This window comes from Drosophila ananassae, chromosome XL (assembly GCF_017639315.1).
Source record: "Drosophila ananassae strain 14024-0371.13 chromosome XL, ASM1763931v2, whole genome shotgun sequence".
Classification (NCBI taxonomy): Eukaryota; Metazoa; Arthropoda; class Insecta; order Diptera; family Drosophilidae; genus Drosophila; species Drosophila ananassae.
This window is the reverse complement of record NC_057931.1, coordinates 14,495,419-14,556,366: the sequence shown is the minus strand read 5'-3', so window position 1 is coordinate 14,556,366 and position 60,948 is coordinate 14,495,419. Positions and strand designations below refer to the sequence as shown.

General features: G+C 46.1%; 9 protein-coding genes and 1 long non-coding RNA gene across 18 annotated transcripts in view; 4 read left to right on the top strand and 6 right to left on the bottom strand.

Moving 5' to 3' along the window:
- Nucleotides 1-662: 662 nt before the first annotated feature.
- LOC6503195 (5'-3' exoribonuclease 1) lies at nt 663-8,325 on the bottom strand. 2 transcript variants are annotated; one of them, XM_001963584.4, is made up of 12 exons: nt 7,596-8,325; nt 6,430-7,524; nt 6,058-6,366; nt 4,839-5,303; nt 4,507-4,775; nt 4,124-4,443; nt 2,899-3,792; nt 2,124-2,836; nt 1,571-2,065; nt 1,305-1,415; nt 1,172-1,252; nt 663-1,107 (listed from the first exon to the last, which is right to left on the bottom strand). In XM_001963584.4, the coding sequence occupies exons 1-12, from the start codon at nt 7,668-7,670 to the stop codon at nt 1,036-1,038; spliced, it is 4,899 nt and encodes a 1,632-aa protein (XP_001963620.2). In that variant the 5' UTR covers nt 7,671-8,325; the 3' UTR covers nt 663-1,035. The 2 variants fall into 2 exon arrangements, with proteins under 2 accessions (XP_001963620.2, XP_032311791.1); XM_032455900.2 differs by having other exon boundaries at nt 1,172-1,249.
- A 28-nt stretch (nt 8,326-8,353) lies between these two features.
- On the top strand, nt 8,354-9,265 carry LOC6502905 (NADH dehydrogenase [ubiquinone] iron-sulfur protein 4, mitochondrial). Its single transcript, XM_001963583.3, has 3 exons — nt 8,354-8,531; nt 8,610-8,924; nt 8,989-9,265. Exons 1-3 carry the CDS (start codon nt 8,482-8,484, stop codon nt 9,167-9,169), a joined length of 546 nt encoding a protein of 181 aa, XP_001963619.1. The 5' UTR covers nt 8,354-8,481; the 3' UTR covers nt 9,170-9,265.
- Nucleotides 9,184-9,984, bottom strand: LOC6503194 (U11/U12 small nuclear ribonucleoprotein 48 kDa protein). The gene has a single exon (XM_001963582.4). It carries the CDS (start codon nt 9,947-9,949, stop codon nt 9,296-9,298), a length of 654 nt encoding a protein of 217 aa, XP_001963618.1. The 5' UTR covers nt 9,950-9,984; the 3' UTR covers nt 9,184-9,295.
- On the bottom strand, nt 9,982-10,609 carry LOC6503193 (protein kish). The gene is made up of 3 exons (XM_001963581.4): nt 10,455-10,609; nt 10,285-10,394; nt 9,982-10,223 (listed from the first exon to the last, which is right to left on the bottom strand). The coding sequence occupies exons 1-3, from the start codon at nt 10,455-10,457 to the stop codon at nt 10,118-10,120; spliced, it is 219 nt and encodes a 72-aa protein (XP_001963617.2). The 5' UTR covers nt 10,458-10,609; the 3' UTR covers nt 9,982-10,117.
- Nucleotides 10,610-11,564: 955 nt separating this feature from the next.
- LOC6502907 lies at nt 11,565-44,297 on the top strand. The gene is made up of 6 exons (XM_014905769.3): nt 11,565-12,467; nt 31,522-31,877; nt 31,943-32,019; nt 36,250-36,476; nt 36,540-40,268; nt 41,212-44,297. Exons 2-6 carry the CDS (start codon nt 31,693-31,695, stop codon nt 42,430-42,432), a joined length of 5,439 nt encoding a protein of 1,812 aa, XP_014761255.1. The 5' UTR covers nt 11,565-12,467; nt 31,522-31,692; the 3' UTR covers nt 42,433-44,297.
- Nucleotides 12,717-29,696, top strand: LOC6502906 (6-phosphofructo-2-kinase/fructose-2,6-bisphosphatase 1). 4 transcript variants are annotated; one of them, XM_032455905.2, is made up of 2 exons: nt 12,717-13,101; nt 26,912-29,696. In XM_032455905.2, exon 2 carries the CDS (start codon nt 27,367-27,369, stop codon nt 28,975-28,977), a length of 1,611 nt encoding a protein of 536 aa, XP_032311796.1. In that variant the 5' UTR covers nt 12,717-13,101; nt 26,912-27,366; the 3' UTR covers nt 28,978-29,696. The 4 variants fall into 4 exon arrangements, with proteins under 4 accessions (XP_032311796.1, XP_032311795.1, XP_001963616.2 ...); XM_032455904.2 differs by lacking the exon at nt 12,717-13,101 and adding an exon at nt 17,708-18,171; XM_001963580.4 differs by lacking the exon at nt 12,717-13,101 and adding an exon at nt 25,230-25,556.
- Nucleotides 40,274-40,994, bottom strand: LOC123257565. Its single transcript, XR_006507666.1, has 2 exons — nt 40,689-40,994; nt 40,274-40,616 (listed from the first exon to the last, which is right to left on the bottom strand). It is a non-coding gene; the product is annotated as an uncharacterized LOC123257565 (long non-coding RNA).
- A 1,077-nt stretch (nt 44,298-45,374) lies between the features above and the next one.
- On the bottom strand, nt 45,375-48,989 carry LOC6503192 (probable isocitrate dehydrogenase [NAD] subunit alpha, mitochondrial). Of its 2 annotated transcripts, XM_001963578.4 has the most exons (6): nt 48,841-48,975; nt 48,519-48,596; nt 47,726-47,893; nt 46,845-47,239; nt 46,647-46,782; nt 45,375-46,511 (listed from the first exon to the last, which is right to left on the bottom strand). In XM_001963578.4, the coding sequence occupies exons 1-6, from the start codon at nt 48,865-48,867 to the stop codon at nt 46,173-46,175; spliced, it is 1,143 nt and encodes a 380-aa protein (XP_001963614.2). In that variant the 5' UTR covers nt 48,868-48,975; the 3' UTR covers nt 45,375-46,172. The 2 variants fall into 2 exon arrangements, with proteins under 2 accessions (XP_001963614.2, XP_014761334.1); XM_014905848.3 differs by lacking the exon at nt 48,519-48,596 and having other exon boundaries at nt 48,841-48,989.
- A 1,174-nt stretch (nt 48,990-50,163) lies between these two features.
- Nucleotides 50,164-57,147, top strand: LOC6502908 (REST corepressor). 4 transcript variants are annotated; one of them, XM_032455907.2, is made up of 10 exons: nt 50,164-50,445; nt 50,508-50,555; nt 50,617-50,751; nt 50,824-51,038; nt 51,093-51,266; nt 53,717-54,189; nt 54,409-54,622; nt 54,973-55,167; nt 55,232-55,921; nt 55,984-57,147. In XM_032455907.2, exons 1-10 carry the CDS (start codon nt 50,214-50,216, stop codon nt 56,050-56,052), a joined length of 2,445 nt encoding a protein of 814 aa, XP_032311798.1. In that variant the 5' UTR covers nt 50,164-50,213; the 3' UTR covers nt 56,053-57,147. The 4 variants fall into 4 exon arrangements, with proteins under 4 accessions (XP_032311798.1, XP_032311797.1, XP_032311799.1 ...); XM_032455906.2 differs by having other exon boundaries at nt 53,714-54,189; XM_032455908.2 differs by lacking the exons at nt 53,717-54,189; nt 54,409-54,622.
- A 3,312-nt stretch (nt 57,148-60,459) lies between these two features.
- The window catches only part of LOC6503191 (homeobox protein abdominal-B), a 17,683-nt gene continuing 17,194 nt past the window's right edge, over nt 60,460-60,948 (bottom strand). Inside the window, exon 7 of the mRNA XM_032455978.1 lies at nt 60,460-60,948. This exon is cut by the window's right edge and continues 1,013 nt beyond it. The gene's annotated coding sequence lies outside the window, so the exon portion shown is untranslated.

Below are 60,948 nucleotides of genomic sequence, written 5' to 3'. Positions count from 1 at the left end.
ATTTGACCAAAATATCTTATGTACAACATTTCATAAGGATCGGACGACTATATCCTATAGCTGTCATAGAACGATCGGAATTGGCATAACTTTGGTGTTTTTTAAGTTAGAAAGATGGGACTTGGTATAGATTACTCTTTGGGCAAAATAATTCAATATGCCAATTTCGATCCGCTCTATATCTAATAATATAAGATGCGTGGCGCCACCTAGCGGACTGCGACTGAACTGCAAGGGTATATCAACTTCGGCTCCGCCTGAAGTTAGCTTTCCTTTCTTGTTTATTTCTATTTCTGATGATCCTGAAAGAAGAAATCGCTTATGTAAAACACCTTGTGTATTTGTCAGAATTTGTCCGACAATGTCACAATATTTGCAAAATGTTAATGCAGTTTCGATGGCACTATTTACTTATTGGGATAAAATGCCCTATTGCGGTTCTGTGTCCTAGAATTAAACAACCATTTCAAGATTTTCAAATATGCAGTTTAAAATTCTTGGCCACTTTTCAGAATAAATGATTGACTAGTTGTGTCTCTTTCACTTGCGTGTGTGCCCTCTCACTCTTTTTGGCCCCAAAATACAGACCTTGGATATCGAAAGGATGGTTTTCGTAAAAGCATCCATTTCACATGGTATTTTTCAATTAAAAGGCTTTGACATTTTGAGAAAAAAATTGAGTTTATTAAAATAAAATAAACAATTAATTCAGTCTCAGGATAGGATATAGGTAATCTACCCACCAATGTGGTAACTCCATGTTTCAAAAATCTTTAACATAACGAATTATTCATATATTCGCATTCATTCTCGTTTAAATCTAGTCAGGATGGAAAGGAAAGCGAGTCGAGGTTGTCATCGGGGGCATACATTTGGGGAAATAAAGGTCTGTCAAACTTAAACAATTTTGAGCATTTTTAGGTGGGTGATACTGACTAAATTTAATGAAATCCCTAGATTAATAGATACTTGTTCACAATGTGTAATTAATGGGAACAGTCGTCGTTTATTAAGGGCACCACCTTCAAGCCCACCCTAATGCATTATGTACTCCAAGTCAAACTTGGCTCCAATGCGGGGGACCTTCTGCTTCCTTGGCTTGATTGCCTAAGAAAGAATGAAGTTAGAAGTTTAAACAGAACATTGTTACCGCAAAACTCAAATAACGCACCTGGTTTGGAGTCAATGCAGTCCCTTCGTCAGTGCTGGCAGTTGGGTCGGCGCTAGTAGCCCCCTGAGATGTCGAGGACTGCTGGAAACGAAACTGTCAAAGCTGTTCATTGTTGGCTTGTGCCAGTGCTCACCGGAATATTCAGTGTCTGCATCAAATCGGCAGCAGTCTCTTCGTTGCTTGGTATATCTTGATGACTTGGACCTGCGTCCATTTGTACTTTTTCCACACCCTCCTTTGGCTGCTGCACGAAATCAGGCATAAACGAGATCAATTATTTAAGAGCTTTGAAATTTAGGGATCGTTATAACACAAATGAATAAGGACTAACATACATTAGCCCTCCTTACGTATCTTGAGGCTCTGCATTCATTCAACTTATATATTACATTCGCTTACCGCTTCAGAGTCCGATCGCTTCTGGGGCTGTGAACGCGACGATTGTTTGGGACGGTACGCCTGAATGGGAACAAAGTCCTGGATGGAGGAGTACCGAGGTGCCACGTTGCTTATCTCTTGAAGCTGCGAGTAGTTCTGCGGCGGCTGCTGATAATGCGAATACTGGTGATATTGTGGCTGGTAGCTTCGGGGTAGTTCCATGTGGGGCTGCCGCATGTTGTTGTTGAAGACACTGTGTGCCGCAAAGTTGCTGCCATGTAATTGATTCCCGTTGTTGAAGCCCATCGGCAGGCCGCTGATTAGAGGTGGTTGAATTGGCAGCCGTAGCGGCTGCGGCTGCGGTGGCTGTATATTTCCTTTGACAAGCTGGGCCGCATCCAGATCAATTGGCTGACTGCTTCGGTACCATTGTTGGTTTTGGATACGTTCCCCCTGCTGCGACTGCTGCTGCTTTTGAGCTTCCTGCTGCCAGAAAAGCGGCGGTTTCGGCAAGTTCTGAAATGAAATAGTTATCTAGGATTGAACAAACCAATATTATGCTTCAGAGACTCACTGGCATTTCTCCAGCTGGCGGCAGCGGTGCCTGTGGCACTAGTGCCTGCGGCATTGATGCCTGCGGCAGTGGACCTTGGGATAGTGCAGATTGGGGCAGTGCGGCTTGTGGCAATGGCGCTTGTTGTGGGCCTTTGGAAACAGACTGCTGAGGTTGCTTCTGCGACTGATCTGAGCTCTGTTTTAAGCCCAGTATCGACATAAGGGCCAGGGTCTGGGCCTGCGGCGTGGTGTTTGCGGCAGGTTCAACCACGGCCACTGGGGCCTCGGTGCGGGCTTTGCCGGCACCACCTGAGCTGCCGTCTTGCTGCCTTTGATATTGGCGCCAGGATGCAGGCTTGACCTGCGATTTGCCTTGCTGGTTATTGGCACGCTGCCTCCAGTTGGAGGTCTGCTCCGCGGCCTCTGGATGCTGCTTGCCCGACTGGTTGCCCGGCTGGTTGTAGGTATGCTGCCTCCAGTTGCCTCCTTGCTCCGCACTCTCGGCATGGGGCTTGCTCGACGTGGCCTTGGCTTTTGAATCGCCCTGGGGCCGGAGAAACTCCTCGGCTACCTTCGTTTTCATCGTAATTGGATTAAAATCCGACCCTGCGGCCGTGACATAGCGGCTGCTGCTCGCTTTCTGCTGGTCCCGTTTCTCGATCCGGACATTTTCCCCTTGGGCTCTGTGCTGATGGGTGGCTTGTTCGCTGCCCTGGTATTTCTGTCCCTGATCTGTTCAACATAAATAAAAGTTATCGAGGTACAGCTATGGTGTCCTATATCAACCCACTCACCATTTGTGTAGATGACGACCAAGGCGCCTTCCGGCACCTTGTAGACCCGGTCGGCGGCAATGCCGTGAATGTCATTGAAGTTAGGCACTGCCTTGTCGAATAGCACTTCGCAGAAGGTATCAACCGTGCGGACGCACTCGAGGCGCACCGGATTTGGATCAGTTATGGGGTGCACGCCAATCACGGTGCCCTTTATACCGACGGGCACCATGTAGATCGTCCGGACAACAATGACTCGGTCAAAGAGTCGCACCGGTCGACGAGAGCGGTACACATCGGGCAAAGTGACGTTGGGTTTTATGAGCAGATGCGGCTTGACTTGCAGCTTGACGTCCTTGACGGGCAGCGCGCGTAGCTCGTCGACGGCGGTTAATAGGAGTTCGACTGTCTCCCGGCAGACGGTCTTGGAGCCGCAACCGACGCGCTCCACCTTCATGTGCGGTTGTTGGCGCACCCAGGTAGCCAACACATCCATGTCGCCCTGTCCCACGGTGTCAGGATAGATGTCCTCTTCGAACACGTACTCGCTGCGCTCATTGCTGGAGCCAAAGAATTCGACCACGTCGGGGAAACGGTCGCAGTATTCGCGCATCACCTCCAGAGCCAAACTAGAGTAGAACCACTGGTTGCCTGAGCGGCAGCAATATCCGGCGCGTTCCTCGTTCTGCCGCGGGAACTTCAGCTGCAGACCAATATTGTGTTTGGCCACGTTTTCCATTTTTTCGCGCCGAGGACCCAGCACCACCCACATGGAGCCAGTGAGGCGGCCCAGCGCCCGATTGTTTATGTTCAGCTGGCGACAGACCTCGAACGTGTTCATAAAGTCCCTGTCGCGTTCCTCTTGCATGAGGCGCGCCGCCATTAGGTCTGGCTCTGGCCGCACTCGTATGTTGACTGTGAAAAGAAGAATCCCAGCATTTAAAAACAAATCTGGTGTCTAAAGTGCAGCGATTTTCTCGCAATTTTCATGATTGACAACAATATCGAAACAAATTGCATGTATGATGAAAAGCAACTGGAAACCACTCTTGTCACTCTTTTGTCAATGCTTTTATTAAGTGATTTATGTGGTACTTTGGTTATTTTAGAAGCAGAAGAAGATCTAAGCTCATTTTTTAAAAAGTCACTGGCAGTCAAAGCAACAAAACATTCAACATTTTCAGACTTCTGCAAGTTTGACTGCAGTTTTCTGAGATTGAAGCTTCTGAGCTTAGCGATAACATACCCTGGATACGGCCGCAGTTGTAAACAAGCATCGGATCCAAAACGGTGCCCTCGCTTCCGTAGTACGGATTGCCGATGAAGAATATCGGACAGCCCACAGGAAAGAGGTCCTCCATGTTCCGGAACTGCTGACGCATGTTCTCCTTTACAATAAGATCGGCAACCACGCCATGAGCAGGGTATCCTGTGACTGTGCTGCTCCATGCGTCCCGATTGAAAACCTCTCCCTTGGGGCCGAACTCCACGGAGCTTCCGGCGTAGGTACGCACGTACACTAGCACTTCGTAGCTGGCAAACTGGATGCCCATTCGCGTAGTAAAGCTGGGAGAGAATGAAATGGATTAAGAAACCGACCCGGGAAGGCGTAGCCCCTCAAGCACTCACTGTTCCTGCAGACTCTTGCATTCCGATTCAAAGCGTCGCGCGTCGTTTACGGTGAGGCCCTCGCTATCTACTTTCTGGTCTCGCGTCGCTACGCGCACAACCTTGGCCTTGATAAGATGTGGCCATCCGATGTGCACCACTTGTTCCAGAAACTTGCCGGCCACCGCCTCCAGGGTGTCGGCCAGAGGACCTTTTAGCGGCTTCAGCACCATATTCTGGTTGCGACTAACCTGCTCAAAGACCTTTACGCGGTCGTTCCGAAGTTCAAACTGTGCGGGAAACACGGAAGAGGGTAATGCCAGTTGTTTGCTTTCCGATCTTCAAATACTCACATCGAACGGCAAATGCTGCATTGTGGGGAATCCCGGGTAAAAGACATGACGGGCCGAGTTGGGCAACTCCACACACACGCTGTTCGGCAAGTGGAGAGCTATCTCACGTGCCCACCTGGACACTTCCGTGCAGTATAAGTGCGCCAGCCCCCGCAGCGGCGGAAAGGGTGCAAGCGGCCCCTGCGATTGCGGGGTGTAATCGTACTGGTACATCGGTCCGTGGCGGTTTCGCTCCTTCTCCGCCTCCGAGAGGCGCAGCTCGCACGGCACCATGGCGTTGAGCAGACGCTTCTCGTCGATGAACGGGATCAGCACGACCGCCTCCCAATCGTGCTTCTTGCCATTGAGGTCGCTCTCAAAGTCCACTGGGAAAAACTCAGCCAGAGGGCTCTCCGGATTCAGCATGAGGTCGTGGAAGGCCGTGGGCATCAATTTGAAACTTGCAGACGGAAGCACCGCGAGAAGCTGCGTAATGAATTAGGAATTACGAAATGATAAGGTTCAATCTGCAAAATCTTATATGGATGGACGAAGGATTGGCAGGTTTAGGACTAAAATGCACACAATACTTCATAAATTAATTACGACTTTTCAAATAAATTCCAAAAGCTCTTCTCCATTGAAAATCTTGAAAAAAAGTTCATTAAAAATCCTTATACTTGATTTGGTAGAAGGATTCAATTTACCCAAATACCAGATGCTGTCCTTTTATTTAAAAATTAACTTTAATTCTTTAATTAAAATCGGGCAGCTCCCAATATAACTATTTCTAACAGGAAAGTATATATAATAAGAGTATGGGAAGAATATTTTTATACAAATATCGAAAAATATAGAAACCTTTCAACTTTTTAGTTAGTTTAGTCACATAGTAAGAATCGATTTGTTTCTACTGTTTTTTTGAATTGGGGGAAAACTATAAAAAGCTTAATCACTGGTCTTTTAATGTTGCAACGTATTTTCGTTCGGTTCATGTCCGTCGATTTCAAGAAAGTTTAATAAAAACGAACTAATTTACTTAAATTAAAACTAGAAAAGGCTTCATATTCATCAGAAACAGATCAATTGCTTTGTTTTTTAAGACAATAAAATATCTTTGTCGTAGATATATCAAGGCACAATTTCATCTAAGTCATCTAACTAAGTCACTATCATAAAAATGCACCAACTTTTACACGCCTATGACTACATACATATCCTCGGCATAGATGCACCTTACCTGCTGAAACGGGAAGAAGGGCTCGCCCAGATGGAAGTTCACTTTGACTTTCTCCACATTACGAATGTCGCTGATGAAAGGTGCATAGTGGAAGGGGTAGTACCAGTCCCAGGACTGTACGCCGCGGTAGTAGTAGTCCAGGATCCACTGCAGCGCAGTAACGTAGTGGTAGCTGAGCTCTTCGATCAGCTGGTCGGGCGAATCGCTTTTGAACTTGGTGCAGTAGTAGTTTCGCTTGTAGTTCTGGAACTCGTGCATTAGGCTCGCCGCCTCGTCACACAAGTCCTCATCACTGTCGCCCTCGTACAACTGCAACCGATAAAAAAAAAACAGGATGATTGGGGACTGATGGACTCGCTGGCCGGTACCTACCTTCATGCTGTTGTCAATCAAAGCTGCCAGGTCAGAGTCGTAACTCTCGGTGCCGGTTATTTCCGACACGTCGACGTCGAAAGCCTCCGTCTTGGCGTTCATGTACTTGAGATCGTCGGCGTGCTCCTTGAACTGCTCCAGCTCGACCTCGGTGAGAGCTGTCAAAAAGACTTGCAGGCGCTGCAAGTTGAGCTTTCCGTTCTCGTTGATGTTGCCACCCAGCTTCGGGTAGATTTTAATGTAGGTGCTGTATAGAAGGGGCAGCGCGTTGGAGGAAATGTGCAAGCAGGGCAGGTGGGGGATGAAGTCGTTGCCGACCATGAAGCCCATCAGCACCCAATCATCGATGAGTTGCGCCACGTCCAGCTTGTGCTCGTCCGTGTTGAGATCGTCGAACTCCAGTTCGAGATATTCCCGCAATAGTCCGAGATGAAGCAGAAAGAAGCGCGTTTCCTCCACGGACGTGCGCTTCACATTTCGACCGAACTTAACTTCCTCGCGAAGCACAACAAAATGCAGTTCATGGGTACAGAGCCCCAGTATGATCAGGTCCGCATCCAGTCCGTACAGGCAGTGGCGCGTATTGGGATCAAAGTCGGGCTGGGCCTTCATGAACCGAATATAGTCCATTATCTTGTGCTCGCCTTCACCAGGTGTTTCTTGGCCACTAAGGATCACGCTGCATCGCTGCCATAGCGGATCCGTCGAGATTTTTGTTTGCAAAAAGGCGCGCAGCCTCACCTGCAAGCGCTGCATGAACTCCGTGCCCGGCGTGATGCAATTGCTGTCGAAGCGCTCGTGTTCACGCCGCTCGCCCCTCTGCAACGCCTTCGACTCCATTTGCTCCGCCTCTCGGGACGATCTAAATCGCCGGCTGCGCTGCTGGTTCATCTTGGCCCGCGGAGCCACTCCGTCGACAGCCAGAAAGAAAAGACGCTGCGGCTTGATCAGGTAGAACAACTTATCAACATAGTTGAAAATGTCCTGAAAGATTTGTGCCTCCTCCAAATGGAAGTGAATGTTACTGTCATCAGGATGTGAGCAGTTGTGCACGATTCCGTTCATGTCGAGGTAGAGATTATCGAACTCGGGAATCTAAGGCCCAGGTCGGGGGTAAACAAAGAGATTAGATGATCATGACTCTTGGTTTATCTTGAGCGACTTACGCTGTGCTCCCGCGCCAGCTCACTGAGGCACGGGTACCGCTCGCTGATGTATCTGAAGAACTTCGGGACTCCCATTTCGCTGGTTATTGGCTCTCGCTCTAGGGATTAGGATTGGCAGCCTTGTGCTCTTTGCAGATGGATTTTTTCGGGAACAGCACAGCACGACGCGTCCTTGGGTCACAGAAAATTTTTAAAGTAGTGCCAGGGTCGCACTTCACAGGTAGCTGCTGCCCTGGCCGTTGCATCGATACATTCGCGTATCGACCAGGGCTAGTGACTCTCCAGAACTTGGAAATGTTTATTGTTTTGAGTTTACTCGTACCATAATTGCGTTTGGGAAATGAGACCTACCGGATTTCAAATTTATATAGGAACACAATTTTAAAATACAGTAGAACTCCAATTATCCGAATTAAAGGGGACCGGGACCCATTCGGATAATCAAATATTCGGATAATCGGATTTTCGTTTTCTTTTCGAAGCCATGGTATATAAACAATACAGTATTGTACACGCACAAACAAAAGTAAGCCATAGCGAAAGAGTAGCGTCCTCGAGCAAGTGAATATCACACTTTTTAATCAAAACAAACAATCGCGGGGGGAAGTCAGTGTAGGCACAACGGCAAGTTAAGGCAAGTCAAGTCAAGACTTGTGATTCGGATAATCGGCGATTCGGATAGTCGGAGTTCGGATAATTGGAGTTCTACTGTATTTAGGCAACTCGAAAAATCCCAATAATAAGTAGTCTGGGAGCCCCTGGTCACACTGTATTAAGCTCACAGCTGTTTTCACTACAACAATACTTCGTGAACGCTTGTTCCAAATTTTACGTAATTCGTATTTGGAAGCCGTTTTGACGAGCAGTTAGTCAATCCTCCAGCGAAATGTCGCTCATCCGCCAAGTGATGTGGAGAAGAGCATCGCCTCTCCAACTGTAAGTCGCCATCGCCATCGCCCATCCCATAGCCCCATAGTATAAACTGTTTTGCCTTTCCAACGACGGGCTACACAGGTACCAGGCAAATAAACTGGCAGCGACTCGCTGGGCTTCCCAGGACGTAGCTCCATTGGACCCCAAGACGGCACTGGCTCGCCCGGAGGAACTGGAGCAACGCAACAAGCTGAGCGGCAAGATAACCGTGCCCACGGCTGTGAATCTTAGCCCGATCTCTGGCGTGCCGGAGGAGCAGATTAAGGAGCGGCGAGTGCGCATTCACATCCCGCCGAAGAACGCTATGCAGAGCGGCACTGACAACATCAATACTTGGCAGATTGAGTTTGACAACCGCGACCGCTGGGAGAACCCCCTGATGGGCTGGGCCTCGACGTGAGTACTTGCGTTTGAACACGTTTGAAAGTCAATCTTGGTCTAATCCATGTCACCCTGGCAGCGGAGACCCACTGTCGAATCTGAACGTGCAGTTCGGCTCCCAAGAAGAGGCCATCACATACTGCGAGCGCAACGGTTGGCGTTGGTATGTCGACGGCGCCGAGAAGCCGAAGAAAGAGCGTGTCAAGAACTACGGAATCAACTTCTCCTGGAACAAGCGCACGCGCGTTTCCACCAAGTAAAAAAGAATGCATAGTATAGTGCAAATTTTTTTTTTGTTCATTACCAAGAAACCTAAGCTAATAAACGGTGTTCTATCAGATCTGGATTAGAATAAACGGAGAAGTTCCATCTTTACTGGGTTTGATTTAACTGCGGTCCCTCGAGCGATGCCTCCTTCTGTGGTGCGGAGAACGGGTCCTCGACCTATGTCTCCTGCTACTCTTTCGATCCCTCTTATCGGACCTGTCTCGGTTCCTTCTCTCCTGCTCGTGCCTTTTTTTCTCTGTGGAATCTCTTTCAACCGCCTTCACACATTGCTTTTCCAGAGCTTTCATTTGCAGTTCGAGCAGCTGATGAAGCTCCTCGTTCAATGTCGGCTTGCTTTTTCGGTAGCGACGCTGCCTGTTCTGCTCCCGCTTAGTCCCAGCCACCAATTCGCTGAAGGCAGCATTGTCCTGGAATCCCTGGTGTCGTCCTGTATGGTCTATCACGTGCTGGTAGATCAGAAGCCGTTGACTGGGGGCAAGATCGGCCTGTAAACTATCGAAAGTGGATTTGCATGAAACGTCTTTTGCTAAAATTTTCCTCATATCCTCGGCATTTAGTTGGAGACTAAAGGCGGGGTTTGTGGAACAAGAGGCCGGCAGTTGCTCTGCGTGTTCGACTGGTTCCTTGCAGGTTCGGTGCACCCGGCGCACGCCCTCCTCACTCCAACTCATACGCCCCAGGACGTTGTGAAGACGCCTTCGGCCTGTGGCCACGAAGCGTCGCAGTTCTTCCTGCACAGCTTCCGTTGCCATCGCACCAATCACAAAAAATAAAAACAGCGATGTGAAGTGTTGCGAAAGACGAGAATGCCAGTGCTGCAGAACGCAGGGTATATTTACAGTTCTTACATGTCAGCTAGGCTCAACAGAACCAGGAATTATGGGAGATAAAAATTGCCTCGGAGCTATGCCGCCTCAGATTCAGCTCCAGAAGAGCACGGTAAAAGCCATAATCAGACATGACGCCGCTACCCAAGGAGACTTCCGCTCTCCTATTCGAGCCAGCTTCCAGAAGATTCCCAGAAGTCTGGAGAATAATTAAAAAACGATTAAATCAGGGAAGACAATCTTCTGGCTGTGGCACCCACCCGGTTTTGTTGCGGTCAATGATGCTGGGAAACAGCGAGCGTAAGTAGGCGCAAGTGCAGATCAGCAAGAGAATTACCGCCAACAGGCTCTGAAAGTTGAATAGGGCACTCTGAAAGAAAATGACATTTTAGTCTCCAGCCGCAACAATTATCTATTCCTTCGCCCAAACCATTCTTAGCGATCCGTTTGTGTAGGGAAATTGAAAATATGTTTATGTTGAAAGAAACTAGTGACGTGCCACAACAGATCCAATTCAGTGTTGCCAACCTAGCCCGGTAAATTTTCCCGTCAAATGTAGCTATTTTTGATTGTGAAAACTGAATTGGGTAATTAAATAATTGATATAATATATGGCAAGTACCAACAGATTTAGTTGCTAAATAATAAGATTCTTTTTCATGTTTTTGCAAATAATAACAATTAATAACAGTAACAGAACTCTTTTAAGCTAATTCATTTGAATTGTTCAAATCGAAAGTTAACAGCACTGTTTGCAGGAAAACATATATTTTAACCCGAATAATAATATTTCATTGCTAGATCTGCCTATATTTAAATTTATTGATATATTTATATTTAAACTGCAAAGCTATAACATTTGACTTATTTCACCGATACTTTTTCGTTAGAGCAAGGCACTGACAGCGGTGCTGACAGAATGCTGGTATGAATCTAGGTGGCAGCCCCTTTGCGCTATAAAATCAGATGCAGCGCCATCTATCGGGTTGCGCCAAGATAATCTGGCTAATTCCTGGGAATCTAGCTATTTACATGTAAAATTCATTAATTTTATTATTTACACGCTCTAGTTAGACACTAGCGAATTCTAAATATATAAAAATATAAACCATCCATTAATTTTAGAAAACTAACATTAACATTATTCTTCGCATTATATTTTATTTCATAGCTTAAATATAAGTTCCCCAAGCTTTAACCTTAAAGCTTTGTGTTTTAAAAACTTTTATACAAAATCATTCGAGTGCAAATAAAAAAAAATGTTATTCTTTCAAAACAGTTTAAATTTAACTAAAAAATAGTCTTGCTTATTACGTAGAGTAGGAATTATTTTCTTTTTGGAAGATATTTGGCTTAGTGTATTAAAATTTACATATAATTTTAAAATACTTTAATTATATCTCGTATAGGAATACAAAACTAATGCAGTTTTTTTAGGTTAAATAATTTATAATTAAAATAGGGTGTAAATATAATAGGATCCTGTTACATTTAGCTAAGTTAGCAACACGTTAACATAGCCAAGTTAGCAGTACTGGCAGCGATAGTGTGGCTGTCAACCAGCAATTCAACGCTGACGGTCTTACCGAAGTTTCGCCACTCTACTTTACATTTGTCTTCTAATTCGCTGCTGGTTTTTTTTTTTTTTTTGTATTTGTCGTTACACATAATCCAACCATTCAGAGCCAAGGAGAGCAATTCGATTGATTGCACGACAGCAGTTTAACCGAAAATCGAAAGGGCCCTACGAAGGCCAAGAAGTGTCTGAAAATTGCGTCAAATAAGACTTTTCTTTCCTACGCCTGTATTCGTCTTGCTCTTGCGCTGCGCCGCGTTCATTTTCCGTCTCGGCTTACAGTTTAAATTGCAATTGCTCCTGTTGTGGCGGCCGCCAGGAGAGCGGCGATGACCCAGGGGACGGCGATGACTGGATGACTGTGTGACTGGACAAGCGGAAGGACTGCAACTGCAAGGACGGCTGTGGGCGGCGAGGTGAGCTCCACACTCCCCACCAACCGACCAAGTGCATCCTCGTCCCCGCGTATGCGCGTGTCTGTGTGCGTCCGTGTTTTTGGGATGCAGCTGTAGCTGTAGCGCAGAGCGCCCATCAGAATCAAAAGTATATATAGATATATTTGTGTATATAATAATCGGATACGTCTTCTCGTTCCGCGTGGCTGTGTGAGTGTTTTAAATCGGTAATATCACAACAGCAACAGACGCACACGGACGGCCCGTTTGTTGTGTGCAAGAGTTTTTTTGGCCGCGCTCCCTAAGTGTGCGTGTGGCTTCTGGCTCGTGGTGTGTGTGTGACGAGCAAGCGAGCGGGCGAGCGAGAAAGTGGCAGAAACAGCAACAGCAACAACGAGGAATCAGTAACTGCAGCCCCAACTACACCAAAAATGTCACTCTAAGAACTCCAAGTGGCTGCACTGCCGAATCGGTAAGTGGGGGCGAATCTGGGATGCAGTGGGTTAGGCTAAGCGCGAGCCACACATTGGTGTATGTACGTGTGGCACGCACACCAGTGCACCGCGCACTTGTGTGTTTCGGCGTTTACAGCTCTGTTACCCGCTAACAGCACTAACAGCAGCGGCCAGTGTCTTGGTCCACCAGGCACTTTTGGGCGCATTTTTCAATGGAGCTCCCAGTTTCCATAAAGTAAATAACTGTGAAGTGCGGAGCCAGTTTGGAGCCAGTAAAGTGTTAAAACGGTAATCGACTGTTCGGGCTGTATATCGTCTTCAGCGCATAGTGGCGCTGCTGCGCTCGCTCTTCCGTAGCTGCTGGCTCTCGCCGAGTCGAGTCGATTTTCTCGGCAGAGGCGACATCGACATTCGCCAAAAGCGTTGGCCAACCCCCGAACACCAGAACACCAGCTGAGCACAGACGAAATCCGTCAGGCGGAGGCGCACAAGGTGAATTTGCGAAGGACAGGCCAGTTGCTGGAATTGCCGAAGAAAATAGCTGGAGAAAATAAAACATAAAGCCTTCCCTCGCCACGGAGCAGTGCAGTACAGGTGCGAAGAGCGGGACGGCAGCTACGTGCTCTAAGAGAAAAGCAGCCCGTAGGGAAGGTGAGTTGCATTTTATTGTGTTCTTTTCCCATGCTTTCTATGACGCGCGCACACCCCACACTCACCCACATTATCACCCACACCCACACAGACCTCGCACACAAGCGCAGCAGATACCAGCCCACCAATACCAGCGAGCTCTTTTATTTTTGTTTTCACTCTGACTTTATTCGATTTTCTGTGCTCGGCGAGTGCATTTCTGTTATCGGATTGCTTTGCGGATTGTTTTGTGATGTGTTTCTTCTGAACCGTGTGCTTCTTTCCTCCTTCTCCTCCTCGTCCGGTACGCGCTTGGCTTTTGGGTTTTTGGTTATTTGGTTTTCGTCTTTTCCCACAGTACACTTTACAGTTAAGCGCCTCTGAATGAAAAATACATGCCGAGTTGTCTCTCTCTACGTGTTTTTTCTGCTCTTCCGTCTCGTTCTCCCTGACAGCTGGCGTTGTGGGTATAGTGGGCCTCTGCCGCTCGAACACAGCGAGAGAGGCCGCCATTGTTATTTGGCAGTGTTGCATTTTGCCGCTCAATGCTTCGTGCTGGCTGCGAGAGCTTTCCTCGTGTTTGTTTTGTGCATCTCATTCGTTGTAGGGCTGTCAGATCTTCGGAATTTTTCGTGTATAACTATCGCAACAACTTTAATCTGACTAAGAAAACGGAAAACGCTTCTTGAATCTAAAATTAATTGCCAATTAATTAATAATAAGACGAATAAAAAACAATAAAAAAAAAACAAATTATTGGTATTAAATAATCATATAATAAAAATCAATTAAAGAATAAAATAAAATTGTTCACTTTTTGCGCGAAATAAATAGAAAATAGCAATAAACAATTAATAGCATATAGAAAAGTAAGCTTATACGGACGAATTCTGACCATAAATATGTATCCAGCCCGAACTTCGGGAAGCGAAAAGTACTTGTTGTTTTTAGTGTGACCGCTGCCTGCTTCCACTGCTGCACTTTTCATTTCAAATTAAAATTAAAAATTAAATAAAATAAAAAAAGGTATAATCTAAAAAATCAAAATTTATTCACATTCTTGGCTTTAATCGATGGTACTATTTTTGGTACAACTATAAAATGTTCGATATAAAATGTTATTTTATTTGCTATTTCAACACATTAACGGTTTATTTGCCAATTGAAAAGGCTCCTAAACAAGCTCCTCTGCAGTGTTGTCAACTTTTGCTTCAAAAAATAGCTCCCTTCGGCAGAACAAGCTTCGGAAAAAGCTGTATATTAAAAAAAAATGGAAAATGCATATAGACTTGCAATGAAAATTTTGCATACATACATATACAATGTATGTCAAAATAAAAAAAAAAAAACAAAAAATAAGAAAAAACTTTTAAAAGATTATTTTCCTTCCAAAATAATACAAAACAAGAACGGAAAGCTAACTTCGGGCGGAGCCGAAGTTGATATACCCTTGCAGTTAAGGTTGTGCCATTTCCGATCGTTCAGTTATATGGCGGCTATAGGATATAGTCGACCGATCCCGGCCGTTCCGACTTACATATATACTGCCGGGAAGAAGGATGTGTGCAAAGTTTCAAGCGATAGCTTTATAACTGAGAGACTAGTTTGTGTAGAAACAGACAGACGGACATGCTCATTTCGACTCAGGAGGTGGTCCTGATGGAGAATATATATACTTTATAGGGTTGGAAATGTCTCCTTCACTGCGTTGCACACTTTTGACTAAAATTCTCTGCAAGGGTATAAAAACTAGTTTGTGAACATTTCCGATAAATATATTTGATTGTGGATCCTGTCATCTGTCTCTATATTGTTATAGAAAAGCAAGTTAAAGAGAGGGTTAAAAAGTATTATAGTTTCGTGTTCTTTTTAATATTTTTTTTATGAAAAATATCTCAAGAATATTGTATTATAATATTACTCCGATCCATGCAAGAATTGCAAAGTTATGTATAAGCGAATATGACAAGATTGTGGTTAGAATTTTTTCTCATTAAATGGAAATTTAATTAATTATAAAATAATAATAGTTAAAGTAATAATGGAAATTAAATTGAATTAATTACACTATCAGTCAGTATCTTAAAAAAAACATTTGAAATAGGTCGTTTAGCACAGTTTTTCACCACTTAAGGATACTTATTTTTAATAGGACGAATTATATAATTTTGAATTTTTTAATTAATCCTAAATATTTTTATTTAATTATTTTTTTAAATTTTCTATAATGAGACTCAGAGTATAATTTACTTAAATCTTTGAACTAAATAAATAATCATATGATTTATGATTCATAAATTTGGCTTTAAGAGGGAAAAGGCTGAGTTGGCAACACTGTTCCTCGCGTACGACTGAGTGGCTGTGGAATACTTGGAAGCATTTATGGAATTGCGATCATTTACGCTCCTTGAGCGTAGTTCTGTAGGCCAGACTCATTTTTTGATTCCAATTATATGCGCATATTCTGGGGGGGAAGCGCAATAGGAACAATCGGAAGCCCATTAGGAAGGGCCACGTCAACGTTGCTGCTGAGACCCTACAACTGCCGCCGTCCACCCTAATTAATAAAATATAGCGCGGTGTGAAGGCTGGCTGGCAGCTACGGTGGCAGCTGTGGATAGAAGCTGGCCCTTCTGCTGGATGAGCAATAGCAGTGACATCAACGCTCAACGCCGTTGGCTCGCATTGGGCGAAGAAGAAGGTGCAACCCCCTGATAATTGTTATCTTGCTGCCGGTCCTGGAGCGTGAGCCAAGGTCTGTGGCCAAGGCCAGTTCCCTTGTTTATGTCGCTTGTCGACTGCCTTTGGAGTGGAGTTAGTGGAACCTTTGCTTCCCTGGCCATTGGCTCGTTGATTTTTCGCACCTGGGTTTACACATTTGATTAGTCAGATCCGCAGAGTTGTTTACGGCAATAGGGCCCACGTCGTAAACTGGCTTTTATCTGTGTATTCCACGTTGTAATAATGGCAGGTAATCGACCAGCTTACATTCAAAATGGGAAGCTAATCAGCCCCTACTGATTATCTGGGCGCAGGCTTGGCTTAAAATCCCCCCAGATATTGCGCTACTGGCTCTGGCCACCTCTAATCTTCCCACTGCAATTCAAATGATTTTAATCACAATTAGCCGGGTTATTTGTGGAAATAGTCGAGATAAACTGGTAATCGTTCAGTTGGCGAACGCGCGTTATCAGCTCTTCTGATATGCAATGGGTTTTTGTTTCTACAAACTGAAAGCCTATATGGTCGGTTCTTCAAAAACAAATTTAAAAAAAAGCATTGACTTTTGCATTTACATATTTCCAATTAATAATGTACCAAAAAATTCTTAAATCTGTCAAACTGAGAGACAAACTGTTCATCTGAGATCTGAACTTGAGAGCTAAGATCGGACTCCCCCTATAACTCACAGCGGACTTTCATTGATTTCCGATTCAAATGCTTTAAATGCTGCTGAAGATCGAAGAGCACTTCAATCAATAAAAATGTCACTTTTGTGGGGCAAAAGTGGCTCGTTATTCCCCCATCTGCCCTTTTTTGGAGCCATCAGGTGGCAACACCCATCAGGCCCATCAGGCCAAACTTGTGGCACTCTTTATAATATAAGCATTGTAGCAGCAGCACGTTTCGATTTTTGTATGCGAATTGGCAGCGGCTGGTGCGGAAAGCGCGCCTGTCGGGAGCAGTGTAACCAAAAATACACAGCCATTACACTGGCAAATGGTTTTTTTTGGCAAGAGCTGCGAGTGCTAATTCAATTAGAACACTTGCTTTCCTTTGCTGCTCCCAGACACGGCACAAATAGCGCCGAAACACAACAGTCAGAATGTTAATATTTTTCCCTTTGACGCAGTTCGGGCGATCCCCCAAGGTCTCGAACTATATGCGAACTATAAGATATTTCTAAAGAGGACTTCCGTGGCCCTCCTGCAGAACCATTAATTTCCCTCTCGACGGAGTGGTAGACTCCGCGCAAAAGTATGCTAGGGAAATTTTTTTGAACAACGAAAGGGAAGAACGGTAAAGGGGCCAAGTAGCAGGTATCACATTGTCTGAAATAATTAATTTTTGTTTGAAATTCTGTGAACCTGAACCCCACGATTATTATTTATTTCAAAACTGATTCCGGGAGATCTGGACTCTTGGAGATAGCAGGTGCCATCTGGCTGATAATACAATGTGGGCAGATTTTTCAGATTACCGGCCGGGTTATCAGCGGAGAGCCCAGTTCACGAACTGCAATTAAGGCTCTGTGCAGAAGTGTTCTGTGGTGGATTACGGCTTTTGATTCCTTAATTGTTAGAGTTTAATATTATTTTCAATCGAACAGAGCGAGCTAGCCGGAGCCTAGCCAGAGCTGGGGCTCGGAGGCGACCGAAGGATGACACATCGCTGCGCAGCGCTATTCTGCCCGCCGTGGCTGTGCTTCGCTATTTACCGCTACCGCTCCGTAATCCCTGCACAGACAAGCGGCTGAGATTGCGATTAGCGCTGAAAGTGGTCACTGGCTGGGGAGCGACGTAGGCATCGTCATCGCCATCGCCATCGGCAGCGGCAGCGGCAGCGTCGGCGATCGCTCGCGCGCCTTTGCAGCTCGCCTCGCTGGCGCTCTGCGCTCATTCCCATTTCGTCGAGCGACCTGTGTGGAACGGAAGGCGGTCGGCGGTTGGCGCTCGGCCCAGCGATTCGCTTTTGATTTCGTTCGTCTCTGTCGTGTCTCTTGTCGTGTTACTTGTGCCGCTTCCGAACCCAGCCACACACATATCGAAATCGGAGCCCGCCGCCCGTGTTTTGTGTGCCATCCGCTTGGCTTTCTACCGTTTGTTTATATTTTTTTGCAATTTTTTTTGTTTGGCCATTTCTTGTGGCGAAAATCCGCGGAGTCTCTGAGGCGGATCTCAAGCACTGTCTGAAGGATAACGCGCCCATCCTGCATCCTGCATCCTGCGCCCATGGCACAGTCGACGGCGACGTCTCCCCCCTACGGGAGCGGTAGCCTCTCCGTTCCCGATCCCGCCCCTGGCAAGGAGCCCAGCCCGATGCCGGACCCGGATCTGCCGACGCCAGCCCAGTCTCCGGCCAAGCCACTCTGTACGTATGGGAGTGGGCCGCATTCCGCCACCATGTCATCCACGTTGCATTTGCTCTAGCTCTGGCTCTTGCGGCGCTCTTCTGTTTCTGTTTCTGTTTCTGTTTCCGTTTCTGTTTCTGCTCCTCTCCCACTGATGATGATGCAGTTTTCGTGATTTCGCTGACGCCGTCGTCTGCATCTGCAATCGCGTGCTTGGCACTTTTGTGACTCGACTGGCTTAGTAACACACTTCTGGGGGGTGTCTGTAGGGGGAGGGGGGCTGAGGCGGGCAGCAAACACTGTTTGGGTTTGGCGACCACCAGTTGCTCCTCCGCAGCAGCTACTGGCCCATTGTTGGAAGAGCAAACACCGCCTCGGCGTGCTAATAGTTTCGAGAATCGCTAATGGTCCCAGTTCCGCTCTCCTCTCCCGCCTTCGCGGGCTGCGGCTATTACGCAGCATCACCGTTTGTTTATGCGTTGTCGGCTCCCCCTCTCCCCCCTCCCACCGCTCCCTGTCGGTCATCCCCGTCGTCACTGCTTTGCCGTCATCCCTCCCCCTGCTGCCGTCGCTCTGCTTCCAATGCGAATACTATTCCGCTCGCTGTCTTCGCGAGTTTCCTTTCCGCCTTTCCGCCTTTGGGGCATTGTTGTTGCCATTTGCTATTTACGCTACACGCTACCCGCTATATGCTACTTGCCATGTCCCATGCCCCATGCCCCATGCCCCACATGCCATATCCCATCTGCTATATGCACCTCATGGTCTTCATTTTCTGCTCAGAATTCTGTGCTCGGGAGCCGGAAAAGTAGACTGCTGCAAAGCAGAGGCGCGCAGTCTTGTCATTTTTTCATTGCCAGCCGTATCACCTGCTCGGCACCACCCCCTTCCCCGCCCCTCACTTGCCCCTGCTGTGCTTTTGGTCTATGGCCTTGGCATGTCCCGTTATTTATAATAGCTAGTAGTTTGCTGGTCCCCCTCGGGGGGCGGTGCAATGGATGGCGACTCAGCCCGGCACTTCCGGCGAGGGGAAGACACGATGGGCCGCCCAGGAGTGCCTCCCGCTCCCCCCATCCCCATCCGCCGGCCTGTCTGCTGTCCTATCTGCTGAGCAGGCGAAAGCTCGTATGCTTAAAGCTTAAGCCATTCGAACGCGGCCGCCACACATGGTGCTGAAACCGAAAGTGGGCTTATCTCTATAGCCCCCCCTGGAGCCCTTGCCCCCGCCCCCCACAGGTCGATTCCAGAGCGCATCTGCTCCTCAGCCTCCTTCTCGGTGGCTTCTGCAGTTGGCCCGCACCATGCAGCTCGGGGGGGCGATGGGCTGGAAGCCTCTGCCGACCCGACCCGCCCGCTCCGCGGCGACACTCACGTTAAGGCGTGTGCAAACAAACGCGCGCTGGTCACGAGCGTCGCTAAAGCGATTCGCCGCGAATCTCAATTACATTGTACGGCGGGCCAGTCGCAGTCAGGTGGCCTGATCGGCCAGCCAGGGGTTGCGTGGGGTCACGAGGGGTGGGGTGGTACCTGCACCCTGCCAGACATCTGGGAGGCAACAAGTGTTCATTATTCGGAACTGCTTGCATGACTCATTGGCCTGGGGGCACTGCTTGGTGGAAGGAAGGGTCTTGAACTCCAATAAGAGTTCCTTTTTAATTCCAGTTATTCCAGTGAAGCTTCGGATCAAAATTGAGCTGTTGGAATTCTGAAAGCAAGGCCTCATGGCGTAGGGCTGATGTTATTTCAAAAGTGTACGGGCAGGTCCCATGACTCAGTGACTCAGAGCGAGCCATTCATGGGAGCTGAGCAACTTGGCGCAGTCAGAGCCCTCGGGGAGGCACTGCGGAGCCACGCATTATTCCGCCGCCAGCCCACTTAGCATCACCCGCAGCAGTCATGAACACGATTGGGGGTGTATATCATAAAGATACCAGGCCTCCAGCCCGGCCAGCCCTGCCAGCCCGAGAGGGTGGGGCGGGCTGTGGGAACCGCCAGGTTGGCTGTTTATGGGCCGGCTGCCTAACCAGCCACTCGCAATGATCGATGGCTCCGGCGATAAGGCGATCGGCGCTAATTATATGGCTGTTTCAGGCGCTGGCCTCTGGATCTGGCGCTCTTCCTGCCTGCAGCTATTGCGTTCTTCCCTCGGCGGCCGTGTCTTATCAGGGCCTGCCCGGCCACCCGACCATTCCTGTCGACGGCGACGATAATTGCGGTTGTTGCTGTTGGCGTTATTTTCGGTGGCTTTCGGCTCGGGCTCTCTGCGCGATTATCAGCCAGGCGGCCTGAGATTGTACCACATGCCGACCGGGGAGGGGCGCGCTTTCGTAAATTATTTCGCCTTTATTGTCTTGCCAATCAACCCACACATGGCCGGGTGGGTATCTATCGCAGGGATTTCACAAGTGGTCCAACACAGAAATCGGTGTTCGTCGACCCACTAGAGGGTCTTGTTTGGAGAAACATAACAATGAACAGAATCTTCAGCAGATCTTCTAGCTCCCAACTCCTGTCCCAGTCCCAGTCTATATTTTGGCTCATAACATCACTATTTTCATGGAATCAAAGCGAATTTTGGCCCGAAACCTGAATTAGTAACGTGGATTAGTGCTCAACCGCATAAATAATTCGCATTTTGATAGAAACCCAACCCTTGGCAGATAATCACGCATTTATTTATTCCAGTAATGCTTGTAATTAGTGTTTATTCTTTAAATTAGCAACTATTTAACTTATTCAGAAATAATTAACTTATGCGAGATAGTCTGAAAAATAGTCACTTGTATTTTTAGTTAGTGAAGGGTTTAAAAAGTGAGCTGGAAAAGACGAATACTGTTAGGGAAAATAGTGTCTTAGCAAGTTAGGAAAGGGATTTATTTATTCCAGGGACTTAACTTTTAACTGTATTCTTTGCCAAAGGAGGTATGCACTCGAATATCTAAAATATTTAACAAATAGACTGCATTAAGTAATATTTCGGAGCAATATAATAATGATAATGCTTTATATTTATTTGTTCGCTCAAAGAATAATGATTATTTTCTGAGCGAAATAATAAAAATCCACACATCATCTTTATTTTGGGAGTTTTAAAATAAAAATCAAAACAATAATCATTATTGCCTTTTCACTCAAAACATTCTCTAGGCTCTATGTTTTTATGTTTTATTTTGCATTTTATTATATATTCGCTTGAAGTCGAGCAATATTATCTCTGTTATCTTGTTGTTTTTCTTGCTGTTTTTTTAGATAAAAGGTGTAGAGCCTCAAAAAACATAGCTTTAGGATAAAAAGACTTTAAGTTATTGCTGACAAATATTTGTATCTGTCGGAGTCCTATTTGTGGAATTTAATAATTAAGGGGGCAGGATGGTTTCAGAGGCTGACAAAAACAGATTTTTGCGTTCATTTTTTAACAAAAATCAGCCATTATTGCCCGTAAAAATGGTAAAAAAATTAAACAAAAAAAGCGTTCGTTCATCCGCAAGTATTTATTGTATAAAAGATGTGTGAAAAATTGTATTTAGATCCGACCATTACTTTTTGAGTTACGTTACGCACCGACTTGAAAAAGTTGTTTTGAGAAAAACGCGTCTAAATGTAAAAGAAATATTCTCATTACCCTAACCTTATAACCCCAAGGACCGAACACCTTTTCCGGCGGAAGTGCATAGCCTCCTAGTTGTAGCCTATAGTTCGGCCTACAACCGGCAGATATATATTGCGAGATATATTTGGCAAACATCGGATAAAGATAGTCAATGCCTATGAAAACTTCTCCATCATACCAATTTCGTATCTTTATATAATAGTAATCGCTTTTATCTTGCCCTAACCTATCCTATCTTCAAAAACACCAGAGCTATGTCGTGTCCGATCAATCAGTAACATGGCTGTAGGATATAGTATATAGTAGGATATATGTATGTATAGTATAAAGTATATGCTATATAGTCCTATGTTTATATATACAGTTTACAGATACCTTCGGTTTTCACAAGAAATACCATGAATCCTGACCAAGAATAAATCCGCGAGAGGTATCCTTTACTGCGTTGCTCTCTTCTGACCAAAGGTATAATACACTCTTGTAGAGTTTCTAAAACTTTGTCTCAATGTCTCAAAGTAGAATACTTCTTAAGATACTTGGCAATTATCGGATATATTTTAGATTCTACTGCGTTGCACACTTTTGGACAAAACATAGTGATACAACGCCCCTGCTGTAAAGGTTTGAAAAACAGAACAGCTTGCTTGGGGTATCCCTAGTATGCTCCACTCCATGCATCCTCCACCTCCAGCTACAAATGAGCAAAGATAGTCTTCTGGCCTGGCCTGAGCAAGCACCGCACTTTAAACTGATTCATTCGGTTCGATTGTAACACACTCATGTGCGACTTTTTGTACACACGATACGAATTGCGATGGAATTTAATGAAAGTGCTTCCCATAATTGGCATGAAAGTTTGCGAAAGAGACCCTCGAATCTGTGCCTTTCAGACTTGTATTTTTCAATTGTTTAGTTTTTAATTTCATTATTAGTGCCACAAAGACGACTTTTCACAATTTGATTCAAACTCTTTACCAACAGGTGACCTGAGTACAAGTTTGCATTTTTTATTTATGGTTTAAGTCACATTTCTTTCATAAATGTTAATTAAATGTTAAAATATTCACAAAATACAATATATTGAATGATTTCTCCTCCCTTTGCTCCCCAAAAAATAATAGTGTTTGTGATAAAGACTGCAAGCTTATCATGTTTTTGTGCAAAATAATTAAATGTTAAACTCCTTAAACTAAATGTGGCTGAAGCTGATGTGAAAAAATTAAATTTTTAGGTTTACGTTTTCAGGCCAATATTTGCATGAAAACAACAGAGATGTGTAACCATTGTATTATTGTGTTTTTTAAACAAGAAAACTTAAAGACTACTGGAACTACCCATTTTCCGGACTTGGTGACATAATATAACAAATAAATATCGGTTAAAATGCTCTGAAGTAGGTTTTGAGCTAAAAATGGTATTTAAAACTGTTATTAATAATAATGAATACTATTATCAATAATAATAATAAAAAAATAACAAAAATAAATAATAATGAACAAAATGAATAATAAAGGAAAACATACAAAATCTAATGAATGGGTCCTCTTTGTTTAAAATATAATGTATGCATAAAGTTCTCAAAATTATAGGAGTGCCCATTACCAATGTGAAAATCGCCGAGAAAAGCGATGTCTCATAAACAAACTCGTAAACAAAGTAGGAGAAAGAAATAAAATTGGGAAAAACGATTGCTGTAGAGATGACAAGTGCATGTGCAAAAGCACTCCTATTATTTTGAAAACAGCTGTATGTTAATAATATTTAGTAATATTAAATAATATTTATGATAATTAAGAAAGAGGAGCCTTTCGATAGAGACGACGGGTTAGGTCAATGTGGTTGCAGTACTTCTACAAATAATAAACAAAAATATAATAACAAAAATTAAAAGAATAATAAATAATAAAATAATCAGTAATCATTAAAACAATAATAAAAAATATATTGAAACAATACTAATAGTGCTCATTAAGTAGTATTTAAACTAAAAAAATTGTCATCAAGTAAGATGAGACTAATATAATAGGATTAGGGTAAATGTGGTTCAAGGTACTTTATAAATAATAATAATTTAATTAGTACTATCAACTATAATAACAATAAATAATTATGAAGGCAAAAATAATAATAAATAATGAAAAGAATTAATAATAGTATTTTTAATGAATTTTTAACGAATTTCAATGAATGATGAATAGTAGTTCCACCAATGAGAAAGAGAACTTACACGATAGAGATGCCGATAGAGAGGTGCTTTCCAAATAAGGACTAGCATAAATGCGGTTCAAGGTCCTTTATAAACAATAGTAATATAATTAAAACTAAAACAAGAGTAATAATAAATAATCATGATAATAATAAAAAAAAATAATAATGCTAATAATAAAAAAAAATAATAATGCTAATAATAAAAAAAAATAATAATGCTAATAATAAAAAAAAATAATAATGCTAATAATAAAAAATAATAAATATATAAAAAAAATTAATTAAAAAAATTAATAAATAAATAAAATTAATAATAGTATTCGTTAAAAGCAGTTCAGCTAATAAGAAAGAGAACCCACTCGACAGAGTGCCCACTGCCGATAGAGAGGCCTCTTCCGAGGCTGTAATATATACAAATATCCGCCAGTTCGCGACTGCCAGAAACATCTAGTAGAGCAGTAAATCAGTAAGCTAGTAATTTAGTAAAGCAGCTCCAAAAAACACACAAACTGGTTTTTAAACCGTTTTTGGTGATTGATTTGAGGCTGTTTCTGAACTGACAGGTGCTTCGGTAGAAACTCTGAAATAGTTTAAAATGTAAACATCTATTGCACAAACTTATATTTGAAACCAACTTAGGGATGCCCCATGCCCCCTGGAGAGATGTCACTCCCAAGTTTCTACTGTGATATTTTTCTATTTTTTGTTGGAATTCAAGAATATCCAGATCTCACGCACTTCGGTTCTGAGCCGAAACAGGTCTTGGGGAATTCGAGAAGGTGCAAAGTGGGTCGCGGAATCAGTGAGAATGCGGGAACAGGTCTTGGTTATCTAATGTGGAGCGGCGAGTCCAGTGATAAGAGGCCCGCGGGTTGCCGATCGCGGATTTGCGGATGCAAATCGAGCACGCCCTCAGTGCGTGATAGCCCGCTGCCCAGTGCTCGGTGCCCGGTCTTGTTTGTTTTTCCGTCTTTTGACCTTCCGATGCCATCTGGACCAGTTGCGAGAGCAACTGAGTCGGAGTCGCTTCCCTATCAGTCCCGTCATCAGATGATGACGCAGGTGGGTCGAAGGCGATTAATCTGATCGATTCCCGGCCGGGGGTGGGCGAGGCGTTCCTCCACTCGACTTCCACTCGACCTGCCTTCAATTGCACCGCCAGACCCACCCCACTCGGCTTGCCATTTGCATACTGCGCACAACCACTTGACTGGCGGTCAGGAACACGTGAGGTGCACTTTGAGTCGGGCCGGGGCCGGGGCCGGAGCCGGAGCCGCAGTGCCTTCGAGCTCAGCGATGCGGCTGGGACCTGCTCAGGTTGCTGCGCAGTTTCGCCAATGGCCGTTCACTTCCTTTTCGTTTTTTAGCGAATTGTTACAGTTACATTTCGTAAGGTTGGCGGCGCCGTCGTCGCCGGCGTCGCGGCCGGGTCTCAAAGCCAGTCGCTAGTTTCGGCGCTGGCTTTCAGTATTGGAGCGTTCTTCGCCGAGTCAGCTTCTAGTTCTGTGCGCTCTGCGGTCGCCTTCCGGCTCGTCGGCTCCTCGGCTCCTGCAGCGCTGCTCCTCCAAGTGCCGTCTATCGATCAAGGTAATTGCCGTCCTAAACCCGCACCAACAGTCGCCATAATCGCCCTCCTTGTTGCACCACCAAGGTGTCCCTTGCGCCTCCACTGGTGCTTGCCTTTTGTGCTTGGATCTGCCGAGCACCAGGCAGATATTACTGTTCCAGCACTATCGACCAAGGCGCTCTATAAAAAGTTTATGGCAGTCGGCCGGAATTTCAGTTTCGAACACTTGTTGACTTGTTTGTTTATTGGCTTGAGAGCCCGCTCTGGACAGAGCGCAGATCACCCAGGAACTCACCCATGAAGCGCCTTAAAGTACAAAGTATTAGTCAAGTATTAGTCCCTACTTCCCGTTGGCCTTCACCGCCCGTTCGGTGGTCGGGTTCTTGGTAACTTTCCGCTGAAGGCCTCCCCCCGACTCCGGAGGCACTGACCTCGCCCGCCCACCGCGCCCGATAATGGCCGCCGCTTCATTCAGAAATACTCGATACGACCAGAATCGCCAAGCAGACCAAGCAGAATAAATAGCCCCCGCCATTCCCCGCCACCTGCCCACCTCATGTTCTTCGCTTTTTTCTTTCTCTTCCCTCTCTTCTCCGCCCCATCGCAGCAGACCTGGCAGCGTTCCAGGGGCTGAGGATCACCTGGCAACTCTGGTCGACTCTGGCCTACCTGGTGGCAGCGGCAGCGGGAGTGGCAGTGGCAGAGCCCTGGCCAGACATCCGCAACTATCGATAGCCCTGCGAGCGAGTCTGGCGCTCGATTCCCGCTATCAGCTGTTCTGCGTAGCTGCGTGTTGGTTCCGTTCGTTTTGTGTTTTGTGAGTCTGGTGTGTTTTTATTTATTGTTTTCGAGTGCCCCGCTCCCTCTCCCTCTGGCTCGCTCTCTTCTCAGTCTCCATCCCGCTCTCTCCCCAGCTCATCGCCCACGCCGCACGCACGTTGTGGTGGTGTGGTGTGGTGCGGTGTGGTGTGGTGTGTTTGAGGTGCCTGCCTGCCTCGGTTTCACTTTCATTTGTCTCCGCTGGCCAGCGCCCGACGCTCGCCCGATCGTCAAGAGCAAAGAAGTCAAATAGCAGCCGTTCACCCGCCCGTGCGTGTTTGTATCTACCCAGAGTCGAGTCCAGGCGCGGATCTATCTTGTAGATCGTGGGCAGTTGTAGGTGATCTGTAGGTATTCTGTCGGCCCCTGGACCCACACGTACAAGAGCTACATATGTCGTAGGTGCCCCCCGCCACATCCACATCCACATCCACATCCACATCCACATCCACATCCTCACACACATCTCATCCAAGCACCACTCCCAGCCCAACACTACATTTATGTAAAAATACTCGACTAATTTCATGTCTCGCTGCGCCACGCCAACCAACAGCATCCGCAACTCCAGGCCCAGCCACCACAGGAGCACCAACTCACCACCAGCAGCAGCAACAGCAACAGCTCCAGCAGAAAACAATCCCTGACCAAGAACCAGGCCCAGGCCAGACTACCATAAACAACAACAACCCCGCCACCAGCAACAACAACTACAGCAGGAACGAAAAGAAAAGGGACGACGAACGCGACAAGGACGACCAGGGCGAAGACGACGGCGAGGACCAAGTAGGAACATTGCCATTGCCATCCATTAACAGGCTCCTCCCCCGCGCCATCCGCTCCTCCTCCTCCTACCCGGACCTCTGTACCTGCTGCAACTGTGCCTGCAGCAGCTCCTCCTCCTCCTCCTCCGCCTCATCCTCCTCGTCCTCCGCCTCCAACTCCTCCTCAGCAGCCGCAGCCGTTGCCGTTGTCAAGCAGCTAGCCCGCTGCGTGACCGCCACCAGCATCATGGACATGCCATACAACACCTCGCCGTCGCTACGCGTGCGCACCACCTCGCTGAACCAGCTGAAGAAGACCGCCGATCTGGCGATCGAGAACGAGCTGCACGTCTGCCCCTCGGTGATGTCCGAGGAGCTGCGCAAGCTCCTGCCCCCCACCTCGGAGACGGTCATGACCAAGCCGTTCCCCGTGCGCGGCGAGCGCACCATAGCCGACTGCACCACTCCGCACGTGATCGCGATGGTGGGCTTGCCGGCGCGCGGCAAGACCTTCATCTCGAAGAAGCTGGCCCGCTACCTCAACTGGATCGGGATAGCGACGCGCGTGTTTAACCTGGGGGAGTACCGACGACACGCCACCACGGCCTACAAGTCGCACGAGTTCTTCCGCGCGGACAACGAGGAGGCGATGGCCATCCGAAACCGGTGCGCCAACCAGGCGCTGCACGACTCCTGCGAGTGGCTGCTGAGCGGTCAGGGCAGCATTGCCGTCTTCGACGCCACCAACTCGACCCGCGACCGGCGGCAGCTCATCTACGACATTGTGGTGAAGCAGCACGGCTTCCGGCTGTTCTTCGTTGAGTCGATATGCGACGACCCGCAGATCATCGAGCAGAACATCCTGGAGGTGAAGGTCAGCTCGCCGGACTACCTGAACATGAACACGGAGCTGGTGGTGCGCGACTTCCTGCAGCGCATCGAGCACTACGAGGAGCGCTACCAGCCCATTGACGAGGTCACCGAGGCCCACCTCAGCTTCATGAAGGTCTACAACGCCGGCAAGAAGGTGGTCGTCTACAACAACGAGGGGCACGTGGAGTCGCGCATCGTCTACTACCTGATGAACATCCACATCACGCCGCGCACCATCTACCTGACGCGGCACGGCGAGAGCGAGCACAACCTGAGCGGTCTGATCGGCGGCGACTCGAACCTGAGCGCCCGCGGCCACCAGTACGCCCGCGCCCTCTCCACGTTCATCTCCCAGCAGCACATCGACGGGCTGCGCGTGTGGACCTCCTGGATGAAGCGCGCCATCCAGACTGTGGCCGACGTGAAGGCGCCCCAGGAGCGCTGGAAGGCCCTCAACGAGATCGACGCCGGCCACTGCGAGGAGATGACCTACGAGCAGATCAAGGAGCGCTTCCCGGAGGAGTTCAAGGCGCGCGACGTGAACAAGTTCGCGTACCGCTATCCGCGCGGCGAGAGCTACGAGGACCTGGTGGCCCGCCTGGAGCCGGTCATCATGGAGCTGGAGCGGCAGGGAAACGTGCTGGTGGTCTCGCACCAGGCCGTGCTGCGCTGCCTGTTCGCCTACTTCCTGGACAAGTCCGCCGACGAGCTGCCCTACCTGTACGTGCCCCTGCACACGGTCATCAAGCTGACGCCGGTGGCCTACGGCTGCAAGGTGGAGCACATCAAGCTGCCCATCGACGCCGTGGACACGCACCGGCCCAAGCCCAAGATCCCCGGCGACGTCAGCGAGCCGGGTCTCGACGGACTCAGCGGCGAACTGGTGGCGCCCGATGGCGTCGGCAAGGTGCTCATCGTGGGTGACGACGTGGCGACGGTCACGAACGGCAATGGCGGGCGCGTCGACACCCAGGCGCACCAATGACGGCGTCCGCATCCACCTCCGCACCCACCTCCAAAGTCCAAGACCCTTTAGGAACGGCAGCTGGAACTACCGGACACAGACCAACCACTACCTTCCCGAATCCTACCCATCGCACCCAAACACCTGAAACCCTTCGACCCAGACCCAGACTCGGACTTGGACCAGGACGTGGACCTGGACGTGGACGTGGACGTGGAGATGACTGTCTTTTATGTTTCGGACTGCTTACGAAATTGTGATTGATCCACTGAGCTGTTTACTACGTACTTTAAAGAAGAAACCCAGATTTGATAGCCTTTACACTTGTAACCGATGAAGGATATGGACCCTATACTTAACTCTCTTACTCTACGCCTGTTCTGCGACAGCGCCACCCGGCCGCACTCGATGTGATTGACTTGCCCTACCCATACCCCTACCCAACCACATAGACATACATACGTATACCCTATATATCAAATATATACAAGCTGTTGTGTACTGTAGCACGCCCCAGGCACCTTTGTGTTTTTATCGAAGCTTGGCGAGCTTCGGCTGTCGGACGAGAGGACTCTTGATTCCATTAGCCAACCGCGTGTGCTGGCGCAGCTCCGGCTGCTCGCCCGCCATGCTCTATGTAGCTTCTATGGTTCGCGCCCTGTGCGAATATTGTAATGACACTATAATATCATCTAATCTTATTCAAAGCAAATAAATAACCGATTATCACCACAAACCAAGACAGAACCAGTGTGTTTCATTTCTATCCAGAGGCCGAGCGTCTCTCGCCCAAAATTGCGTGTGCTTTTAACGAAGGGGGCTTTCGAAGGGATTACTAGTTGCTACTTACTAGTTACTAGTGCGTAAGGGGATCCAAGGCGCTATTATTTGATAAAAACTATCCGTTTTTGTTCGATGGATTTCGGTGGGTTAGTAAAGACTAGACCATTGGCTTCTAACGACTATATTATACTCTACTCGGTGCTCCCAGTAGTTCCCTAACAAAAGTTCCTTTTTAACGTATTCATTTTTTTTAAGACAAAATCAAAATAGATAAAAATTTTACAATTTGCCAATAAAATATACTTGATATTCCGATCTTTTATTTCATTTTTGTTTTTCATTTGAAAAAATTGACTAATTTTTTATTGGGGAATTCTCGAAAATAATCTCCTTGAATTTTTTTTTGCTATATATATGATAAATAGATATTAATATGATATATAAAAACATATTATGACTTACACAAAAATGTATGATCTAATTAATGCAAAAATGGCAAAAAATTGACTTATTTCTTATTTTGTTTTTCTGCCTTGATTGGTAATTATCCCTAGATCATTTCTGTATCTTCTCGAACAGGACGAAAACGAAATTATTATCCGTTCTGTTCATTTAATCACTTAGCTTACAAACTAAGCTAGTTTAAAAGTTGGTATTTGGCAGAAGGCCCTACAGTTTTTGTAAATGTGAGTTTTAGATTTTAGATTAGAAAAATCTTGTGAAATGTCTTTTTTGATAAAAAGTTTGAGGCCGGCAGGAGCGATTACAATAATATTAAATATCCATTTCAATAAATCCCTGCGGACGGCAGTCCTGGCAGGTCATGCACTAGTATGCAGCAGGAGTCCCTCGAATAAAGCTCAAAATTAAATATTTCCTGTGTGCGTCCGATTGTTAGTTGAGATACTCGATGTTCTATATAATTATTTGTTTGAAACGAAAAAGATTCGCATTGGTTGTGCATTGTCGGAATCCTTTGCGCGTAAGTAGACGGAACCAATTTCAGGAGGAAAGGAAATAATAACAGTGTACATTATAGAGTAATAAATATAATTTTTGTGCCCTTTTCTGGCATGGTTTTTAAGGCATCCATCTCAAGGTCCCTTAATCTTACTACCTATGATGAATTATTTAAAATCCAGAGCTTGCAAGCAACTGTCGACCGATTTATTCTTTGCTGTCTATTGAGGAACTAAACAGACAGAAATGATGCACTTTTCAGACTGCCCCTCTGTGGTTCGCTACCGATTTCAGTAACAGAACGCGAAAAAATAAATAAGTTAAAAGTTTAGTAAGATACTTCTGATACATGTTTCATAAAAAACAGTCATTTAGAGACAACTTTGCTAGGAGTATCCAACTTGACTTTAAAATTAATATTCAAATCAAACAATAATATACGAATTAATATTCAGAGATCAGGGAGATGCACCTCTCACTTAAATGGGGTGCAGGGCGGGAAGTGCAGTTCGTTCCTAAACCTGTGTATGCAGGGTGGAAAGTGCACCACGTTGGGAAGCATAGAGACTATGTACCTAATTTCTATGTACCTAGTAACTTTAGTAAAAAGTTTTGAGCAAAAGACTAAATGAAGTAGTCAATGACAGACCGAACCGGACAGAAAACAAATAAAGTGTTTTGCATGCTCTGTTGAAAATATAAAACTAAAAAAAATTGAAGAGTTTATTGGGGCACTGGAATTTTTAATCTATTCGACTTATTCCTGGGGTTAGTAACCTGGATCGAGCCTCGTCTTATTTCACGTATCCGTTTGCTTTTCAGTTGTCACCAGGTGTTCCGGGCCCTGCCCACACCCATGTCTGCTAGACAGCGGTCTACTATCCAGCGACTCAGCCAAAGCAGCTCGGAAGGCGGTGCAGAGGCCCGCTAGGAGGCGCTCCCCCAGGAGCTGTCTCGGAGTCTCCGAAGAATCAGCACTTCAACAGTCCAAACATGCCGCGCTTTCGCAACGAGGAACCCGAGCAGTCGCACTACACTGACGGCGACGTGGTGTGGGTCAAGATACACAACACGGAGATCTGGTGGCCCGGCGAAGTGACTTCGTCGCAGGACTTCCGGTTCGTCAACTCCTCCAGGCCCCCCTTCGCAGTCGTGGCCTTCTTCAATGAGAAAACCTTGTAAGCCCCTCCTCGCCCTCGGAGTAGATTCGTAGACTCACCCCAGCTTTCCCTTCTACTTTCAGCGAGCAAGTGAAGTCAGCCAAGCTGATATATCCTTTCCAATGCACCCACAAAGAGGAGTTCATCAAGCGCGGCACCAGTGAGTATTCCGGTGCCTTGGAGCACGAATACATTTTCACTTCAAAAGGAAGAGCTACGATTTATACAAGATAATATACAAGATAATCATACTTATGCTGGCTACAGACCGCTCTATTTATTATGTGTGCCTTAGGGATACAGTTTACAAAAAACAAGCGAAAACAAAGCTGAAAAGATGTACAAATAACTTGTTTAAACTAAGGAACAAATTTAAAGATAATCATAATAGTAAAGATTTATGAGTGCATTTAGTAATATTTTATCTTGTATTATTTTTAATATATTCATTAAATAGTTTGGCCAAAATGAAATAGAGTATTTTAAGCATGTCTTAGGCAACCAGTTTGCTCGTTTGCTCGTAGGAAAAAACTGTTAGAACTATCCAAAATTGCAATTAGATTTGAGAGCATTTATGCGGATTTCTACATTTTTGCCAAGAATTAAGTTTATAAAAACAGATTGTAAATTGATCGTAAGATTGTTCATTTAGAAGAGTTAAAAAAAAAAAAAAAAAAAAAAAAAGAATTAAGTCTCCACTCTGCGACGCAAAACCATTGCTGTCTGGCAGTGAACTGGCTTTCCTGAGCCTCGGTTGGACTGAACATAACACGTAATAGAATCTTGCAGATTACACAGGCCGACAATTTCCAACTTTTGTTTTCCTCCACGCATAATTTTACCTGCTCCATAACCTTTAGGCTCCCCTAAACCAAAGTCCAGAACAAACATAGGTTCTATCACCCACAGTTTCCGCGGTACACCCAAGAGAAGAAATTGATCAAATTTTACCATATATTGAATTATGTAGGCCGTGTAATGGCGATGACCATCATTGTTTCTAGTACATATAATTTTCGAAATGTATGTGTACCAACTAAAATTAAAAAATGGTATATAGCAGTTACCATATCTTTGGAATACTCATCCAAAGTTCAAATCTCAGATTTTCTACATTAATTTTTGGTCTTCTATGATTTTTCCCCAAACATTTTTCTATGGAAGATTTTTATTTTCCTATTGAAATCATTAGATCATACTATGTTTTAATTTTGGATTTAAGGAAAAACTCGAAATAATTTTATTGAATTTAATATAAGTGGTTAAACAATATTTTCTTCAATTAAATTGGAGTTTCTAATCTCATATGGCATAAGCCTAATCACTTTGAATGAATACCTTTAAGATCTCTTGGAGAGAGTGCTGGTGGAATCTGCGGGCCATATTTATATTTATTTAATATTTACAATGTGCATGTGCCCAGAGACCATGTCCTAATCTCATTAACGACCTATAGGGAGTCCTCTCAGCTCAAGTTACCTCAGTAAAATTGATATTTGTGCAAAACTTATTTTTGATATAACGGTTATTCGAATAACTATATAAATCTTTCGAGTATACAGATTTTTTTTCGTATGCATTGACAGTCGTTTCTATGAATTTATTTCTTATCTGCTTTTAATCTATGGTCCTTTTAGGATTTTAAAGAAGACAAAGTCATGCGTTCAATAGAAAGTTGATATATGTGCAAAGTTCTGCATTTGAATTTTGAGCTCGACACGTCAACTGACCTCCAGTAAAAAGCGATTTATTTTAAGAAGTCGTTTATTTCGTAACACAAAAAGTTTATATTGTTGCCATTTATTATTAATTTTCTGAGATTTACAACATTTTTGATTAAAAATGCCGCGTGCACCCGAATTTAGTGAAAAGGAGAAGACTCAAATTGAAACAATGGTTAAGTGTGGAGTTAAAGTTGGCGAAATTGCCAAAAGAATTAATAGGCATCGCAATACAATTGGAAACTTTTTAGAAAACCCAGAGAAATATGCGCAATCGAACCGCAAGGGAGCCGTTTCGAAAATAGACGCCCGCACTAAACGGCACATTCGAGCCTTGGCAACAGCTAAGACAATGAATTGTGCACAAATAAAAGCAGAATTTCAATTGCCAATAAGCAGGCAAAGAGTGCAAAAGATTTGCAAAAAATATTTAAACCTGCAGTATGATGCAAAGGTGCACAAACCAAGACATTACCAAACTCTTACCAAGACATAAGAAGGCCAGGCTTGCCTTTTATGAAAAATATAAGTTTTGGACAAATGAATTTGAAAAAGTGATTTTTAGCGATGAGAAGAAGTTTAATTTGGACGGCCCAGACGGTAACCAAAAGTATTGGAGGGATCCTAGGCATCCAAGACAGACTTGCCATAAGCGAAACCACGGTGGTGGCTCACTTATGGTTTGGGCCGCTTTTAGTGCTAAAGGAAAGTCCCCTATATGCTTTGTAACAGGACGGATAAATGCGCAAATGTATACGGATCTCCTAGAAAGTGAACTTTTTCCATTTGCAGAAGAGTTGCATGGCGAGGACTGGGTATTTCAACAGGATAACGCTCCTTTACACGTTGCGAGGTATACGATGTCGTTCCTGGAATCAAAAAATATACCCTTACTGCAGTGGCCAGCAATAAGTCCGGACTTGAACCCAATTGAGAACCTTTGGGGCATCCTGTCAGCAAAAGTCTACAAGAGTGGAAGACAGTTTGAGTCATTGAAAGGCTTGAAGGAAGCCATTGTTAAAGAATGGGATGCTATCGACACAAACACGCTCCAAAACTTGGTAAACTCAATGCCCCAACGTTTGGAATTGGTCTTACAAGAAAACGGAGGTTCTATACCATATTAAAATAATAATCTTAAGTCATTTTGTTAAAAATTATTACTTAGTTCCTTGAATTTTTGCGCTTTTTCAATTTTGCACAAATATCAACTTTCGCTGAAGAATTTTTTCAATTAAATTTTCTATATATTAAACATTTTATAATTTAATAAAATTTATGTTTATCAAATTTCAATATCAACTACCTATTTAAAAAAATATTGATAAAAAATTTGGCAAGTAAAAGTTAAAAAATAAACCAACAAAATATGATGCACAAATATCAATTTTACTGAGGTATTAATAATGAGAGTCAGTTTGTGTCAGTCTAGCTTCATAAATCAGAATGATCTATTATTGATATAGCCACTCTACAATCCACAATCATTGCTCAATTCTATGCCGAAGCGTCTTCCCTAAGTTTTTAAAAATAGGGAAATAAGTGTTAAATATTAATATTGATATGCCTTTCAGTAAAGCCCCAAATATATTATCTTAATGAGACATAAATAAAAAATGCACTACCACGATCTATTTTATTATGATTGATAATTGCGATAATTGCGTTATAAATTCGTTTTATAGTTTAAACTTAAGTTGAAATTTGTTTATCTATTGTTTCTTTTTTATTTTACATAATTATAAATAGCCTTTATACTCAGAAATACTCAGGTTTAGTTAAGATTTCCTTTTTTCTATTTGAAGGAAATGCAAGAAAGTCTTTTAAAACAAATTTCATGAAACACATTGTCTTCTTTCTGTTTTCATGTGGACTTGCTAGGATAAGTTCAGTTAAGATAATTCAGTTCAATTAATACTATTAGTAGAGTTAGTATAAGAAGTAGTATTACTCCGAAGAGTATAACTTCAGCGCTTAAATAATTCATTAACCTAAGGTGACAAGTTTTCGTGTAAGATTTACTCTATTTTTATACCCTTGCAGAGGGTATTATAATTTTGGTCAAAAGTGTGCAACGCAGTGAAGGAGACACCACCGACCCTATAAAGTATATATATTCTTGATCAGTCGATATAAGCATGTCCGTCTGTCCGTCTGTCTGTTTCTACGCAAACTAGTCTCTCAGTTTTAGAGCTATCGCAGGCAGTATATAAGTCGGAACGGCCGGGATCGGTTAACTATATCCTATAGCTGCCATATAACTGATTGATCGGAAATGCTATAACTTCGTTGTTTTTCAAGTTAGAAGGATGGGAGTTTCAGTGGATTTCTCTTTGGGCAAAATAATTCGATATGCCCGATATTGTATTTCACAAGGATCGGCCAACTATATACGATCCGCTATATATCTAATAATATAAGATGCGTGGCGCTACCTAGCGGACTGCGACTCAACTGCAAGGGTATATAAACTTCGGCTCCGCCCGAAGTTAGCTTTCCTTTCTTGTTTTTAATCCAAATAGCGTAGGATTGTTCTCACTTGAGGGGGTATTTTTCTAAGTTGATAAGTACTAAATATGGCTGTAGATACTACTAGTATTGGACTGAAATGATGTCAAAAACGGTCCAATGTTAAAGCTTCCTCCTCTGATAAACACTTTCGAATGCAGAAAAGGCCGATGGACTGCACATGGGAGACAAGTTTGGCGACGACGTCGCGATCGCAGAGTCGCGGTACCAGCGCCAGCTCCTGGCTGGCACGCACTCGCACCCGGACAGTGGCAGCGGGCCTGCCTCCCGGCCGGACAGCCTCATCAAGGCGCTCCTCTCTAGCAGCAGCAGCTACCACAACAGCAGTACGCGCAGCTCCAGTGGTGCTCCCTCTCCTTTGAACCGGGTAAGTAGCCCGGAATCACCTCCCAAGCAGGGTCCTAACCAGCCTAATCGTGCCAACCCGCAGCAGGAGCCCACGTTCCGCATCATGGACATCGGCGGGTCGCCAGGCCACGTCCGCGAGCGCCGCTACGATGACGCCAGCTACGAGTGCAACATCTGCAGCTTCCGTACAAACAGCATGAGCGTGTTGCTCATCCACCGCCGCGCTCACTTGGACACAGGCAGCAACTACAGCAGCCACAGCAACAGTACCAGCACCACCACGAGCGTCAGCAGCTTCAACCCCAGCCGGCAGACCCGGGCCGCCCGACGGGCGCACACGACAAACGACCCCCGCCAGCTGACGATCAGGGGTAGCCGAGACAGCACGCACTTTCACAAGAACTCGGTCCGCTGCCACTCGCGGCACGTCTCCATCGTAGTGGACGCGTCGCTGACGGACGAGGCCCAGCAGAAGGTGGCGAGCATCGTGAAGATGACAATGGCGTCCATTGAACGGGTGGTGCACCCCAGCGACTCCAGCTCTCTCGCCTCGCACTCCACGCGCAGCCGCAGCCGCAGCAACCGAAACAGCTGTTCCTCGTCGCCAAAAGTGTCCACCGCATTGGCACCGCGGCGCAGCTCCCTGAATCCCCGGGATCCACGCAGTCATCGGTCCAACCAGCTGCGTGCCACCATGCCTGCTCCTCAACCTCCGGCCAAGCAGCGTCGCCTGACACGCTCCATGAGCCGGCGCCAGCAAGGCCTCTCGCCGCCAACCCGGGCATCAGAGCTGCCACCGCCCCCGCCAATGTCGACCCATCGGCGCAGTGGCGGACGGCGGCGCACGCTGGCCACTGGCATCAGTGAACGATCTGCGCCGCCAACTCGGCGCGGCAATCCAATGCGGAAAACCCTGACTGCGGCACACACACCGGTTCGCGCTCCCACCGAGCACCCACCTGAAACCACTAAGCGTCAGAAGCGGACGCATTCGAGGCATCGGGCGCCGGTGTCGCCGGCTTCCCCGTCAGTTTCTTCGTCACCGCCACCAGTACCACCTCCAGTAGACGAGGAGGAAAAGCACGAGGAGTCACGAGAAACTCCACTGCCCGTCGCCGTATTAGAACCAATATCCAAGCCGTCTCCCCCGAAAGAGAATCTCTCGCAGGAGCAGAGCCACATGGCCGCCTCCCTGGAGCTGCAGCAGAGCCTGCTGGCTGAGTGGTGCGACGATGAGACAGAGGACTCCCCGGAGGAGCTCTCCGCCCAGCAGCCACAGCCGGCTGTAAATGGCAACAATGGCAAACGCTCGTGGGAGCCTGACCGGAAGCAAGAAGAGGAACAGCAAGGCGAGGAGCAGGAGCAGTCGGCCAGGAAGCGCATTCGCAACATACCAAAGAAGGATCGACGTGACATGGGCCTGCAGGAGTTCGATACGGACAGCCAGCTAGAGTCCTCGGACGAACCCATTGTTATTCAGGACAGCGACGCCAGTTCCAACGAGAGCGTCGTCTTTGTGGATGACGAGCCGCGCCAGCGGAATAAGAGCTCCAACTCCGGCGAAAAGGGCAAGTCCTTGACCCCATCGAAGCAAGCCCCCATCACCATGTCCTCCTGTTTCGACTTTGAGGAGGAGGAGGAGCTGCCGGACGGCCAAAACGGGCTCAGCTACAGGCACTGCACCGCTCGACAGGATGGCAGAGGGCATTTGGAGCTCGCAGCTCCGCCCGAGGAATCAGCAGCTGGGAAGGCCGCATACGATGACCTTTTCAGGGGATTCGACGAGGCACAGCGGTCGGCGGCGGCAGCCAATGCCATTTTCGATGAAGAGCAGGAGTCTGGGGCGTACGAGGAAAGGATACTGGAGGCTCAGGAGACTGAGAACGCCGAGGCTCCTGAGGAGGCGGGATCAGACGCGGAAGGAGAGGCTATGCTGGAGGACGAGGCTGACGTTGATGCTGATGCGGACGCTGAAGCGGGCGACCATCTGAGACTGCCTATTAAGGAGCGACAGAAGCGCATCTTCAAGTCTCGCAATATGTCGACTCTGGCAGCAGCTCCCAGGGAAGAAGATCTCCCCGACCTTCCGGACAGGGAGGAGGAGGAGGACCTGGCTAACGGCGGGGAACTCAATGGGGACGAGGACCACAGTAGCAGGAGGGACAGTACCAACAGTAACAGCAACGCTAACAGCAACAGCAACACCAACGCCACTATGAACACCAAGAGCAGCGCCAGTGGACGTGGAAGTGGCACCAAGAGGCAGAGCCGGAGCAAGAGTTCCAGCAACCGCCGCAAGAAATCAAAGACTGAATCCACCCGCCGGCAGCAGTGGCGTTCGAAGGCTCAGACGCGGCTGCAAAACATCGCCCTGGAGGAGCTGAGCAATAACAGCAACAGCACTAGTGGCAACAGCAACGCGAGCTACAACAGCAACCAGCTCTCCATGGCCAGTGCCAGCTACAGGTCGCGGTCGCGGTCGCAGGCCAGTGGGGCGATATCGCCCGGGCTCAGTTCCAGCACCAGCTGCTCGATTGCGTCGAATATTGCGGTGATTTCCGCGGAGGAGGCACGCGAGTTGCAGCGGTCCGCCTCCGGAGCAGGGCTGGTGCACTCATCCATTGTTGATGCCACGCAGCCCGTGCAGCGAGGCGGCGTGCTGATTCTGGAGGACATCCGGCTGCCCAACCTGTACGAGCCCTTCGCCAGCCTGCAGTCCTCCGACAGTAATGACAGCCGGCAGCAGGTCTTGCGCTCCAGGCTTGAGCACGAGGACCGCACGCAGGACTCCACAGAAGTAGATCCGGATGTAAATTCCGATATGGCGGATATGGAGATGGGCGCAGAGGGAGATGCGGATACGGAGGCCGATGCGGATGCAGATGCAGATACAGAGGCGGATGCTGAAGCGGAGGAGGGCGCGGAGGAGGAATCAAAGGAGCAGGAGGACAGGTCGGAGGCGGCTGGGCAGATAGCAGAGGATGTGGCCGAGGAGGATAAGGACGAGGAGCAAGATTCCAGTTCCGTCGGCCCGACAGCCGCGGATCTAGACTCCTGGCAACCCGAAGAGGTCCAGTTCGTGCCCAAGCCCCGGGAAGTGCTCCTAAAGAAGCGGGAGCAAGAGCTACTACGACAGTACAAGGCTGACCTCGTGAGCGGGCGCAGCGCGGAGAAGTGCCGCAAAGCTCGTGAGCGATGGAGCCGGACTGCGTACTCCACCGAAGAGGCGAAGTCATCACCAGTGGCTCCAGAGCAGGAGGAACCAGTTCCTTCTGTACAGGATCAGGGCACCGAGCTGGAAAGCCCAGCTGAGATAGAGGAGGCGGCCGTTGAGGATCACAACGTTGACACCATTGCCTCGGAGGACTCCATGGTCCAGCAGCTGGCCGCCGTGGAGGGCGCCTTGCCCGCCATGCTAATGTCGCCCGCTCGTCGTCCTGCTAGTCACCCGGGGGTCAACTCCCTGACTCCAGACCCAAGCTTCTCATCGTCCACCATTAGTCCCAGCAAGTCCTCCGGGGACCTGGCCCAGGCGCTGTGTGACGCCGTCATCAAGGCCCATCAGCAGCTGGCGAATCTTCGGGAGCAGCGGCGTCGCCGCTCCAGTCCAACCTTTGCGTCCGCGCCATCCACTCCCTCCACGCCATCCTCTCCACCGCCGCCTGCCGCCGTCATAGCCGGCGGGACGCGAAGACCGCGTCGGCGCTCACGGACCGCGACCGGTAACGAGCTCGTAGAGACTCTCGCGCGCAGCGATGCCACCGAGGGATTCCTATGCGAGCCGAAAGATGGTTCGGACAGCCTTGAAAACGTAAGTTGAAGCAGGCCTACAAGGCCCTTGAAATTATTTTTAAACCACTGCTTGCACTAACAATTTGTTTAAAGTTAATCATTTAATCCCAAGCAAGAAATCAGTTGTTCAATCAATTAATCAGTTAACTAAATAATTCCAACTGTGGCCTTCTAATCCCTCAATATTTGCTAGCTAGGGATATTCTAAGTTTAACCACTTATACTCATCTGATGTCTTGTAACTGTTCTATGTTTGCTATAAGATTCATCAACGATTCAAAAGCCATTCATCAGGTTTCTTCAATTCGTGTGAAAGGATTTCGAATTATTTGTTTTTTTTTTTATGAAAGCATTCCCGACTATGTATCTACAAATAGAAAGTATCAATTTGTTTTTTGGCCATTAAAAAATTACGTTTTAAAATATTTAGTACATTTACCAATCATTCTGAAGCGCCTGAGAGTCAATGGCCTATTTATTATAACAAGATTCTGGAACATTCTCGGGAATTGAAAAATCAAAACTACTTTGTGGGATATGTTTTCAAAATTACACATTTTCAAGTTTTAGAACCACCTAAGAGTACAATACAAGATCTATAAATATATTTTTGATTAAAAAATAAAAAGCATAAAGTTAGAAAATTAAAAAAGATTAAAGGACGCCCTTTTTGGAGCTATGATAGTGGTTTTAGACGTAGTTTTCGAAATAAAACAACTTTATGACATAAGCGAAAGAAATAGTCTTAAAATGGCCTTATCGGTTCATAATTTACTGACAACCTTGTTAAGATATTTGCTATTTATTTTAAACCAACAAAATACACATTTGAAAACCCTATTCCTCCCTCAGCCACTCACTAATAGTCATCCCCTAGGATTATGGGCCAACTCCTATGCACCAGCATCCTACGAATTGCATATATATCCGTTCTTCTCTATATCTTCATCTGTCTCTTTCAGCCCCCTCAGTTGTGCGCTGGACGCATCTGCGCTGTGATGACGCGGCCCATCCCGGGCTACAACCACACGTTCATGCTCTGCTCTCTGGCCAACAACAATTTCACGCCGCTCAACAACGTGGCCCTATACCTGGACAGCGAGAAGAACCATCTGGTGCCAGTGCCTCGGGAGGCGCTCCTGGAGCCGCCGCGCCTGGCAGACGGCCACCCATTATCGGCCGTGTTCGCGGACATCGACTTCCTGGGCGGCGAAGCGGTGGCCCAAGTGGTGGATCCGACTGACCCTCAGGCCGATGCAAGCCTCGCCCAAAGTGAAGTCAGGCTGTCGCCGCCGCAGATTATTCTGAGCAATGCGGAGGAGCTGGAGGGCGAACCGGCGGACACGTTGGGCATTATGACGCCGCTTAGTCAGGTTGCGGAAGGATGCGCCGGGACCGTCACCGGCTTCGCCAACGAGGAGGAAGAGCTGTTCGAGGACCAACTGCCAGACAATGTACTCCAGCTCAACGTCAACGGGCACCGGCTGGAGCTGGACCCCTCCGTGCTCGTCAGCATCGCGCAGCAGCCAGACACATGCATCGAGCTGAGCGTGGTCGAGACGGGACCGGACGGCAGTGGAACCATGGCCGTGCTACACGCCCAAGACATTCTTGAAGCAGCGCAAGCGTACCTGCAGGAGCGCGACTTGCAGCTGGTGAACCTGGAGGAACTAACCCTGGGCCACGGATCCGTAGACGCTGAATCTGCAGCTGCGTCGGGACTGGTTGTTCCTACGCCCAACTTGCTGGACGATTCAGTGCACGGATTTGTGGACCCAACCGATGCAGGCGTTGGCCTACTTCACATCGACACTCGGACACCTGGAGGCCCTGGGCCATTCGACGTCGATGAGGAGTCAAACAACATGGTGTTTATATCGCACGCGCTGCCGCCCCAAACCGCCCACGCCCATTTAACGCCGCCCATTACGGCGCGCACGAACGAGACGAACGCGTTGCTCGACCAGACGCCTATTATGTCCACTCTGGAGAACCCGAGCGGAGTCCAACTGCGGCGAGTGTCGCCCCTGGTGGACGGCAACCTAGAGGATAGCCTGGCCGTCATTGGCGTGACGCACGGAAGCGGAGTGCCCACCTCGTTGGAGCTTCCCATCACGGTGACCAACCCGGCAATCGCCCCGCGAATGGCAAACGACATTGTGCATTTCGGACCCTTTCAGTAGGCGACATGCCTTGGGGGGCGATGCCGAAGAAAACTGTCGCACGATCTTGGAATTCTAAGTTGAACGCATTGAAACTTCTTGTATTTAAGCACCTTGTAGTTGTCATTCTTGTTTACTGGTGATTTCATCTGTTTATCTCCATGCCCGATTGGTTAAAAGTGGTGACCATTATGGTGCGATGTTAGAGGTCTCCAGACACATGGCGCTTTCCACCGCCAACAGTCCTTCTTATTCTGATATTACCTTAATTTTAAATTTGTCTTCATAAGGCCATCACACACCAGCATTGGATTTTTTACTCATAAGTTATTTTTTATTAAGATCACAGCGTATTTCGCATGTCTAATTGCCCTGATCGGATTCTCTGGAAGATACCATTTCAAGTCAGTTTAGTTTTTGGAAATTCATCCTCACATCACACTAGAAACCAATTGGTTTTCAAAGATACTGATACTGGTTTCTGACATGTTTCGATTGTGCTAAGCACCAAATCTATAATGAACAAAAGGCAATTATCGGGGACTGCAAATCATTCACATATAGTGTCCATTAAAGGGCGAGCATTACACAATGTTTCTTCTTGCAGGATAATCTCTGCATTTTATCCATGAACTTATGAGGTTATTTTTAACAAAAAATGATCGTTTAATGAGTACCAAAAATAACTTGAACCAGTTATTCTTATTTGATCGAAAAGCTTGATATATCCCAGTTGGATATGGTATTTTATATGAATTTAAAAAATGTCCCAAGCTTCCGTCTTAAAAAAGTTATGTCTTCACAAAGTTATGACATTTCCGCGATAATATCGGATGTCGCCTTTAACAAATTTCCAAATCTCTTAAAATAGAGATTTTAATGCCAAATTGTTATAAAACTACTTATATTTTTCCCAATTCGCTTTATGCAAACTTCCCTCAAGGAAAACTTCTGCTGAAAAGATCGAATTTTCACCATTCGACACTTTTGGGGATTTTCAAAACCCTACCCTTGCTCATCAATAAAATATTATTTTTTTCAACAGAAAAAAAACTTGTAAAATAAAGATTATCCTACTAGTTTTAGTAATGATTGCAGTCCCTGGTGAAAGATAAAGCAAGCCCCCCTATTCTAATTCAGAATAAAGGACTCTGGTGGAACCGCCGCAACTAAAGAATAAAGAAATAAAGATTTTGTAGGAATTGACGGGACATTGGCATTACCGAAACAAGAGCAGCAGCTCCAAAGCTTCGAAAGAGAAGTTCCTAGTCGCTAAACTGGAAGATCGGAGAATCGGGCAGACAGAGTTTAGTCTTGAGTAGTCCCACGGAGACTATTGCTAGTTGAATTGATCTGGAGACACGTTGACGCGAAGCGAGCACTTGCTGCAGGTGCAAATTGAAATGCAGATGCTTAGTAGCCTAGTGGTCTAGCCCTAAGATATACCTTGTACCACGCCGACAGTGGGCGTGGATTCCCTGCATTGCGAATGTCAGTGGAATGCAAATCACCTAGCACGTAAGAGACTTCACAACTAGCATATATGTATGTATGTAGGTCCGAATAAGTAGATCAAACCGCGGAATGGAGCAGAGCAGACAGCTCTGAAATAAACAGACCCCGAGAGGGAAGGAGCATCGGTGGACGATGCCTGGCACCAAAGCTACACTTACATACAATCGAGCATTGAACACAGAAAATAGATCTTTAAAACTCTCTCCGTGTGAAAAAACAAAACAAGTTTACATTAAATTTACCTTATAAATGGCTATACCAATGTATGTGAGAGTTTTCAGTGTCTAAGCTAAATAAACTATGTAACTGCGCCCCATTGGCGAAATTAAATAAAGGCAAAACGTGCAAATATATGCTATTATTACCCGTAATCCGTTGTTAAGGCTATTTTTAAAGGGCGATAGGTGAGTAATGAATAAAGTTTCAGCTTGTCGGCTATATCTGATCGGACATATGTATGTCGGATCGGAATATCCTTAACCTTATTTAAAAAATATGTCAATTTCCACCTATCAATAACCCAATATAGTTCCCCGCGGCTATAGAATATAGTCGACCGATCTCGGCCGTTCCGATTTATAATCTGCGTGCAAATAAAAGAAAGATGTGTGTAAAGTTCGAAGTCAATAGCTTTAAAATTAGATACTGGATTGTCTAGATACAAGGGGTCAGACGGACAGAAAAAGATCGACTTCTTTGAGATAAATACGTGGGAATGCTGTCGACCGTTTAGGGACTAAGAGCTTCGGGCTTTCAAAATTGTTCAGGTTCTGATTGTAACATTTCCATACAGATCGGTCAACTTTATAGGACATTTTCTAGATATCTTTACATTAGTAATCGCCTTTTAACTGAATATGAGGACCAGCTTGGACCATAGGGAAACAATATTATATTTTCTTTCTCGTATGTATTAAAGTAACTTTAGTCTAGACAGAATTGATATGGGCGATTTCCACTATATTGTAACAATATTTGCTAATTTTTGAAAATATGCAATATAGTTTTTACTTTTTTTTACAGAAAAGTATCCCTTAAAAATCAGAATAAGAATGTATAAAAGTTTTTAGAGAAATCCCGTCTGATTTCCATTAAGTTTCTTATATTGGGATAGGCATTAGATGACTTTGGACTCAACAAATTGACAAATTCCTACATTGAATTTGCTGTGGCGTGGGAAACGAGCGGACTGCTTGGACCAAAGTACATGCCCCATGAAGACTGTCGAGCACCATTTAAAGCCACTGAGCGGTAAGCGGTTGAAGCTTTGACTCTAAAAAATCCAAAGCAGGGGATTCCATCGACATATTCCCAGCATGAGCCTTTTAGTGTTTTATGTTCGAACTACCATGCCGGTTGAAGCCGGCAAAAAAGTCCAAAAAGTCTAAGGCAGTTATTTCATTCCACCTAAAATTCAACTATAAAATAGTTACGATAACCAAAGATGATAATTTTTAGTTTCCTTTATTGAGTTTTAACAATTGCATAATGGTTTTGCAATATATTTTACTTAATTATCAGTAACAATTGCTTTTAATTTCGTAGCTTTTGTGTTTTACTCCCTTGGTTTGAATAAGTTTCACTTGTTTATTGTATTTGTAAAATAAAATTATTGTAACCGTCCGCACTCAACTTTCAACTATTCTGACCTCCGTTTCACTCGTTTACATCGAATTGAGAACATATTGCCTCCTACAAGCGATTCGGCACATGTAAGTGATTACACATTAGTGATTATTTAGGACTTTTCTTCTTAACTCAAAAGGCTAACATCAATAAATAATACAAATTATTAGTTTCGTTTCAATAATATAAACAATAATAGCTCGAGGGGCTGCTGGATGGGTTTAAAAATACTTTACTAATGCAAGCAAAATTAAGAATATAACTCTTGCGTTTTTGGCCTAAGAAAATTAAATAATATACATAAGTATTCGAACATAAAAATACTTTGGGTAGTTTCCATTCTAAACTTTTTGTCGGAGGAGGGAAATTTTGGCAGAATTTTAAGGGATTTACGATAGAAACTGGCGGCAAGTCTTGTGAGTGTGGATGCTGTTCTGGTTGCTGTTGTGGCTGCTACATATTTTTGGTTTGGGGCGAGTGTTCAGTGGTTGTTGTTCGTACTGCGTCTTCCTCCCCCTATACTTTCTTTTTAGCGGTTCCTCGGCTCTGATCTGCTCGGTTCAGTTGTTGTTGACGGCGCTGGCTGCAGCTTGGTGCGTTGGCGGTCCGTTGGAGGCGCCCTACAGCTTGGCACAGATCTCGTTTGTGAACTCGGAGCACTTGGCGCGGCCACCGAGGTCTCCAGTGAGGTACTTGCCCTCCTTGATGGTCTCAAAGGCGGCGCGTTCAATCTTGTCGGCGTACTGGTTGAGCTCCATGTGGCGCAACATCATCACCGCGGACAGCAGCAGGGCGGTGGGGTTGGCCAAGTCCTTGCCGGCAATATCCGGAGCGGTGCCGTGCACAGACTCGAAGAGCGCTCCGTTCAGACCCATGTTGCCGGAGGGCGTCAGGCCGAGGCCGCCAACCAGACCGGCGCACATGTCGGACAGAATATCACCGTACAAATTGGGCATGACCTTGAAAGGAACAGAATGGGATTATACTTTTATGGACCACAACCAAAACAGTGATCTATGCTTCACTGAGCTTCATTTATTAACGACTTTGCACATGGAGGACCTTCGAATGACCCGATGTAGCAACAAACTTACCAGCACGTCGTATTTGCCGGGGTTTTGCACCATGTTGAGGCAAACTGTGTCCAGATAGCGCTCCTCGAACTGAATCTCGGGGAACTTCTGGGCCATATCACGGACACAACGAAGGAAGAGACCGTCAGACATGCGCCTAATGAAGCGGGACGAAGCATGAGTTAAGTGGAGTTTAGGGAAGGAAGGAGCACCACTTACATAATGTTCGCCTTGTGCACAACAGTCACCTTCTTGCGATTGTTGTTTTTCGCGTACTGGAAGGCGTACTCGGCTACGCGCTTGGAAGCCTCCTCGGTAATAAGCTTTATGCTCTGGACAACGCCATCGACGATCTCGTGCTCAATACCAGAGTATTCGCCCTCGGTGTTCTCACGGATGGTGACGACGTCCACGTCATCGTACAGCGTCTTGTAGCCCTCGAGGCTGCGGCAGGGACGTACGTTGGCGTAAAGGTTGAACTCCTTGCGCAGAGCCAGGTTCAGGGAGCGGTGACCCTTGCCGACGGGCGTCATGAGGGGACCCTTCAGGCCGATCTTGTTCGTGTTAACCGAGTCGATGGCGGCCTGTGGGATTCCAAACTTGCCATCGGGACCCTGTTCATAACCAAAGTTTATAAGTTAGAGAACAGGGCTTATGCTGCAAGCATGATTCCGTTTTAATTTAATACGCAAACTACATAATACTCATAAATCAAGTTATACTATGCAGCGCCTCTTTAATTTCTAATAAATTATGTTTTTAGTTTAGTTTGAAGTTTCCTCCCTGTTAAATAACTACTGATCTTATCATAGTTTTTCGCTATCTGGGCTGTCTAATTCCTCTTGAGGTTTCTTTACATAATGTTTCTAATTAGAGGTTGCGGATTTTTACTATTCCATAGACCTCCTCTTTGGGAGCTTTGCAGGTTGTGGTGGCCAAGAAAATCCAAAGTGAAAACGAAAGTCAATTAACACTTTTTGAATTTTCCCGCCCAACGTTTGGCCGCTCGGCGTTGCCACCTTTCTTAGAGCTAATTGTTTGAATTTAAAATGTCATATCCTTCTCAATCAAACGGCTGGGAAATTGCCAGGACCACTCACCCGGACAGGAGTCACGTCGACGGCCTCCCACTCGATGGGCACGCTGGCCGCAGTGAAGATCTTCTGGACGGCGGCGGAGATCTCAGGTCCAATGCCATCGCCAGGGATCAACGTGACCTTCTTGGCCCCGGAGGAGTAGGCACGGCTGGCAGCGGGGGTTGTGTTGACCTGCAAAGATGGAATGGAACAGGGATGCAAATGTCAGTGAGTCTTCACGGGAGGTTCTAAATGGTTTCGCGGGGCAACAAACAACAAACAAACACACATCTCTGCATCTCTACGAATACGGGCAGCGTCGCGCCGTGTGCCCTGGATTACATAAGCCGTCGTGCAAAACAACAACACAGCATTAGCAGTCGCAGCTGTTGCAGCCCGTCCCGCGCATCTAGCTCTGCCTCCTCTGCTCCCACCGCTAGTGTTGAGGTTAGATTGCAGCTGGCCTTCCGGATTTAATTGCACGCCGCTGATAGGGCCTGCTTGGAGTGGCAATCGCCGAAATCTGATCTTCATAAGTGGCTGACGGTGGGTTGGAGGCGCCCGGGCCGCCTACCACCCCCTTCGCACGCGACTCTCGTTATCGGTATCGACCACGCAACGAGAGAGCGAGAGCGAGACGGAGACCGAGGGAGAACAGTGTGTGTTATGTAAAGGGAGCGCTTTTCGTGCGCGTTTTCACAGGACGGATGGGGGATCCTGAGTGCGGAATGCGGGCAGGACAGAGCAGATCCGGGTGCGGCTCCTGCTATGGCCACGGCTGCCACGGACTATCTTCTCTGGAGAAAGGAGAACGAACCTGGGCTTGGAGTGTCGAAGACGCTGCTGCCGCAGCCGCTGGCGCATCACGCGCAGCAGTAAGACCCAATTGATTAAGCTGCAAGTGTTTTGCGTAATGTGTTGTTGTCGGTGGTTTGTTTTTGTTGGAGGTGGGTCGACGAATTGATAATTTTGGCAGGGAGCGTTCATACGAAAAACAAAATCGCAATGTTAGTGGAGTTCGCTATTATTTTTAGCCAGCGACCAGCACGTAATCAGCTGCTGTCCTGGACGAACAAGGGGTTCTCGGTTACGGGGATAAATGGCAAGCGCTGGACGCTTAAATCTACACACTTCCTTACAATTTTCTGTATGAATCTAGCAGCCATTGCGTTGTCTTAGGACTTGGTTTGCACTTGCTATAGCTTAGCTCTGAGTATAGAAAAAAGTCGGTCGTTAACTCTGCGCCACCTTGCGGAAAACTGCGGAGCCCGCTGTTTTTCGATAGACCGATAGTCGGAGGACTGACGCGGCGTTGCCAACCTGCTGAATTGTATTGGATCATGAGAATTTGTGAATTATTGAATAGCAATGCATAGGCAAGTTGAAATTTAAATTTTTAAAACAATTATTTTGCATTTTTTAATTTGAAAAAGTTTAAAATTTCACTCTGCCGCTGTCGCAGTCGCTGTGAGGTGGCAAGGCTATGGATTCAAAAGACTGGTAACATTGTCAGAGCCACTCGGATATCAATGACTGTATATCGATAGTTTCAATGTATCCCTTGCAACCGTGGCTTCCACAGCCAGTTTAAATTAATTTTAAACATTCGTGAAAATATCTGTCATTGCTGCGGTAAAGTCAGAAAATTGCGCGAATTAGCAAAGCCATTTAGGTTTTTTCGTTTGTGCATGCTATAGACAGACAGAATAAAACCCGCCGAGGACACTGGGCTGGATAAGAAAATCGGTTCAACCGACAGACAAAGCTACGCTACGGTCGTCAGCGGCAAAGTGCGCTGTGCCGACCGACCGAGAATCATCGTACGCGAGCGAGTTTTTTTCGCGTTTCAGTTTGGGTTTCATTTACCTGCGCGCAACACCCCGTCGCTAACGCGGACCAGTGTTTTGCGTCCTGTGCCTTGCGTCTGGGGAAAGTGTGCACCGGAGGGACTGCAAGCGGGCCGGAAGGCTTCAAATCGACGCCTGGCGAACGTGAAACTACGTAAGCGAGGGCGAAAGCGGCCCTTTCCTCTCGAGAGGCAGTGAACGCGCTTCTTCAATCCGGTTCCGCAGCTCTCCGCCCGAGCGCTTGCCTGCGTCCGGGCCAGTCAGCCAGGTAATTAGAGTGAATCCCTTCCGCGAATCCAGGCCATCCTTGGCATCCAGGCATCTCAGCTGGCTTGGCCGTCCAGCGCACGCACACAGCCGCACTCTCACGAACGCCGCGTACCAACACATACGCACCCCTGCGCACACATACACAACTGAGGCACATCTGTATCTGCTTGACAGCGCACGGCTGCGGTCGTTGCAGGCCGAGTGCGACTGGCAGGCGCACACTCGCCAAACGCGCTGCGAGCGAGTAGTTTGACTTCCACTTGGTGTACATTTCGCTGTTGTAATCGGGATCCGTCTTTTCGCAGATCCGCAGATTCCTGTTCAGATCCGTAGGTCGCGGCACAGTCAGCACCCTGGAGAAACAAAACAAGCGCGCCCAGCTCATACGGGACAAGATGGTGCTGGCCGAGCGCAACACCACGGACGTGGTGCGGAACGGACGCCGTTCGCGCGGCCCCAGCCCCAACACTCACACCAACGCCGTGGGTGGCGTGGCCAACAGCACCAGCCTCTCCAGCGGCGGCGCCGGAGCGGGTGGAGGCAACTCTGCGAACGCGGCGGCCATCGACAAGGCCGCCACGGCCGTGCCAGGAGCGGGAACGCCGGAGAGCTCTGACGACGACAACTGTAAGTGTCTTCGATTTGACCGAATCGCAAGGATATATCATCCTTATTTTTTTCATTCACAGCCACAAAGCGGAACGGAAAGTCAAAGGCAAAGCAGTCTGAGTACGAAGGTGAGTGTGTCTCGGGGAAGGGAAAATGTGATAATTTTCTATTGTGTTCTCCTTCTTACAGAAAAGATTCGCGTGGGCCGCGATTATCAGGCAGTGTGCCCACCCCTGGTGCCCGAGGTGGAGCGTCGGCCGGAGTTGATGAACGAGCGCGCTCTCTTGGTTTGGTCGCCCACCAAGGAGATCCCGGACATGAAATGTACGAATTGTTCCACTCACAGTTGCTGTTTCCGCTCGAGAACTTACTAACAGACATTTTTTGTAACCATAGTGGAGGAATACATCTCGGTGGCCAAGGAAAAGTACGGATACAACGGCGAACAAGCCCTGGGCATGCTCTTCTGGCACAAGCACGATCTGGAACGAGCCGTGATGGACCTGGCCAACTTTACGCCCTTCCCCGATGAGTGGACCATTGAGGACAAGGTCCTGTTCGAGCAGGCCTTCCAGTTTCACGGGAAGAGCTTCCACCGCATCCGCCAGATGGTGAGTTCGTCCTCCGCTTTAGGTCTCCCATGATTCATAATCTTTTGCACGCAGCTCCCCGACAAATCGATTGCCAGTCTGGTTAAATACTACTATTCGTGGAAAAAGACGCGTCATCGTAGTAGCGCCATGGATCGGCAGGAGAAGACCATCAAGGCGGCCGTCAAGGACGGCTCGGAAAACGGGAGCGAGGTGGGGAGTAATGAGGAGTCTGACAATGATGACAAGGTAATTATCTGTTAACTAGCTAAGCGAATAGCCACGATCCTTCCCCGCTTCCACATGCACTACACTCAACCACCTATATCCACCCAAGCTTCACCTATTCATTGCCATACAACACCCGCACTCAAACCCATGAAAAGCCTGCACCACCTGCCTCTCTCCGCTAGGGCCATTATTGTTAGCCTGGGCGAATCAGACCCATGTACGATCCATTTCACGTAGAAGAGCATCAGAGAAGCATTCTCTACTCTACGCTTTCTGCAGGATGCTAATTTGGATGCTTATTTTAAGAGTATTCAGTGGAGATAGGTGGCCATTGGATTAATGAAGCACCTTCAGAGATAAACTTTTCGAAAACAAGGTCCCTGTGAACAGACAATGCTGAAAACTTTAAATATACACACTTTCCTACGACGCTTTTGTCGTAAAAACTCCGGAAAAATATTAATTCGATTTGGTTAGTCTCCAGAAGTGGTTTAAACCAATAATATAGCGACTTGTTTTCCATCCTGCATCTCATTTTGGGGCGTGTGCCTCCTCTTGTGTTGGAACATCGGGTGCACAAGTCTGTAATACGAGCTAGGAATTGAGAATGGACGTGTTCCGAGTTATCAGGGTGCTACCATGTCACAGTGCAAGTTGTAGTTCTCGAACGAACGTGTCACTCCTCCTCCGAAATACAAAGACAAAATGTACACCCAGTTAGGACAGAGTCCAGCCCAGCCAGCGATATATGCCGTTTCAAAAGTCTGGTTCGTTATTTTTCAGATGATCGCCGTGCCTGCATACATCTCATAAAGATTAAAATCAATACTCACACACACACGAACGAATAGCAATGCCAAAAACATACATGACCAGCATCCATAAGACTAATACGCGTAGTAGCAGAGATTCTCGTGCCCGCTCGAGGGACTGAGACCGAACCACATTCACAGTAACTGAGGCGCGATTGACGCGATTGATTGACTTGCGTGTGGAGTTCCGATATCATTCGCGCCAAGATCACAAGCAAGATCAGCTCGAGACTTGAAACTAGACTAAGGCAGAGCAACAAAACGATTTGTTCTTTGTTCCCACGCACCACACTATAAAAAATAGTATATACAATTTTAAAGTTTTTTTTAAATAATTATAAATAGATTGGTAAATAATTATACATAAACTAGTAATTTATACGTATACTTAAAGATTGATACTTTAATGCATTTAAATATTAAAGCGAGCAAATTCGAATCATGTAGAACTGCGCAGAGTTGTGTACACTGTACAGTGGGCGAGACCGAGACCACGGTCACCGCACAATCAACAGACGATAATAATTATGGATCACCACCACACCTAAGCTAAACTAATAAACTCATATCTTGTTTGCGAGAAGATTAAACAGAAATCCAAAAACCATTGTTGTGTTTCTTATTGATTGAAATTCGATTCGCTTCTCCGTTTGCATCCTTCGCTTGAGTTCGATATCCCAATCCTAATCACCAGCACCCTCACCATCACCATCGCCATCGCCATCACCATCACCCATATCCGCACCCAAGACACACACATAGCTACACACTCCCATATTCACAGTCATAGTCCTGCCAGACCCTAGTCCTAGTCTCCTGCCACCTATTTGTAAGTCTTGACCCTCCGTCCCAACTGAACCGGAACCCCTGCTGCGTCTAAGGTTAACCGATCACTCGCCTCTCCATACTAACCGTACTCGCAATCCTGACATCCTGACTCCTGACACATCCACCAAAAAGAGAGAGACAGAGAGAAGGGGCGATATGCTGGTACCTTGTGAACGGCAATAACTGGCTTCGTGCCAGCATGGTAGTGGTGGGCTGTTGGTCCCGTAGCGGTCTTCTTGTCGACGACTGGCAGTCTTCCCACCACACGCCTGGTGTTTGACTTGTATCCCTATGAAGAGATTCCTTTTTTGTAACTTTTTCTTTGTCATTTTGGAAAGGATCGGAGTGATGTTCGGAAGTGGCACTGCGATTTGGTCGGGGCTCGAGTTTGGGTTTGGGCTTTGGGCTTTGGGATGGGGGCGTTAGGAGTCGAGAACCGAGAACTTCGTTCCACATCCAACTGGTAGGCAAGCAACCTCCAACCAAGCTACTACAAACAACCCAAATACAACCATGTAATTGATAAGTGTTACCAACTGAACTAAAGCAACCAACCAATTCGTTTTTTCTCTTCTCTTTGCATTTACTGTCAAAATATCCAACACCCAAACACGCCATTAATCAACCCTGACTCGAAACTGTCCGAAACGAAAACGAAAACCAAATCCCAAACGAAAACCAAAAACCAAAAACCGCAAACCGATCCGACCGAATAATTTGAATGTTTCACTCGCAAATTCGATATTGAATTCGTAAAAATTGCCGCATCGTTGCAACTACAACCTTGAATCCTTCTGCGGATGAATCCTTACTCTTGTTGGGCAGAAGGGTATCGGCAATGCCAATGTCAGTGGTGCCGCCGGCAGCAACAGCGGCTCTAACAGTACCAGCAACAGCAACAGTAACACCAGCAATAATAATACCAACATTAACAACAACAACAACAACAACAACAATAACAACAACAGCAGCAACAACAACAACAGCAGCAGCAACAACAGCAACAGCGGCGAAAATAATGGTGGAAGCAACAGCAGCAGCAACAACAGCAACACCGACATGGAAACGGACCAGCTGTGCATCTACTCGGCCAGCACCCAGGGAGACGAGGTGCTGGGCTTCGGTCTCTCTTCCGAGGGGGCCACAACCAACGGCAACAGTGGCGGCGAAGTCGGCGGCGATCCCAACTCGCCCCGTCGAGTGGTTGTGGGCGGGTTCTGCAAAACTTGCAACGTCGTGTGTCACGTTCTGTTCGATTCACCGCTGGGGCGCATGTGCAAGAGTTGTCACACGCACTGGAGGTAGATATCCTTGGAAGATCTATCTGTCTCACAATCTTGGCTAATTTCATTTTTGTTTTTATCTCTCTCCCCCCTTCTCTCTCTCCGTCTTGACAAATGTCCTCCACTACCTTTGTGGTCGTCCATTCCATTCCAATCCTAATCCTCATACCAAACATACACAACCCACGCACATACTCACACACCTGCCTGTACATTTTCGGGGATCCGTGCCGTTAGGCGAACGGGCAATAGACGCCCCATCTCCGGGCCGGAAAGCAACGCGCCACGACGCTCTACGCACAACAGTGCAGCGGCTGCCGACCGCTCCAAGCGCAAGCCCCCGAAGGGAATGTACATCAACCACGACGATCTCACCGCTCTTGCGAGCTGCAGGAACCCCAGCGTGTATCTGGCCGAACGCGACCGGAGAATCAGCGCCCTCATGGCAGAAGTAAGAGTCGAATTCGTATAGTATTCCCTAAGCCCTGTTTTCGGGAAAGAATTAAAAAAAAGGGCCAGGAGGGCGGTTTTCATCCCGTAGTCTAAATTGAGGTAGAAGTTGTGGGAACTTGCATTGTAGACATCCTAAAGACTATTCGAAAGAGTACATTACTTTAAGCTAATTACTCCCATTAACCACTGAAAGGTGGGTCTGTGGGAAACTTCCACTGCATTCTTCATTCACCCCTTCAACCCATCCCACTCATGAACACTTGCACAACAAACCAGACTCGATTTTATACCATCTGGACCAACTGACAACTTTCAACTGAATGCTCCCTGCGTCCTGACCCATTGCAGATACAGAAAAACCGGCAGCTAATGGAGCAGCTGGACAAGGAGTGCGACGCCATTAATGTCGACGATGTTGTCTCCAAACCAGCAGCCGCCAACGTAGAGACGGCCGCAGCGCAGCCCCGCATCTCCAGCCGCTGGTCGCCAGATGAGACCCAGGTGGCCCTCCTGGCGTTTCGTGAGTACGGCAAGAACTATCCTGTAAGTATTCCCGCTGCTACTTGCTTCGCAATGACGGGCTATGTAAACAATCTCTTCCTCGTAGATGATTGCCAAGTTGGTAGCTACCAAGACAGAAGCGCACGTGCGCACTTTCTACTTGAACAATCGTCGTCGCCACAATCTCGATCAGATCGTGAAGGAGTACGAGGCTGGGAAGTCCGAGGATTCTGGAGCAGAGGAACAGGCTGAACCGGCAGTCGATGTAGCGGCAGCCGTGGCAACAGGAGGAGCAACCGCGGCACCCAGTGCCGTTGATTCTACTCCAGCAGCTACCAAGCCGTCTACCGATAGCAGCAACAACGGGGGCGAACCTGTCCAGGAGCCGCTGGCCAAGAAGGAGGATAAGAAGAAGTCGGAGCTGGTGACTGGCACTTCTAAGCCCAGCGGAAGCGAAGAACCAGCTGGTGCTGAAAGCCCCGCCTCCGCTCTGGCTGGCAGTTCTATTGCTGCTGCTGCCTCGGTCACTGATGCCGCCGGCCTCAAGTCGAGCACTGCCACGATTACCATCACCGACGAGTCCGACACGGCCACTAATTCCAGCAGCGACGTGATCGCCAGTGGCTCCACCGGAACCGCCACTACCAGCGCTAGTACTGCACCCGCCACCAAGTCCGTGGCCAGCAGCGAGGAGTCGTCCACCCCCAAGTCCATATCCGCGGGCGGGACAACTGGAGCCGGCCCAGCGTCGAGTCCTCCTAACAATCCAAACAACAAGCGAGAGAGCGCGCCCATGGTAGGTGATATCGCCAGTCGGATGAGAGAAATATTATTCATTATTGTCCCTTCTGCTTTCAGAACGCGGCTGATCAGCCGCCGGCCAAAAAGATCGGGCTCAGTCCCGCCGTGGAGTTCGCCGGAAAGTAGGGAACTCGGCGGCACTGGGGATGTATGACTCGCGATATAGATGCACGCATTAAAATATACCGATATACATTGCTTATAGTTGGGTAGCGGCCACGAAGACGAAGTGCTCAGCTAGATGAGCGGATTCCTTTTATTTTCTGACCTTTTGAATCGGCTAAGTTAACATTTTTCTTTGTCTTCAGTACTTGGGACGCATTTACTTTACACTAAAAAAGCATCACGGTTTGATCTAGATTTAAATACGTTAGTTTATTTTTTGATACCGGGTAAAAGTGAGTCTATCTGATGTGTTGCACGCCGCTACGGCCAACGCGAACGAGTGTTTCGTCGCGGCAGATGGTTCTTAGAGGGCATTGTGGATGCATCCTTTCCTGTCCCAATGCCGGCCCACGAAGACCACACACACACAAACCTAATGAGTAGTATATGCAACTGTAGGAGAGTTACTACAAATGGATGTAGTATTAAAATAATTTTAATAACGAATTGTAAACGTGTAAATTATATACCTTGCGGTGAATCATTTTTTTTTATGAACTGTAACTTAGCGTATAGAAAACTATCTGGGGAGGCCCTTAAATACAACAGCCATCGCTTCTTGGTGCGAAGAACAGCAGCACACGATGGAAAGTCCGAGTTCCAGCCCGATCTTCATCCACCCAGTTGCGCACTCCCGTTAGGGGAACTACGGACTGTAACTTATCCGTGGCAGAACTGCGAGCGAGCCCGTATGTGTAGCTATCAGCTATCCCCGTAAGAGAAATTACTAAATAAAGTTAGCGAGATGTCCGCGTTGCTGCATCTATAGTTATGGGAATACATTTATGTCTGGGTTTTAGTTAAGCATTTTTTTTAATACCTTGAATTTAATCTAATGTATTTGGCTTTCTGCACGACATACTTTTAAGTTCTGAATATTTGTATACCAAAGTTTAACACAAACTTGAAAATTTCACGACTTTGGGCAGGTTTGCATGTTCTCGCGCCTCAACCTAACTATATTCTCTTATTTTATGAACGTGAAATACATAGATAATGTAAAAAATTCAATAAAATGTGTATTATTTTAAATAAACCCAGGAAATAGCATTCATATTCCTTACTTTTTTCTGTTTAAATGGGGATTGGAAGTAATTATTGAGGGATTTTAATAGTAGTTATTTTTGAAACAAATAAGGGTATTTTTAAGGATTTCTAACTCATGAAAAAATATATATGTATACTTCGGCCCATCCCATTTTTATACCCTTGCAGAGGATAATTTTGGTCAAAAGTGTGCAACGCAGTGAAGGAGACATCTCCGACCCTATAAAGTATATATATTCTTGATCAGGATCACCTCCTGAGTCGATATGAGCATGTCCGTCTGTCTGTCTGTCCGTTTGTCTGTTTGCCCGTCTGTCCGTCTGTCGTCGGTTTCTACGCAAACTAGTCTCTCAGTTTTAGACCTATCGAGTTGAAACTTTGCACACATCCTTCTTTTCCTTGCAGGTAGTATATAAGTCGGAACGGCCAGGATCGGCCGACTATATCCTATGGCTGCCATATAACTGATTGATCGGAAATGCCATAACTTTTTTAAGTTCGAGGTTTGGGACTTTTCACACATGTTATATTTGACCAAAATATATATCCAAAGGATCGGCCGACTATATCCTATAGCTGTCATAGAACGATCGGAATTGACATAACTTTGGTGTTTTTTAAGTTAGGAAGATGGGACTTGGTATAGATTCTATTTTGAACAAAATAATGTGTTTTGCCGAATTTCATTAGGATCGGTTAACTATATCATATAGCTGCCATATAACTGAACGATCGGAATTGGCATAACTTTAGTGTTTTTTAAGCTAGAATGATGGGGCTTTCTACGGATTCCATCTTGGGCAATCGAATCAGATCGGCCAAATTTCATAAGGATCGGCCAACTGTACCCTCCATATAAATGAACGATAAGAAATGGAACAACCTTAACTGCAAGTGTATATCAACTTCGGCTCCGCCCGAAGTTAGCTTTCCTTTCTTGTTTAGATCTGCTTCAGTTTTCAGGACAGCAGATGAAATTTTAATGGAGGGTTCAGATTCAAGTTTCCAAAATCCAATGACAAATGAAAAAAAAAATTAAAAAATGTGAAGCATCATGTCAAAGGGTTTAAGACTTCCTGGTCTAAGAAATGTAACTTTGCTAACAAGTCGACGCTACACATTCTTTTTAGCAACTATGACTGACATTGAGCCATGAAGAAACCGAGATATATCGAAAAGCTTTGATGTGTCTTTGCTTATGATTAGAAATGGAAATGTCCTACAAAATCGATTGGATATTTTTCATATCCTCCTCAAATGTTTCATATCCTCGGCCGTTCCGACTTATATACTGCCTGCAAACAAAAGAAGGATGTGTGCAAAGTTTCAACTCGATAGCTTTAAAACCGAGAGACTAGTTTGCGTAGAAACGGACAGATGGACAGACGGACATGCTCATATCGACTCAGGAGGTGATCCTGATCAAGAATATATATACTTTATAGGGTCGGAGATGTCTCCTTCACTGCGTTGCACACTTTCCACCAAAATTATAATACCCTCTGCAAGGGTATAAAAATGTTTGTAACGGTATGAGGTATGAGCTTTTATTACTTTTATGAATCATTTATTTTTAATAGAATACGTATTGCTATGGACTTCAATATCAATAATAATTGAAAATGTGTGGAGGTACGGAGTACCGGGTACCATATAGTTTGGAAACTCGATCTGTCTTGTTTTTTTTATAGATTGAGAATCGACTGAGCTGCGCCGGCATTACCAGAGTTTTAAGAAGCTAGTAATGATGCAGAATTTAGAGAAAGCCATTTAAATCAATGGATATTGTTTTAAGGGGGCAGGATGGTTTCAGAGGCTGAAAAATAGCAGTTTTTTGCGATTTTTTTTTGTTATGTCTGAGTAAATATATCAATTCAATTTTTTTACACGATTAATGGCTATATTTGGAGAGTATTTAGGAATTTTTATTTTTAAGAAATAATTATAATTTATCCCGTGACGGGCAGTCGGCCGGAGTCGCTTCCAAAAATTGGTCTCTTGCGGTGCGTAAAGTCTGGCCTTACAGTGTTATCGGAAATACAAAAATTGAATTGATTTACTTAAAATATTAGTTTCTTGTGCGGATGAACGAAACCATTTTGAAAAATATGCGATTTTGAATTTTTGGCGCGGTTGTAAAGTCGGAGGAACCATTTTTACATAAAAATCCGCCCATTATTGCCCGTAAAAATGGTGAAAAAAAATTAAAAAAAAAAAAAGCATTCGTTCATCCGCAAGTATTTATTGTATTAAAGATGTGTGCAAAATTTTATTTAGATCCGAGCATTACTTTTTAAGTTACGTTACGCACCGACTTGAAAAAGTTGTTTTGAGAAAAACGCGTCTAAAGTTTTAAAAGCAATGGAAAGTATATGGAGAGAAAGAAACTAGAAAATCGGTATCTCAGCAAGTTTTAGTCCGATCGACATGAAACTTTCACAGGATATTCCTAAGATAATGTTCTATTATATAAAAAATTTCTGAAAAAAAATTTTTTTTGAAGTCTCAAACCATCCTGCCCCCTTAACATTTGGACGACGGCACTTTTTTTCTAAATAAATGAGGAGCGCATGCTAGCAGTGGCGGATTATATCCTAACTATGTTTATTTATGTACGTTTGTGAATTTTTTAAAGGCAAAAACTAATGGGACTCTAAAAAGTTGTTCTTTTTCAATCATGTATTCGAATATTTAGAGGCAACATTTCGAATGTGTTGAAAAATAGGGAGTTAAGCTTCAATTTATAAAACTTTTTCCATAAAACACTATTTCCATAGTAGACCTGTTCATAACAAGTACCACGTAGAGCTTGCATATGATATGTTGATAGGTGAGAAAATCCAACGTATAATCTGATCGGTTGAATCCGAGCCAAAAAATAACTCTCAAACCAACCAAAACCTGCAATATAAGAGATCTGTAGTCTGGAGCCAGGTCGACCAGACTTCACAAGCTAATATAAACAACTGAGTGTGTAAACATTCAGATATCAGATACGGTTAGTCCCATTCGATGCCTGCGCGTATCGAGAATCCGTTTCAGGTAACTGGCCAATGCGCTGGAAAACTTTCTAGACGATTACTTACTTGTTTACTTTGCATTTTAACAGAGCGAGAGCTCTGTTCAGAAACCTATCGCGAAAGCCACACTACAATTAAATCTTTTTGAAGTCGATTTAATTTTGATTCAAGTTTATTTTAGTTCGTTTTTTTCTATTTAATTGCTTACAACACTCACAAATTGTGGAGTTAATGTTTCGTTTTCCGTTTTTGTTTCTTATTTTTGATCAGTTGCGTTCAGTTCAATAAATAATAATGTAAATATCGATTTTTTGTTAATGACTTTTATTATTTCCATTTTCTCCACTTCTGTGACTAGATCAATTTTTGAAACATGATCCTGGTAGTTTTGTTTCGGCTTTTATTATTATATTTTCGTATTTAAATATATATTCAGGAGTGCCCCAGAAACCCGAAAATACTTCTCCAGCCCACTACGTTGTTCGGCAGGTGGGAGTCCCTGACATCTGAGAGCTTCCACCTTGATGGAACAACATACAACGGGAAGAAGGACTGGACTCCGAGGGACTAGCTCCTGATTTCTGCGGCACGCCTCGTTGTTAATGTATTTTAGTGGTTTTTGGTTTGTTTCGTTACTTTGTTTTTTTTTGGTTTTTGCATTTCATTTTAGTTTTTTGGGTTCGTTAGTATTACAATTAAATTTAACTCGTTAATGGATTGCTTAGCTAAAAAAAATCGTCTTATAGTTAGTTCGACACATCTTGATTTAGTTAGAAAGTTTGTAGTTTGA

Bases quoted from the DNA above. Each gene is read 5' to 3' on its own strand.
- LOC6503195 (XM_001963584.4), bottom strand. From the start codon at position 7,670: ATGGGAGTCCCGAAGTTCTTCAGATACATCAGCGAGCGGTACCCGTGC. The intron at 6,367-6,429 runs GTAGGTACCGGC...TATCGGTTGCAG, and splicing joins TGATTGACAACAGCATGAAG to TTGTACGAGGGCGACAGTGA. The intron at 3,793-4,123 runs GTATGTTATCGC...TTCTTTTCACAG, and splicing joins CAACTGCGGCCGTATCCAGG to TCAACATACGAGTGCGGCCA.
- LOC6503192 (XM_001963578.4), bottom strand. From the start codon at position 48,867: ATGGCTGCTAGATTCATACAGAAAATT. The intron at 47,240-47,725 runs GTGAGTGGTCCT...GGTTATGAACAG, and splicing joins TCGACGTGACTCCTGTCCGG to GGTCCCGATGGCAAGTTTGG. The intron at 46,783-46,844 runs GTAAGTGGTGCT...CCGCTTCATTAG, and splicing joins GTGCACAAGGCGAACATTAT to GCGCATGTCTGACGGTCTCT.
- LOC6502907 (XM_014905769.3), top strand. From the start codon at position 31,693: ATGCCGCGCTTTCGCAACGAGGAACCCGAGCAGTCGCACTACACTGAC. The intron at 36,477-36,539 runs GTAAGTAGCCCG...GCCAACCCGCAG, and splicing joins CTCCCTCTCCTTTGAACCGG to CAGGAGCCCACGTTCCGCAT. The intron at 40,269-41,211 runs GTAAGTTGAAGC...TGTCTCTTTCAG, and splicing joins GTTCGGACAGCCTTGAAAAC to CCCCCTCAGTTGTGCGCTGG.
- LOC6502906 (XM_032455904.2), top strand. From the start codon at position 18,033: ATGGCACAGTCGACGGCGACGTCTCCCCCCTACGGGAGCGGTAGCCTC. The intron at 18,172-26,911 runs GTACGTATGGGA...GCCAACCAACAG, and splicing joins GTCTCCGGCCAAGCCACTCT to CATCCGCAACTCCAGGCCCA.
- LOC6502905 (XM_001963583.3), top strand. From the start codon at position 8,482: ATGTCGCTCATCCGCCAAGTGATGTGGAGAAGAGCATCGCCTCTCCAA. The intron at 8,532-8,609 runs GTAAGTCGCCAT...CGGGCTACACAG, and splicing joins AGAGCATCGCCTCTCCAACT to GTACCAGGCAAATAAACTGG. The intron at 8,925-8,988 runs GTGAGTACTTGC...TCACCCTGGCAG, and splicing joins CTGATGGGCTGGGCCTCGAC to CGGAGACCCACTGTCGAATC.
- LOC6503194 (XM_001963582.4), bottom strand. From the start codon at position 9,949: ATGGCAACGGAAGCTGTGCAGGAAGAACTGCGACGCTTCGTGGCCACA.
- LOC6503193 (XM_001963581.4), bottom strand. The intron at 10,224-10,284 runs GTGGGTGCCACA...ATTATTCTCCAG, and splicing joins ATTGACCGCAACAAAACCGG to ACTTCTGGGAATCTTCTGGA.
- LOC6502908 (XM_032455906.2), top strand. From the start codon at position 50,214: ATGGTGCTGGCCGAGCGCAACACCACGGACGTGGTGCGGAACGGACGC. The intron at 51,039-51,092 runs GTGAGTTCGTCC...TTTTGCACGCAG, and splicing joins TCCACCGCATCCGCCAGATG to CTCCCCGACAAATCGATTGC. The intron at 55,922-55,983 runs GTAGGTGATATC...TTCTGCTTTCAG, and splicing joins AGCGAGAGAGCGCGCCCATG to AACGCGGCTGATCAGCCGCC.